Source organism: Quercus suber, unplaced genomic scaffold (assembly GCF_002906115.3).
Source record: "Quercus suber isolate HL8 unplaced genomic scaffold, Cork oak 2.0 scaffold_105, whole genome shotgun sequence".
In the NCBI taxonomy this organism is placed as follows: Eukaryota; Viridiplantae; Streptophyta; class Magnoliopsida; order Fagales; family Fagaceae; genus Quercus; species Quercus suber.
In genome coordinates this window covers 613,273-678,201 of record NW_027069570.1, presented here as the reverse complement: position 1 = coordinate 678,201, position 64,929 = coordinate 613,273, and the positions used below count along the sequence as shown (strand labels likewise).

Here is a 64,929-nt window from a genome sequence, read left to right as displayed (position 1 = left end):
CTTAACAATAATATGATATTCATAAAAGAGACCATGTATAAATAAGTAAGCAATCAAATTTTAAAGTATATCTCAAATTGAAATAGAGTGTCAACCACAACTGATAATAGATTATAAATTAATTTTCAAGATTGTAAATTTCTTATATATTTTTATTCTTTATCAAATGAGTTATCCAATAAGTCATTTGTAATTTTGTTTTATATTTGGAATGTTGATATTGTGTAGAAATAAAACTTGTGTATTTGTTTTACTTATCTTTGTGTTATTTTGTTTTAGATAGTAATGTTAGGATTTGTATAATTTTAAAATTGTTGAATAAGTATTAATAAGTTTAATTGAGTTCATTCTTGATATAAGTGGTGAATTCAAAATAATGCATTTTACATTAAGTAATTTGTTGCATAACTTTCCAAATGACAGATACATATTGTTTTCTATATAAAAATTAAATAAAAAAATTCGTGTGAAAAATACGGGTCAACCCGACCCGACCCGACCCGCAACCCGATTGACGCAAACCTGATTTTGACCCGCTTAAAGTGACCCGTTTTTTGACCCGTGACCCGTTTGACCCGCAACCCGATTGACCCGACCCGAACCCGACCCGACCCGCCCATTTTGCCATGTCTATCCATTAGCTTAGTGTTAAAAAACTAATAGATTAAAATCATGTGATATACATGTGAGATTAAAAAGTAGCAACTCAATGTTATTAACGTGACACTGATGGAAAGAACCAGAGCCACCGGAGAGAGGAGAGAGATGTGGAACCAAAGCCACCGTGACAGGTAGCTCCATCATATCGCTGTCAATGTCTCGTTGGCAGCTTGTGCTTCCACCGCCATTTGACAGCCACACCTAGTAAGTTGTTTTTTCTGTTTCTTTTTCTTTCTTTCTTTCTTTTTGCTGGTATTGGTATTTAAATCTACAAAGAACCCTCTTTTTTTTTTTTTTTTTTTTTTTTTTTTTTTTTTTTTTTTTTTTTGGTTTTTTTTTTTTTTGTTTATCATACATAGGATAGCATTAGATAAAACAATGAATAAAAAAAAAAGAAAATATTGCATTTTATTATTTAAGTGATGCTACAATGAAGAAAAAAGAGAATATTGCATTTTATTATTTAAAATATATAAAGGGACATTAAAAAATAAAAACTGATCATTGAGCTTGGAATCTTCTTGGAGGCGCCAATGAAGTGCTAATGTATGAGAGTGTGAAGCAAGGAAGAGTGGGATTGAACATTGTGTTTGAACTCGATCTTGCTTTGAGAAATCCGTAAGGAGGAGGAGGGGGTAATGTGTGGATCTAGTTGGTAGAGGTTGAAAGAAGAGGAGGTATGGGATGATGATATGAAATTAGGAGGAGATGATATTTTACTTTTATAGTATTTCTCGTTGGACTCCTTGGTTCTGGTTGTGGAATTAGAAGAGCTCCAGACTCTATTGAGATCACCCATAAAAGTGTGCAAGTGAGATGTTCTTGCTTAGGCCAATGAGTATTATCATTGTGGTTTTCTTGGCTTCCGTGTTAAATGTTAATGCATAATTTATTTGGGCACAAAAATTAGAAAATTTAGATAACATACATGACACAAAATTGAAGTCCAATTTATAATCTCCATAAAAGTGTGCAGGTAAGATGTTCTTGCTTAGGCTAATGAACATTATCATTATGGTTTTCTTGGCTTCCGTGTTAAATATTAATGCATCATTTATTTGGGCACAGAAATTAGAAAATTTAGATAAGATACATGACACAAAATTGGAGTCAAATTTATAATCTAATTAGATTTTTTTTTTGAGTTTTGGTTAGGACAAGTGGCGCAAAATTGAGAATCCAATTGAAATCTAATTGGATTTTCTCTCTGCTTCACCTATTATTATATACTAGCCGCAGACCCGCGCATTGCGCATGATAAATTTGTTTATGATAGTGTTATTATTATATATTATTAATGATTAATATTTTTCTGTGCATTACTACTCAAGCTACATTATATATGTATGATCAATATATTGCTGGATTCATGGTGATTGGAGGTTTTGGTGATGGAATTAATTGTGTATTATTGGAGATTAGTATTTGGAATAGAATGTGGAAATTTTATTTGTTGGACATACTTGAAGAAACAATCTAGCTTTTGAACTTGCAATTTAATAGATAATTCATAATCAACTGGTAGAAAATATGAACAACCTACACAACCAAAAGATAATATAAAATACTCCCTCCATCCCAATATTTTTGTCCTGTTTGAAAAGTCAAACTTTTTAAGGGAACATCATTTATTATCTTGTCTACCTTTTAAAAATGTATAAGTTACCAAAACTACCCTTAAAAAAATTTATTAAAAAATTGAATTAGTAAATTAATAGGGGTATAATAGGAACATTAGTAAATTAATGACTTTTATTTTTAGAAATAGGACAATATTTTGGGACATCTCAAAATGGAATATAAGACAAAAAAAATGGGACGGAGGGAGTATATTTTAGCATAGCCTTTTCATTTGATTTATAATTGAGAATTAGACATTCTTGAATAAACAATCCAACTTAAAAACATGCAAATTAACAGGTAACCTGTGAGCAACAGGTGGGTAAAATAGTAATTAAAATGATGACAGGTGTCCACATCATTGAACACCAAGAACTTTTTTTTTTTTTTTTAATGAATGAACACAAACACTCGTGTGGAAATACACACAATCAAAAAGATCTAATATTTATGTTTTGAGGTGCATTGATTTTGCTGTCATCTATTTATAGTGTCTTCTTGGTTGTTAAGTAAGTTCATACAAGAAACATGAAGAGCATTTTTCTAAGACTATTTGGACAATCCTGCCTTATGCAGTTCCATTATAAATGAAACAATCAAAAGATAAGACCTAACCCAAATACTTAAACCAACCTCATTTTTTAGATCAACATCGTTTTTTTTTTTTTTTAATCTCTCTGTTTTTGGTTTTAATCTCCCTCTGTTTTTACTCTTTCACTTTGTGTTAAAAGCTTCCACTGCCTATTTTAGCACTGCCCTGAATTCTCACCTACATGCTCTATATGCCATCCTTTTTCTTTTGTTTTTTTTTTCCTTCTACAATTCAAAATTTATGAACCCAAGAAAGACAACTTGAGGACCCCTATCTTTTGCAATATTTTATCCCCATTAACTTTTATACTCTCCTAAGCTCCCCATTTCACTGATCAATGACATATATTCAATCTCATAGAGATTTAAGCTCTGATTTGTGTCTTTGAAACAATTCTAGATGTAGCGGTATCTCTTCATTAAATGTTGTCTTAATTGTAGAAAGCCATTTGATTACACCCACCTAAAAATCATTTCAAATAAGTGGTGGATAATATGAACAGCTTACACCACCAAAAATAATATGAGAACTATTTTAGTAAAACATTTCATTTTATTTACAACTAACATTTAGTGATACCTAAAGAAATATTCCAGCTTTTGAACTTGCAATTTAATAGATAATCTGTGATAAATTGGTAGAAAAACTGAACATCCTACACAACCCAAAGATAGCATAAAAATTATTTTAGCATACCGAAAAATAATATAAAAATATGTTAGCATATCCTTTTCATTTTATTTATAATTGAGAATTGGACATACTTGAAGAAACAACTCCAACTTTATTTACAATGGAATTTCCCAGCAAAGCAACTCATTCAACAATGTCCTATTTCTTTTGGATAATTCCTTTGGTTACATAAACTATTCGGTTGACAATGGAATTTCCTAGCAAAGCAACTCATTAAGCAATACACTGCAAAAAAGGAGAAGTAATATGTTTTTAGTAGGTGCAATTGTATCAAGCCCAAATCGCTCATATATATGTTTTTTTTAATCTAAAATACTGCCACTTCTGCCTCCATAGTGGTAATAGCTCTGAATCTATCTATGACACTTGTGAATCACCAATAAATAAATAAGAAAAAAAAATGTAATGCAAGAATGAATAAAAATGATATAAGAATTTAAATCATTTAACATATTTTTAGTATACTTCCAAATACATGTGACCAAATCTAATAGTGGAGAAGTTCTTAAGTAAATGCAGCTTATCTAATCAGAGTTTTCCATAGATGCCTTTATGATATGAGTACATAAAGAGTAATCATTCAATTATCACTGGCTTGGGCATGAAAATTTTTACAGATGCCTTTGATTGAATAGCATGCAATAGTAGTCTAAAAACTGTCAAAATCTAAATTTACATATTCCCTATTGAGATACTGCCAATAAAAAATTGACTGCAATTTAGGTCTTCCCTCCAATTTCATTAAAAAATTGCCATTAAAAATATATTATTCTCACATGAAAATGATCTATAAAATTAATTAAAAATATTTTTTCATTAGTTAATTGCATGCTTTCAACTTCAGATATTAAATAGGAAAGACGTATTGAAAATATGTGAAAAATGTATTGATCAAAAAAGAACTAAAGACGTAATTTATAAAATGTTTGAACTTAAGAACTAATTTGCTCCTTTTTTTTTTTTTAATAACCAATTTGAAACTAAGAACTAATTTTTTGAAGTATGTAATTAACTAAAGGATCAAAACATTTTACAATACGTCCTTCAAGTTAATTACATATTTAATGGGAAGTTGAAACTTGCAAGTAAGAACTACCTAGATTAATAGGATGCATAAAATGTTTACTATAATGTTTTGCTCTTCTTGAAAGGCGTATTTTAATAGGATGCATCAACTTCCCAGACGTATTTTAAGTTAATTACTTAGTTAATGGGAAGTTGAAACTTGCAATGATATATTTTATAGACCCAACCAGATTTTTTACTATAATAACGGTTAGTAAATCAGACCTACCCATATTTCTAGGATGAATAAAAGATGGCATGTCATTATAATCCCATCCCGATACATCTTAGGTGGGGAGAGAGATTTAAGCCTTATAAATCTCGATTAAAAAAAATAATCTTAGCACAAAATAAAAACACTTGCACAGTGACTTAAAATTGAAACCATGAATGTCAAATCATGTCTAAACCAAAGACCATGATAAACACAATTATGTAGAAAAATTGCTGCAGAAAATTGAAACACCATGAAAACAATTTGCTTTCATTCTAAAACCCAATCAACATGTTATGCAATCATGATATTGAAGTAGGCTATGATACCAATTGTTCGAAAAGAGCAGAAGCAAACACCACAACACTATACTAAGAAATCAAAGTCACACTAAGTCGTTGGAATCACATAGAATTAAAAACCCAGCAATTTTCAAAAAACTCAAAATGAACGGACCCAAAAGAGGTAGAGCACCAATTAAAAAACCCAGCAATCAAAAATTCAACACCCAAACAAAGAGGCGGTAAACAATCAGCCACACCATAGCAGCCTTATAAATCTCAATTAAAAAACACAATCTTAGCACAAAATAAAAATGCTTGCACAATGACTTATAATCAAAACCATGAATATCAAACCATGTCTAAACCAAAGACCATGATAAACACAAATATGCAGAAAAATTACTACAAAAAATTGAAACACCAGGAAAACGTTTGCTTTGATTCTAAAACCCAATCAACATATTATACAATCATGATATTGAAGTAGGCACTGATACAAATTGTTGGAAAACAGCGGAAGCAAATACCACAGCACTACGCTAAGAAATCAAAGTCATACTAAGTCATTGGAATCACATAGAATTAAAAAATAAAAAAACCCAGCAGTAAAAAAACTCAAAATGAACAGACCCAAAGAGGTAAAACTCCAATTTAAAAACGCAGCAATCAAAAATTCAACACCCTATGAAAGAGGCAGTAAGCAATCATCCACACCACAACACGAAAAAGGCAGTAAAAAGAGAAAAATAAATAAATAAAGCAAAAGAATGGACTACAAAAGAAACTGGGATTTAGAGATACCTCAATCGAATCATCCAGCCTCTGTCAGTATTTATATAGTAGTGTGAGGAGAGGAAGATAGGAAGGAAGGAAGACAGAGAGGCCATCGTTAAAAGGGAGAGAGGCTGGCGTGAATTAAATGTGAAACCGTAGAACAAAGTGGGGAAAAGGAAAGAACTAAAACATAGGGAGAGGAAATTGAAACCGTGCAGGAAAACAAAAAGTTGAAACCGTGAAAACAGAGGGTTTTAAAAGGTTTAAGTTGAAAAGGCTTTGGGTTTGGGCTTTATGGTGGAATTAAATGTATAAGAAGTGGGCTTTATGGTAGAGATAGGGCTGTAAAATATTATATATTTATTAGTATTTTAAAATTGATAAAAACTATTTTAAAATTGTAGGAAAAATTTAGAAAAGATGATGGAAATAACATGGCTGCTGATATGGCTCAACGTGAGCGTAGCAACATTAAATGCTACGCTTCAGCTTTTAGTAATATATAGATATAGATATATAGATATCCGAACCAAGTTTAGCCCTCCATGTCTCAAAAAAGGATATCAGGGCTGCCCTGCTTGTAGGGCATTCCAATCAAGAAGGTTTCTTACATTGTAGAAACTCATTCTTGGCATAGCCAACCATGCTACAGCTGAAGCAAGTACAACAATCTTTCCCTTTCTTTTTCTCAAGTGCGGAACTGCATTGTGGTTGCTATACATTGAACCCCAGAAATTTATGTCCTAGAAAAATATAAAGTGAGATTCTGTTAATGCAAGAAAGCAAATTAAAAAATCAAATAAAAATTTATGGAGGGTTAATTCTTGTAGAACCGCAGCTTAGCATCAAGTTCCTAATAGATACGATCATTTTAGTGTTTTACTAATCTAATGTGCAAGAAAAATTTTGAACTCTAGGGTGTAAAGAATTTGTTGCAAAGGTTTTGAGTATTTGGATGTAAGTAGCCAGTAGGTTTTGAACCAAAAAGCCTATTTCATACTGACAAACACATATAAGTTATAACACTAGGCCAAAACATGCATATGGTACTAAAATGTGTAAATTTATTAAGGGAAGATAATTGTAAATCCTAAGAAGACATGATCACAAACATATTATAACAGGACAATATGCCATATTTTGGTGTCTCACTAACAGGTAACATTTTTTAATAAATATTATGCTAAAATAAAAAATACTTAAAATATGGTTTGAAGTGTATATTTTGGTGTCTCTCTGATCTAGCATATGCTTTTCCCTTTCTTTTTTTTCTTTTTTTTTATCTGATAATAACGTGTTTTTTTTTTTTAATAGAAGCCAAAAAGCATATGTCCAAACATTAGCTTCTTACCAAATTAATTAAATACAAAGTCAACAGAAAAAAGAAAAGAAAAGAAAAAAGAGACAATACTATAAACTTTTCAACTGAAAAAAAAAAACCTTACTCTGTTTTATAAGTAGAAATTTTATAAGTAGAAATAACATGACATTTTGTGTACTATTGAATTTAGAAAATAAAATTTTTTATTATGAAATATACGAAACAAAATTGATTTTGTTGTGAAATGCTAAAGAGTCGCCTTCTATTGTTTTTTTTTTTTTAAATTATAACATTTTCATAATATTATTGTTTGAATTGTAATGAGTTCTGGTATAATATTTAGGTAAAATACATTGTTAGTGTGCATTTGACATTAATATAGAAAGCTAGTTTTTTTAACTATTTAGCTTATTTTTGCTATTATTCATGAATTTCATTACACTTTTTGGTATTATTTATGAATCTCATTATACTATTTCAGCAACTTTTTAGTTTTATCTACAGTATTTTCAGTAAAAAAAAATTTAGTTTTAGCTAAATAAGTTGTTCCCAAATGAACCCTTAGTCAATAAAATTTATCTATTGAATGTTTTTAGGCCTGAAGTTTCAAGTAAATGCTCCTAGTTCCTAAAATTTCAAAAATAAGTCTTATTCGTCATTCCGCCAGCTTTGGTTCTGAAAAAAAGTCATCCCATTAGTTTTATTTAATTTCTTTATTTACGTGTCTAACAAAATAATGATATTAACATTTTTTTTAATGATATATTACAATTACTACATTGATTTTACAAATAGATGTCTCACCCATTAAAAGGAGACAATTCAATTTATATATTAAAAAAAAATCAAAATTTAGTTATTAGATGGTTGAAACTTAAAAGTTAGAAGTATATTAGGTTGTTGTGAAAATGAAAATGTTGCATCTATAAAAATTCGGAGCCAAAATAGTTCCCTCACGAAACAAACGACATCGCTTTGTGCACTCCCTTACCTGGAGCCTCAGCCTTCAGTTTTTCCGATCTCAAAGTTTAGAGTACCGTTAGCACCGTGTTGCGATATCGAAAACTTTTTTTTTTTTTTTTTTTTTAGCCCATAAAATAATTGACTCCTCCTTTAATTTCAAACCAGGATTTCAATTCCAATTTCAAACCAAACAGCCCTTCTTATTTATTTTCAAAATTTCTAGGGCTTTGTTCTCCGGTGAATCGGAGCGATGGGTCGGTCTCGGGCGGTGTCGCATTTGTCTGAAGAGGATCCGAACCAAAGGTCCAAGAGAAAGAGACCAACTACTATTACTACTACTACTACTTCTAATACTTCCAACGCTGCCTCTGCTTCCAACGCAGAAACCACAGAAACTACTACGCCCACAGGTAACTAATTTTGATTCATTCACTACTAACTAACTAAATAACGAACTAACTAACTGACTTTTTTATTTTATTTTTTGAAGGGAAACTGGCATTGTACCATTGTAATTATTGCAACAAAGATATATCAGGGAAAATTCGTATAAAGTGTGTAATGTGCCCTGATTTTGACCTCTGTATTGAGTGCTTCTCTGTTGGAGCTGAGGTTACACCCCACAAGAGCAACCACCCTTATAGGGTTATGGTCAGTACTTAATCTTTCATTTTATTGTATCTATACATATTTCTCGCTCTTTCTATATATATATATATGCTTTGTATTTGTAATGTAATCCTTAGCCAACTACAACCTTCAATACGCTTTTCTTATTTTTAAATTCAATGATTGTTTGCTATATAGGTTTTCAACTTTGTGTAATAGGGTGTTAGTTGGAGCCTAAGAAGCTTAGACATTCCAAAATTAGTGTTGGTAAATAATGCTTAAAGCACAAAGCTCCGCAACTGAAGTGCTTTAGATAGCTAATGTAAAGCACATTCTCAACTGAGCCATTAAAAAGGGTTCAAATCCCCAGTTGAACATGCTCAGGCCCAATGAGCCTGATCCCAAAGATAAGAATCCCATGTTGGGGGCTTATGACTGGATTGACCTGGGTCCAAGTAGTGAAGTAAGGGGATTGGGTCAACGGATAGCTTGCTCGAGAATTCTCTTGAAACAGAGGAATGTGCTTTAGGTGTGGAAGAAGTGAAAGCTTTGCTGATGGTTTCTCAGCTCTCATGCTGGGGGCTTATGACTGGATTGACCTGGGTCCATGTAGTGAAGTGAGTAAGGGGATTGGGTCAACAGATGACTTGCTTGAGAATTCTCTTGAAACAGAGGAACAGGCTTTAGGTGTGGAAGAAGCGAAAGCCTTGCCAATGTTTTCTCAGCTATCATTGGTTATTAGAGATGACCAGACAGAGGCAAGAAGCAATAGCCACCTTCCCAATTCAGAGCTTGGTTGATGTTTGAACCAGTGACATATCTGGGTCACCATGAGGTTAAAACTATGTTCAACTGAAAAAAAAAAAAAGAAAAAAAAAAAAAAACCTTACTCTGTTTTATAAGTAGAAATTTTATAAGTAGAAATAACATGACATTTTGTGTACTATTGAATTTAGAAAATAAAATTTTTTATTATGAAATATACGAAACAAAATTGATTTTGTTGTGAAATGCTAAAGAGTCGCCTTCTATTGTTTTTTTTTTTTTAAATTATAACATTTTCATAATATTATTGTTTGAATTGTAATGAGTTCTGGTATAATATTTAGGTAAAATACATTGTTAGTGTGCATTTGACATTAATATAGAAAGCTAGTTTTTTTAACTATTTAGCTTATTTTTGCTATTATTCATGAATTTCATTACACTTTTTGGTATTATTTATGAATCTCATTATACTATTTCAGCAACTTTTTAGTTTTATCTACAGTATTTTCAGTAAAAAAAAATTTAGTTTTAGCTAAATAAGTTGTTCCCAAATGAACCCTTAGTCAATAAAATTTATCTATTGAATGTTTTTAGGCCTGAAGTTTCAAGTAAATGCTCCTAGTTCCTAAAATTTCAAAAATAAGTCTTATTCGTCATTCCGCCAGCTTTGGTTCTGAAAAAAAGTCATCCCATTAGTTTTATTTAATTTCTTTATTTACGTGTCTAACAAAATAATGATATTAACATTTTTTTTAATGATATATTACAATTACTACATTGATTTTACAAATAGATGTCTCACCCATTAAAAGGAGACAATTCAATTTATATATTAAAAAAAAATCAAAATTTAGTTATTAGATGGTTGAAACTTAAAAGTTAGAAGTATATTAGGTTGTTGTGAAAATGAAAATGTTGCATCTATAAAAATTCGGAGCCAAAATAGTTCCCTCACGAAACAAACGACATCGCTTTGTGCACTCCCTTACCTGGAGCCTCAGCCTTCAGTTTTTCCGATCTCAAAGTTTAGAGTACCGTTAGCACCGTGTTGCGATATCGAAAACTTTTTTTTTTTTTTTTTTTTTAGCCCATAAAATAATTGACTCCTCCTTTAATTTCAAACCAGGATTTCAATTCCAATTTCAAACCAAACAGCCCCTTCTTATTTATTTTCAAAATTTCTAGGGCTTTGTTCTCCGGTGAATCGGAGCGATGGGTCGGTCTCGGGCGGTGTCGCATTTGTCTGAAGAGGATCCGAACCAAAGGTCCAAGAGAAAGAGACCAACTACTATTACTACTACTACTACTTCTAATACTTCCAACGCTGCCTCTGCTTCCAACGCAGAAACCACAGAAACTACTACGCCCACAGGTAACTAATTTTGATTCATTCACTACTAACTAACTAAATAACGAACTAACTAACTGACTTTTTTATTTTATTTTTTGAAGGGAAACTGGCATTGTACCATTGTAATTATTGCAACAAAGATATATCAGGGAAAATTCGTATAAAGTGTGTAATGTGCCCTGATTTTGACCTCTGTATTGAGTGCTTCTCTGTTGGAGCTGAGGTTACACCCCACAAGAGCAACCACCCTTATAGGGTTATGGTCAGTACTTAATCTTTCATTTTATTGTATCTATACATATTTCTCGCTCTTTCTATATATATATATATGCTTTGTATTTGTAATGTAATCCTTAGCCAACTACAACCTTCAATACGCTTTTCTTATTTTTAAATTCAATGATTGTTTGCTATATAGGTTTTCAACTTTGTGTAATAGGGTGTTAGTTGGAGCCTAAGAAGCTTAGACATTCCAAAATTAGTGTTGGTAAATAATGCTTAAAGCACAAAGCTCCGCAACTGAAGTGCTTTAGATAGCTAATGTAAAGCACATTCTCAACTGAGCCATTAAAAAGGGTTCAAATCCCCAGTTGAACATGCTCAGGCCCAATGAGCCTGATCCCAAAGATAAGAATCCCATGTTGGGGGCTTATGACTGGATTGACCTGGGTCCAAGTAGTGAAGTAAGGGGATTGGGTCAACGGATAGCTTGCTCGAGAATTCTCTTGAAACAGAGGAATGTGCTTTAGGTGTGGAAGAAGTGAAAGCTTTGCTGATGGTTTCTCAGCTCTCATGCTGGGGGCTTATGACTGGATTGACCTGGGTCCATGTAGTGAAGTGAGTAAGGGGATTGGGTCAACAGATGACTTGCTTGAGAATTCTCTTGAAACAGAGGAACAGGCTTTAGGTGTGGAAGAAGCGAAAGCCTTGCCAATGTTTTCTCAGCTATCATTGGTTATTAGAGATGACCAGACAGAGGCAAGAAGCAATAGCCACCTTCCCAATTCAGAGCTTGGTTGATGTTTGAACCAGTGACATATCTGGGTCACCATGAGGTTAAAACTATGGTGAATCTGTTGAAGGAGGCAATTCAATTACTGTAGAAAGAAAATATGAGTTTGGGAGGATCAATATTAGATTTATTAGACATCAATGATTAAAAGTTAGCAGTGGATTCATTGATGGAGGCTTTGCATTCCAACATGCCAAGTAGAGGGCCCTAATAAGTTGAGTTGGAGTCTGAATGGAAATGGTAGATTTAATGTTTGCTCATACTGCGAGGTTTTGCAAGGCTCCACTAATGCAGTTTTATCTTGGAAAAGCATTTGGTGTGCTAAAGGCTAAAGCTTCAAAAAGGGTTGCATTCTTTGTATCAACAATGGCTTGGATAAAAATCTGAAGATGTTATAATCTTATGAAGAGAGCTATAGCATGTTTAATTGGTGCTGTATATGTAGGAGAAATGGGGAGATTGTGAACCACCTGTTGTTGCACATGCAGGTGCACATGATCTGTGGGATTTTGTCTTCTTTATGTTTGGTGTCCATCGGGTGATCCTGAGGAAAGTTGTTGCAGAGGTTGGAGGAATCGGTTTGGTAAATACTCCTCGTTTATTTAGAATTTAACCCCAGTATGCTTGTTATGTGGATATTGTAGAGAGAGAGAGAGAGAGAGAGAGCGAGAGAGAGAGGAATCATCGTACATTTGAAGGCATAAATGTCTTGGTGGTCTAACTGAAGTCATCTTCTATTAGGACTTTGTTTGAATGGTCTGGTGTCTTAGGACCTAATAATTTTGACAATGTTGTTGATTTCATTGGTGTCCTTTCTTTCTGTATGTAATCCCTATTTTTGTGTGTAATTATTTTGGCTATATTATGCATATGTTCTGTATGGATAAGGCAGTTTCATTTTTTTTCCAATAAAAGTATATTACTTATCCCAAAAAAGCCTTTTTTTTGGTGTATTATATTACTATGAATCCTATGGTGGCTTCCAATTTTCAACAATATTATATAAGTATTTAAGAATTTTTTTTTTTTGCAGTTCTGTGCATGCTTAAGTAGGATATGTGTTTTGCTAGTACTGTCATATTTCTGTTGCTCAATTTAAGCGTTACTTCAAAAGCATACATTTTTATTTTATTTTATTTTTTTGTTTCTAAGGAGTTGTGTGAATTTTACTCTTATAATTCCTTTTTTTCTTGGGAATTATAAGATACAAAGTATTATTATGCGTGTTATTAATCTCCTCTTTCTCAAACTTGTTAGAATTTATTGATATTTGTACTGGCAAAGCTTAGATGTGATCTTCATCTAGTATACTACCCGTGCACTTAATTTTTTTGGGTTCAATAAAATTTATTTCTTATCAAAAAAATAGGTGTGTTATGGCTGTCGACTTTTTCTTTTATTTGCCACAGAAATTCCTAATGTTGGGGAGCTTACGCTGAAAGAAGAGTCTTCATTCTCAGCTAGAGTGAGGTATTGTCGCCTTCATAACTCTATAGTTATGTTTCAATTTGGCTTTGTGATTCTAATTTGCTAATTCGTGTCTTGTTTCATCAGATCTGACGAATCAAAAGGTCCAGCTTGGCAATCCTCATCTAGCTTAACATCAGGTAGGGTAGTCAATATCTTGAGGGTTGCTGTTTATCATGATTTTTCTTTTGTGCCTGTTTGGCAGTCCCTAAATTAAATCATACACAATAATGTAAATTAATAGCTGTGTTTCATTGCTTAATTTGCTCAAATGAAAAGGAATTAAGTTGAGCAAATTCAAGATCTGGTTGATGGATGTGGTCTATACAATTGCAGCTGATAGGATTGGCGGTCTTGTTTGATCTGAGGGATCCAGAAGGAGGTTCAGATTTGTTGTAGCTGATTATTGGCAGTTATATTGTAATTTCTGGAATAAGTCCACTAGCCTTAAAACAATCCAAATAAGCCTTCAAAGATTAAAGATAAAGTTTAAAGCTAAGAGCCTGGAGTGTAAATGGTTTAACAAGGCAGCATTGAGCATTAAAAAGGCGCCTTGCAAGGTCCAAAGATATGCCTTTGTTCCATTTAAAATATGGCCTAGTTCCAAGCCCGTTGCTGGAGATTTTTAAGCAAAAAAATGTCCATTTTGGGTCCCATAAGTTCCAGATATGTTCAGGAGACAAAGGTCACTTGTTGATATACTCTTAGAGGACATGGGAGCTGAGCATATTGTTCTGGATTAAGTGATTTTCTGTTGGCAGCAAGTGCTAGTTTATAAGAAAATAAAGTTAATGGATGAGAGGGTCATCTAGATAAGGATAAACACAATCTGATTGGTGGGGGAAAAGGTTAATTAGGTCACAAACACAATCTGATTGACTGAGAAATCAAGCTCCACTACCTCATCTCATACCCTATAACTAAAGAGCTGCACTAAATATATGTGCATATATATATATATATAGAGAGAGAGAGAGAGAGAGAGAGAGAGAGAGAGAGAGAGGGAGAGAGAGAAGGAAAAGGCTGTAATGCTAGAGTGAGGTATTGTCGCCTTCATAACTCTATAGTTATGTTTCAATTTGGCTTTGTGATTCTAATTTGCTAATTCGTGTCTTGTTTCATCAGATCTGACGAATCAAAAGGTCCAGCTTGGCAATCCTCATCTAGCTTAACATCAGGTAGGGTAGTCAATATCTTGAGGGTTGCTGTTTATCATGATTTTTCTTTTGTGCCTGTTTGGCAGTCCCTAAATTAAATCATACACAATAATGTAAATTAATAGCTGTGTTTCATTGCTTAATTTGCTCAAATGAAAAGGAATTAAGTTGAGCAAATTCAAGATCTGGTTGATGGATGTGGTCTATACAATTGCAGCTGATAGGATTGGCGGTCTTGTTTGATCTGAGGGATCCAGAAGGAGGTTCAGATTTGTTGTAGCTGATTATTGGCAGTTATATTGTAATTTCTGGAATAAGTCCACTAGCCTTAAAACAATCCAAATAAGCCTTCAAAGATTAAAGATAAAGTTTAAAGCTAAGAGCCTGGAGTGTAAATGGTTTAACAAGGCAGCATTGAGCATTAAAAAGGCGCCTTGCAAGGTCCAAAGATATGCCTTTGTTCCATTTAAAATATGGCCTAGTTCCAAGCCCGTTGCTGGAGATTTTTAAGCAAAAAAATGTCCATTTTGGGTCCCATAAGTTCCAGATATGTTCAGGAGACAAAGGTCACTTGTTGATATACTCTTAGAGGACATGGGAGCTGAGCATATTGTTCTGGATTAAGTGATTTTCTGTTGGCAGCAAGTGCTAGTTTATAAGAAAATAAAGTTAATGGATGAGAGGGTCATCTAGATAAGGATAAACACAATCTGATTGGTGGGGGAAAAGGTTAATTAGGTCACAAACACAATCTGATTGACTGAGAAATCAAGCTCCACTACCTCATCTCATACCCTATAACTAAAGAGCTGCACTAAATATATGTGCATATATATATATATATAGAGAGAGAGAGAGAGAGAGAGAGAGAGAGAGAGAGAGAAGGAAAAGGCTGTAAATTTGATGAATTTTATTTAGAAGATGCTGCTGTTGGAGATAGAATTCTGTTAGTAAAAATGAGGATTTGAAGCATACTCAAAGGAAAGCTACAGGAAGATTTAAAGAACACAGCAAAAATCTGTTGGGGGCTTATTGAATTTTATTTTTTGTCAATGTTCTTTCATTGTCTTTCTGATTTGAAGTCTTGAGGATAAATATCTTTAGGAATGTATCAAAACTAATTAAAGTACCCTAACAAAATACATATTATTTATGGATAGAGTTTAGGTACAAATCCTTGGGTGCTGTATCTTAGTTTCCACAGTAAAATTCAACTGCATGTTTGCATTAACCAATGCAGTTCAAATGTGTAATGTTTCCCAAAAATAATTTAATTCAACCACATGACTTATAGTTATAAAAACTGGACCGGACCGGCTGGTCCGACCGGTTTAACCGAGAACTGGTCTTTAATCCGGCCGGTTATGGTAAAAAAGTGAAAATGGGTTTAAAACCGGTAAATAGTAAAAACCGGCTGGTTCAACGTGACAACCGGAAACCGGCGTGGTAGAACCGGTTAATGACTGGTTGGGGTTTTTTTTTACTTTTCCACTAGAACTACGTCGTTTGGTCCTCAATAAAATCCTGAAAACTAACCCTAAGCCTAATCAGATCACTCTCTCATCTCAGTCTCACGATCATCCCGCCTCACTCTACCTGAAAAAACCCATGCGAAGAAGAACCAAAAACACCAACAAAAAAAAAAAGAAAAAAAACATATCGGAAACCCACAAACCCAGTAATCCAAAATCCATGAACCCAGAATTCCCGCCGTCGCTGATCATGGTGCTGTTTTACTGCTGCTTTGACCAAGCATAGAGCTTCGATGGCTCGGTGGCTGGGCAAATCTGATGGTTATGCACTAGACAAATCTGATTGGTCGGCGGCGAGTGAAGGAAAGAGAGGGAAAAAAATCAAGAAGGAGAGGGTGAGCTTCTATGGAAGATTTGGATTGGCTAGAGGAAGAGAGGAAAAACAAAAGGGGAGAGGTTGAAGAACCAGAGAATGTATGAAAGAAAAAAAAGGAAACAGGGAAACAGTTGAGAGTGACAGAGAGAGATTTGAGCAAGGACTATCTTTTTTAAATGTGGTTCGATACTTGGATGTCCTTTGGCCACGTTGATGGTTAGGTGGGAGAGGCAGACAACTTTTATTTTTTTTTGGATGAAAAATACGTTTGTGATATGGCTTGCGAGGGTTTGAGTGGTCAATCAAAGGCAAAGAATTATTTGCACTTCGTATTCCGGTAAGGTTATTGCAATATTCAAGACAAGCATAAAATATTTTTATAATAAATACAATTTTTTTAGAAAAAATATTTAGATGTGAAATTATATTAACATAGATAAATATTTTTTAAATTAAATAATGATTTTGTTAAAAATACTGAAAATTATATATGATTATAAAACTTTAAAACCAAAACCTTTTTTTTTGGTAGTTTGTTTAGGTTAACTTCTTTTTCTTCCTCTAAAAAAATGATAATTTATTTTTCTTTTAATTTGAGTTAAATTTAACATGAAAATACTTCTAAAATTTTATATCTTTTTTAGTAAATATCAGTAGCTATACCTATAATCTTATTTATTTAATTTAATTTAATTTTTATAATGATTTATTTATTAATTAAATTATTTATGGCGTCACCGGTTTGACCACCGATCGGACCCCGGTCCGACCAAAAAACTGGTAATCAGTCTCTTTTTCAGTTCTTTCATCGTACCGGTTTTTAAATCCATGCTTATTGGCCAATACAATCACACGGTTTAATTTAATATGGTAACATAAGGTACAACGCCTAAGGAATGGTACTTAAGTTTCACCCATTATTTATGTAAATTTTCTAATACATTTTGACTGATTTACCCCTCACATCTATATTACTTATAAACTTGTGGCAGTTTAGAAAATTAGGTAATATGTACATTCATACTTGCCCATAGTTACTTCTTCTTCCTCTTCTTCTTCTTCTTCTTCTTCTTCTTCTTTATTTTATTTTTATTTTTATTTTTTTAATGTTTTTGGAGTTATGATTGACAAAAGTATAAACATATTTGGCACAGAAACAGGCAAAGGTTTGGGTTCAAATAGTGGCAACACATTCTCTGGTGTGATAAAGAAGGCTTCCAACAGCTCTCAGATCAAGGATGGAATTAAAATGGAAGGTAGGTTTTCTGTATTTTACTATTAGTTGCAATCATTGCTTGCATGCTGCTTTCTGCTTGATGGAAATTCTTGTAATACTCAATTTATTTGGCACCTTCCATTTAAATGGCATTTCTGTAAAAAGTTGATATGTAGAAGTAATTTGGTTGCTGGAGACATTATTCAAGTATGTGGATACTCAATAATATGATCAGCCAAAGAACTTCTTTGCTCATCTACAATGAGAAAAGTTGAGGGTTCATCTTGAATAAAGGTTTTGTTAAATCACATTAGGTTTTGTACAGTGCACAAAGCTTGCTTTTGTAGGGTCTAGGAGAGGTCATGATACGTAGCCTTACCCCGAATATGTTGGAGGCTAATTCCTAGATTTGAACCTACAACCTATCGCTTTGGTGGAAGGCACTTGTCATTGCACCAAGGCTTGACCTCAGTTGTTGAATTACATTCAGTTATAATAAAAATATAATAATAAATAAAAAAAAAACACTAAACTGAACTAATATTTTTAGATTGATATGCATACAGATTTCATATCCAAAACTTGGGGGGGGTGGGGGGTGGGGGAGAGAGAGAGTGTGTGTGTTTGTTTATCAGGAGATGAGTTGGTGAAGAGAACATAAATATTTCATTTTTGCAAGCTACGCTTAATACATTTTTTTTTTCTTAATAATTTTGCAGAATTTCAGTCAGACAGGAGCATTGGTGAGAAAAAGCCCAGGGTTCCAGGGGATGAGGGACCTTCTATGACAGAGTTGAGTGGCTATAACTTCAAGAGGCAGGAGTTTGAGATTGAATATGATAATGATGCAGAGCAGATATTGGCAGATATGGAATTCAAGAATACTGACTCTGCTGCTGATCGCAAATTGAAATTGCGAGTGTTGCGTATCTACTCAAAAAGGTAGCCATGTTTTTACTTGAATGTGTGCAGTTTTTGTGAAACCAAAAAAAAAAAAGGAAAAAAAAAAAAAATAGAAAAGCAATTGTATAGACAAGGCTGATAGATAGCCTGCATTTATCAATCAATAAGGTAAAAAAAGAAAAAAAAAAACAATATGATTGATTTGACATTAAGTTCAGAAGGAACTTCTATAATCTAGCTCATGAAAGGATTTGAGGCGTTGCTCTTGATCTATGAATGGTCCTTTAAGAGCAACCTGTAATCTCACAATAGTATGTTGTTTCTTCTTTCCTTGGGATAGATGTCCATTTATTGAGATTCAACCGTCTTGTTGACAGTGCTGATAATGAGTCAAACTAAGCTGGGTATTAAATGTTTAAGATTGATTTTGTTAATTTTACATCAAGTATGGGTTGAGTTTGATCTTCATACCAGAATCTGAGCTACATTTGTGCCCCTGATGAGTCTCAAACTCATGATCTCAACCTTCACCTTGCTCGTAGAGTTAGAGCTCATTTGCAATGTAAGCTACATGTTCAAGATTGATTAATTAAATATTTGTGTAGGGGCCATCAAATTAGAGTTCATTCAAAAAAATTTCAATTATTTTTATTTTTATTTTTTTAAGTAATGAAACTTTATCAATGAACAAAGGCAAAAAGTACCCAAGTATACAGGGCAAAAAATTTCAGTTTATGTTACCACTCATTTATTTATTAGATATGTCCATGTTTTCACATGTTTTATGCTCTCTGGTAGTTGACAATGATTGTTTATTTTGGTGCATATTGTTGTCTGCTGCAGCAAGTTTATTGTCTAGTAAGCAAAACATGCCATGACAAAACATATATCCATTTTCCCCTATTATGTGATGCATGTAATTACCAGCAAATCAAATGCATTAGCAGCTTGAAATTGTTGAATCTGAGAACTACGGTTTCTGGCACAGAGCCTAAGTCAATTATAATACCCACGCATGTTCAATATCTCATTATTGTTATAACATTTAGATTTTCCAGCTTTAATGAAATATCAAAATATGTTATGGCTTATTTGGCATAACACATTTTGCCCATTGGGCTGTAGACATGTTGCACCTTTGTTATTGCTGTCTATACCTCAGACAAACTAGTAGCATAATAAAAACTCATCCGTGGCAATGAGAGTTTTGTTCTGCACATATTAAACCTACCCCATATTTTTAGTAAAGGTCATATTAACGGATGCCCTTAGGGTTCATTTGGTTGAAGGGTAGAAAAGTAAGAGAATAGAAAATAATAGGAGGATGGAAAAGTAGAAGGATAAAAAAGATTTTAATTTCTCATTTTTTTGTTTGGTTGGGAGTGGAAAAGTGGAGAGATGGAAAAAGTGAGTTTGTATAAATTTACTTATACACCCTTGTTAAAAAATGATGGCCAATTAAAACAAAAAAAGTGACAAACAGCCAAAAAAAAAAAGAAAAAAAGCAATCACCCAATTTATTAAAAAATTTAAATCATGTCCCAAAAAAAAAATCATGTCTAGTTAAACAAACGAAAAAACAAAACAATTATCACACCCATAGCCTAGGAAAAAAAAAAAAAAAAGGCGGCAACGTCCAGGAAAGCAAAAAAATAAAATAAAAATAAAAAGAAAGGAGCTAGAGATGGGCATTTTTGTCCATTAAGCAGCCCCATTTTCTCCATTTAATTTTCTCTCTATTTTGGGAAGAAAACTTTTTGGTGGGCCAGAGAGAAAACACCCGGGCTCCACCATTTATTTTCCTTCTTTTCCACTCAACCAAACACACTCTAAAAATGTTTTCCTTCTCATTTTCTCTTCAAAGTTTTCCATCTACCTTATTTCACTTCCAAACGAATACACCTTTTGGGTAATTGTTAATAAACCATAATAGGAAAGTTTTGACAACACTTTAATGAGAAATATAAAAAGCTGTTAACAACACTTATTGTTTTATCATTTTCCCAATAAAATATTTCTAAAAATAGTTCCTAAACCAATGCCCTTAGGGCATTGGTTAATCCCTTTTAGTAATAAGTTAAACATCAACACCCAGCATAACTCAACCTATACAAAGCTCTCTTTTCAGTTACTACTCGTAACAAGTGAAATTTACCTTCCCTTTCTACTTCTGGACTAATTTATCTTCAGGTGATCCCTAAGAAGGTGGCTGAGATCCTTTTTAGTGATCCCGAGCTGCTACTTAGCAAGCCTTGCATTCAGATGGGAAAAATGTCATTCTTATTTGAGACTCCTTCATTATCAATGTTTTGAGATGCCTGATTGTGTCGGTTGCCCTAGTTGACCAATAACCCATTCAAATGTATTTGGACTTTTTGACAGGCTTGATGAGAGAAAACGCAGGAAGGATTTCATATTGGAAAGAAATTTACTTTATCCTAACCCTTTGGAGAAGAGCCTCTTACCTAAAGAGAGAGAGATATGTCAGTGCTACAAGGTCTTCATGCAGTTCCACTCGAAAGAAGAGCATGATGAATTGCTCAAGAATATTATTGAGGAACAGCAGATTGTCAAAAGAATACAAGATCTTCAGGTGTGATGCAGCCCTCGAACTTGAACCTCTATATGCTTTTTTCACTTGATCTTATCTGTTGATATTACTGTCAGTTACTTTAGTTTGGTAAGAGAAACAAACCATGCAAGATACAATTAAGGTTTTTTATTTTTTATTTCCCCCTTTTTACTTGGTTTGTTTTTTTGGAAAATTTTTCTTTTTGTTGGTAAGTTACATAGCCACATAGGTGTCCATTGGATTTTGAAACCATGACCTCACCCTCTATCCATTCTTGTTGAGGAGGAAGTGCCATTTGAGTTAGAGCTCATTAGCGTTTGGAAAATTTGAACCTAAAACATACCTTGAGCTAAGAACATTAGAAATGCTATTTATTTGAAATTCATGAATAACTGGATTTGTGATCTACATGCTCCTGTCACTTTTTGCCAAGCTCTAACATTCATGTCTACCAAAGGCTGAAGAAGTCTGACTAGTACTTGACTAAAGCTTACTGAGAGCTTTTACAATCATGTAAAAATAATTATGCAGGGAGCTCGAGCTGCAGGCTATTGAACAGATGCTGAGGCAAATAGATTTCTTGAACAAAAGAGGAAGATGGAAGCAGAAGAAACTAAACATGGAATTAAAGAAAGTGCACAGGGTCCTAGTGGTAAAGTGTTGCAAAGACCAACTCAACTCAAAGGAGAATTTGATGCTAGTCCTCGGGGAGTTGTCAAGGGTTCCACAGGTCTAGAGCTCAGTGGCAAGGATTCATCTTCAGCAATGCAAGCTATATCGAGTGATCTAGATAAGTGGGACATCACTGGATTTGTAGGAGCTGATTTACTCTCTGAAACTGTAAGAATCTTGTTCCCAATTTCTTTGCTTTATCATGGAAAGATGGCTCCTTGTTTACCCTGGTTCTGATATTTTTACTAATTAGATAGTTAATCTCTATAATGCAAGTCAACATTGTCATAGATTGTAGGTCCAACTTAGCAAATGACTGCCCAAACTAGTGCATCCGATCCATGTTTGAAGAGAAAGAAAGCTGAAAAGATTATATAGCAAATTGTGCATAATTAGGTGGCTGAAGTTTGTATCTTCCAAATATAATTTGAGATTTTGATTATGATCTAGTTATGTTGCTTACTTGCAGGAAAAACAGCTTTGTGGTGAGATTAGAATATTACCTGCGCATTACCTCAACATGCTGCAAATCATATCAGTAGAAATTTTGAAGGGCAATGTCACAAACAGGTCTGATGCCCATGGCCTGTTCAAGGTAGAACTAAACAAAGTTGATAGAGTATATGATATGGTTGTGAAAAAAGGGATTGTGCAAGCTTGATGACATATCCCATCTCCATCTTTGTATAGAAACTTGTACAGTTATTATTAATAGGAAAATTATTAGTTTTCGTGCATCTTTTAGGAATTTTTTTTTCTAGTAGGCAATAATAGGGCTCCAACTTTTTCTGGGCCAATTATTTATAGTTAAAGTCGGATCGGATTTGTGAATTCACAGTTGAATTCCACCCACCGACGCCTCCCCCCCCCCCCCCGGCCACCCCCACAGCTTGTTAAAAAAAAAAAAAAAATTAGTTCTTTTGAGTTAAAATTCTGAAGAATTTTTTAATGTTAATGACTATCTGAACGAAATGATGATAGTTAATATTTTTATTATTATTTTTGTGGGGCCAGAAAATCGGGTAGCCTTGGCCCATTCCAAGCCAGGCTCAAAAGGTCGACGCCGAGGATTCGTGAGTGGTCCGAGGATGAAAGCGCGAAGACCGACTCTCGAAGATCATATTCGAGGAGTGCTTGTCTTCGGGCATCCGAGACCTCGGGGAACATTAGGGCCATCCCACCAGAGACGCTTTAATATCCGAGGAGGAGAGGGGCCCAGTGACACGCGCGGCGACAGGAGAACGGCGAAGGAGCAAGCCTAAGGTAAACTGTCACCTCTGCATTGAATGCGCTCACCTAACCCCCCTGGCCGCATTAATGGGGATGTAACCCCTTGGCAGGGCAGCAAGGAGGCAGATGGATGATCAGCAGAGGAAAGGAGAAGGACATAAGGAAGGCGAACAAAGCAATAAAGGGGGCAGAAAAAGAGGGTGTGAGCTTGAGGGAGAGGGGTCTCCTCGGATGAGTGCCGATGAGCTATCTTCAGTTGTAAACTGGGCTCACTCCCCTTCAATGAAAAAAGAAGTGATTTGTATCTCGTTGCTAGTCTGTTAGGGCCTAAACTTTCAACCCACTCTCTAAAATTTATTGTTGGGGAACCTTTACAAAATGAGTCCTTACAATTGGCGCCGTCTGTGGGAAGGATTAGTGCACTGGCAGGCGCAACGGGCGATCGGTCCTAAGTAGTTATCTTACGAAAGATTGGTAGCGATTCAGAAAAAAAAATGCAGAAAAGTAGAAGATTCAACAGAAAGAAAGAACTTGATATTATTCATTGAACAAGAAAGTACAAAATACAAACAGAGGCTCAGGCAGGCGTGTTTTACAACTATCTTTACAAGCTAATTCTACAAACAGTGGCCCAGTAGACCTGTCCTAAAACTAGCTAGAGGAAAGGGGGCTGAGGCTGGCTTGCTTCAAGGCCACCAACAACTCCTTGTCCGGTGCGGTGAAGTTTGAACAAAGAGAGGAGCAGACGCAGGTGCTCCAGGAAGCCCTCCCCCGTGATGTTCCCTTGATTCTCTCCAATCCTCACGAGTGTGGCCGTTGGAGACGGCAACACTCGGGCACCAGCCATGACATGAGTTCGCGCGTCTCCTCCGTCGGGGGTGCGCTCCGGGGAGAGACATTAGGTACTTCAGCGACATCCCTCCTGGCCACTGTGCATGGCACCATCAGTGTTACGCCTAGACTCTGCCGCGCCGGAAGCCCAGTGGGGGCTGCGGTCACAACGGCCCTTGGCCGGGTGTCCTCACACCCGCCCAAAGCTGCCTCATATCTACCAACTCCGGTCACAATCCTGGCGGGTTATTGAAGGGGCTGGGGGAATTGAAGGGACGTGTTTCTAACTGCGTTGGGAAGTTCATGAAGTGTGGAGAAAACTTCCCCCGGAAAGCCTTATATAAAGGATGAAGACTGGTAGGAGTTAATCACACAGAATTCGAAAAGAATTATCAAGCAGTGCTAATCACGAAGCTACCAATTCCAAGGGGACCGTAGACCGCTGGATTTGTGTTAATTCACGAGACACTAATGAAGGCGGCGTCTCGCGCACCGAAACGTCAAGCGCGGAGCGCGAACGGCCAAGGGACGTCTCGTAAATGAAGAAGTGGGGACTCGAGCTGGAGGCGAGGTCAACGCCACGTGTAAGATCATAGTCCGACCCAAGGAGGAAAAATTGTCACCAATAAAGCGGTCCGAGGACAAACCCCTTCATACAGAGAAATGGAGCATTAGACAGAACTAGGGCATTGCATAGTCCTCGGACTCAAGCCCATAGGGAAACTAACCGCTCAGCTATATCTGTGGTACTAGATAGAACCAAGGTATTGCATGGTCCTCAGACTCAAACATATGGGGAAACTAGATACTTACAGAGAAATGAAGCGTTAGACGGAATCAAGGCATTGCATGGTCCTCGGACTCAAGCCTATGGGGAAACTAACCGCCAGCTATATCGGGTACTAAAGAAACCAAGGTATGCATGGTCCTCGGACTCAAACCTATGGGAAACTAGATGCTTAAGAGAAATGGAAGTGTTAGAAGAACCAAGGCATTGCATAGTCCTCGGACTCAGGCCTATGGGAAAACTAATCGCTCAGCTATATCTGGGTACTCAAATCTATGGGGAAACTAGATACTTACAGAGAAATGGAAGCGTTAGACGGAACCAAGGCATTGCATGGTCCTCGGACTCAAGCCTATGGGGAAACTAACGCTCAGCTATATTTGGGTACTAGACAGAACCAAGGTATTGCATGGTCCTCGACTCAAACCTATGGGGAAACTAGATACTTATTAGAGAAGTGGAAGCGTTAGACAGAACCAAGGCATGTGCAATTGGTGCGCTCGCACTGAACTCTCGTGTGCATACAACAATCGGCATGCTGTTGATAGGTGAAAATACCGCTCAGCTTACGAGACAGACACACGTCAAGGTTTTGCATGGTTCTGCTGTGACTAAACCTAGTTGGGTGGAAAAGGAATCCTACGCGAACTATGGACTAGAGTTAAATGAGCGTGACCAATAAATCTTTATGGTTCCGGCTTGGCTCTCTCCGCTCGCTTATGGGGATAAGCAGCTAATTTGGTATACGAACCTCACAAGTATTGCATGGTCCTCTTGCTCAAACCTCATGGGGAAACTCAGATACTTCGACAATGAGACATAGAGAACAGCGTTAGTCAGAACCAAGCATTGCATGGTCCTTGGACTCAAGCCTATGGGGAAACTAACCGCTCAGCTATATTTGGGTACTAGACAGAACCAAGTTATTGCATGGTCCTCGGACTCAAACCTATGGGAAAACTAGATACTTACAGAGAAATGGAAGCGTTAGACAGAACCAAGGCATTGCATGGTCCTCGGACTCAAGCCTATGGGGAAACTAATCAACAACTATACCTGAGTACTAGACAGAACCAAGGTATTGCCTAGTCCTTGGACTCAAACCTATGGGGAAACTAGATACTTACAGAAGAATGGGAGCGTTAGATAGAACAGGGGCATTGCATGGTCCTCGGACTCAGGCTACAGGGAGACTAACTACAAATATCCCAAGTTAGGAAAGGATCAAGCCCCACCTAGCCCTTGAGACGTAAGAGGGCTGCCCATGCATACGTTCTCTCTCATTATCATCGTTACTACTGGCGCAATTGGCCGACATACAATTCAAGCTAAAATCGTGCAAATAAAAAGAAAGAAAGGAAGCAGATAGCATGCACACAAATAAACAACCCAAAGTAGATGAGAAGGGAAATTAAATTCGCATTACAATAATGAGTCCATAAAGTTGCATGGCAAGAGCCACAGTACATAGAGGAGAAGCACACAAAATAAGATAAAATGATATGAGAGTAGGAGGAGCTGAGGCGCCGGGGAATCTACTCCTTTTGCTCAGGTTGGACAGGGGCAACCCCTGACCCCTTTGAGCCCTGGCCTGAGGGGATGGCCTGCAATGGTACGGCGAGAAAGGTTGCTTCCTCGGTGGCGGGGTTTGATCGTCGGAAGGGATCTCCACTATCTCTTGGGGCACCTCCTCGCTCGAGTGCTCCCTAGTTCAGCCCCCACCTCCTTAACAATCTCCCCGGCCTTAGCGCCATCAAGGGCAGCCTCGCGGATAGCAGGGGGGTAATATACGCTCTCCGCCTTCCATAGGTCAGACGTGGCCTCCACCCAACTTGTTTGAGGGCCTCAGCCCAGACCTGGGAGCAGTATCGCCTACATAACCCCGGGACTGAACTTTGTAGAGGGCCTCTAACCGCAGCCATCCCATCAGCGTAGGCTGCGGTCTCAGCCTCCTCCTTGGCAGTCAGGGCCATCTCCCTGCCATAGTCCGCCCCGTCCTTAGCCCGTCGAGCCTGGTCTCTAGCCCATTCTGCTCCCTCTGGGCCCCTTCGGCCGTTGTCACCTTAGCCCGCAGATCTGCGATCAGATCCCTCGCGACCTGCAGCTGCTTCTCCGCCTCGCCCAGGCGCCTTGTCTGCTCCTTGGCCTGGTTCTGAGCGCCCTCAAGACCAGACAGTGCACTGTCCCGCTCCCTGGTCATTGCTTCAAATCCTCTCGAGCCTTAGCGAGGTCAGCCTCGAAATTCTTCAGAGCCCGGGTAGCCTGAAAGCGCCAATCACGCTCCTGGTTGAGGGCCTTCCTCTGGTCGTTCGCCGCCCTTCCAACCTAAAGATAGCCTGGCAGCCTGCCAGAATAACCAATGTGCTATAAGCCCTAAAAAAGAAAAAAGTGGGAGAAGAGTCGAAGTTACAACCCTTACCATCCCCANTAATAAGTTAGTTAAAATAGGAAAGGTTAAATTTCAAGAACTCCATTGAGGCTGGTGTGTGAGTGTGATGTGTGAATGCTATTAAACCAATAAATATTTAGTATTTATTCATTTCAAAAATAAAAAATAAAAAATAAACCCTAATTATGGAAAAAATATTTAGTATTAAATAATGAGTAATGCTACAAATTCAAACTAATTTACAACATCTTTACAAATTCTGATGTAGCTTTTGTAATTTTCAAATAATTATTGGTAAATATAAATGTGATTAGTGATGGACTCATATTAGAACTAATAAAAATTTGTCACATTAATAGTTTGTAAAAACGTTGTAAAATAGTTTGTGACTATAGCATTACTCTTAAATAAAATCATCTTAGTCATATCAAAATTTAATAATTGAGAGATATGTATGCAAAATAACCATATCAACATTCTAGTTCTACCCCTTTGTCTCAAACCAAAAAAAAAAAAAAAAAAAAAAAAAAAACATTCTACCCCTCATCTTAGGGGTGTTAGCAGGGGTGGGGTGGTTATTTTTGTGCAATTTCTCTCATTTATTGATCATTTGATATCAAATACAAACTAATTTACAACATTTTTACAAATTGCTGATATAGCTTTTGTAATGTTCAAATAACTATTGGTAAATATAAATGTGATTAGTGGTAGACACATATTAGATTTAATAAAAATTTGTCACATAAATAGTTTGTAAAAATGTTGTAAAATAGTTTGTGATTGTAGTATTACTCTTAAATAAAATCATGTCAATCATATCAAAATTTAATAATTGAGAGATATGTATGCAAAATAACCATATCAACATTCTACCCCTTTGTCTCAAAAAAAAAAAAAAAACATTCTACCCCTAATCTTAGGGGTGTTAGTGGGGTGAGGTGGTTATTTTTGTGCAATGTCTCTTATTTATTGATCATTTGATATCAAATATCTTATCACTTATCTAAATGATCTAATGAATCATGGGGTGCAATTTATTTTTTCAGTTATTTTGAAAATTGACTATGTGAAACAGTTGCACCAAGAAAAAAAAATTAAGTATTGTTTTAGAATGGGATGCTTAACGAGCACTTTATACAGATGATCGTGAATGATTTTTAAACCATCATGCAATGGGTTGGAGGAGGTTTGGAGTTCGTTTTTTGCTAAATATTCTGTTTTTGCAAACAAAACAAAAAATTATTAATAAGTCTTTGCTAGAAGTTATTTAATTATGTAGACCCTTTTGGAACTTGAGTTCCAAGTGAAAATCAAATTTAGTAAATTCACATGTATTGTCTAATTTGATATTTTTAATTAAAATATTCCACTAGAGTTTAGTAAACTTAAGTTCCACTTCAGTAAATTTCCTTTTAGAGAACTTAAGTTTATCAAACTTAAGTTTCGTTTGAAAAACAGTCAAGTAAAATTAGAATTTACCAAGCTCAAATTTGATGTGAGATATTTTATTTTAAAATATAAAATTAGAAAATCCACGTATATTACATAACTATAAATTAATTAATCTTTTCATCTTCCATTTTTTTTTTGGTTTGGTGGGAGGAGGGGGAGGACAGATCTTTCCTCCAACTACACTACACTAGAAGATTATTTATATATAGTTTTAAATATATTACATGACTATAGAGTAAATACTGATAAGATGTTAAATGGTTTTTTTTTTTTTTTGCTTGGCAGTTGGAGCTAATATTAGAAACGTTTTTTTTTTTCTTAAATAATTTGTTGATAAATTTGTTTAGGGTAATTTAGAAAATTTTTAACTTTTTAAAAAGATAAGGCAGTTAATGATATTTCTTTAAATAATTTGCTTCTTCTAACTAGGCCAAACAATTTGGAACAAAGATAATAATATATCCGAATATATTTAAACAACCACATAATGAGCTAGAGGATACCAATAAGCCGAAATTAAATTAATTTATATTGATTCCAGGCTTTAAAGATCAAATAAATAAATTTCTCAAAAAAAAAAGAAAAAGAAAAAGAGTCAAACAGGCTGGAATTTGGAAACTGGAAAGTGCAAACTGCAACTGCTTCTGCATCAGGGGATTTCATTTGGGTCTAAACTCTAAAACCACGGAATCAGCTCATACCTCATAGTTCATAGCTCACACACCATGGCTTCTTCCGATCCCAACAAATTGATGGCCAAAGCCGACAAACTGTATTACTTTTCTTCTTCTTATCTCTTTTTCTTCATTGTTGATTCTCATTGCTACTTTTTTTTCTCTCTATTATTCTCCAACATTTTCTTCTATAATCAGAACAAAACTGAGTCTTACAAGGTGGAGTGCCGATTGGAAATCTGCTACCCAGTTATACGAGCAAGCCGGTACTTCCTAACTTTCTCCTCTATACTACTATTCAATACAAACTCATAAAAATTCTTGTTTTTGATTTCTACATTTTTATTGCTTTGGTATATAGCTATTGGGTATAGGGTCGCCAAGAACCATGAAAAAGCAAAGATTGCATTTGAAAAGGCTTCCAAAGGACAAGAAATGCTTTCCTCGTATCCTCTCTTAGTACTTAGTATTTCATTTCTTATGTTGTTTAATGAAGTAGTAGTTGTTGTTGTTGTTGTTAAGTCCTTTACAAGTTAATAATAATTATGGTAAAGACCCTGGGATGCTGCTAAGCATATGGAGTCGGCTGCGGCTTTAGCTAAAGAATTAGGCAATTGGACTGAAGTTGCTGATTTCTATAAAAGGGCTTCTGAGCTTTACATGGTCTGCGGCAGACCACAACCCGCGTCCGATGCTCTTGCAAAGGGTGCCCGGTAAATATTATTTACTTTTATATATACTGATTTCGTTGCGCCTTTTTAGTTTTGCATTAATTGTGAGTAGAATTTGGCAGTCATACTCATGAGGAGAATCGAGGTTTGAATCCTCCTTCCTCACTTGTTATAATATGATTGATGATCGAAAAGAATACAGATGGATTAGTTTTATGAAATTGTAACATTGATTTCGCTGTTGTCCCATTTACATTGATGGCTCAATTTGGATGATAGTTTTGTACCCCAAATGTTATGTGAAAGAAATAATGAGCCAATCAATGCCCATTTGATTTTCAAGACCACCATTACTAACTTGGTGAGGAACTTCATTTCTTGTCTATTTTTTAACATATCTCTTCGCTATTTTACAAGTTCTTTAATGCTTAATTTTCTTTACAATAGAACAAAGAGGAAGGTGGACAAAAACTTTGTAAATAGTTTCATTACTAATAAATATGCATGCCTATGCCAATGGAGACTGACTTGTATGAATATGCATGCCTCTGTGTGTGTCTTTTCTTGTGTTTTTATTTCCTTGTTTGTTCTTCTTTTCTACTTCCTTTCTCCATATGGCATAGAATCATAAAACTGACCTTATTGCCTCTTGTCCGTGTTTTTCCTCCCTTTTTCTTCCCATGTTTGACCATTCAATTTGGAATGTCTTTGGCAAACCAACTGAAGTATTACTTTCTATTACAGTGCTCTTGAAGATGCTGTGCCTGATGAAGCTATTCAACTTTACACTGATGCTTGTTCTATTCTTGAAGAGGATGATAAGGAACAAATGGCCTTTGATCTATATCGTGCTGCCACATGTATTTATATAAAGCTTGAGAAGTAAGTTTGGATAGTATCAGCATTCAATTTCATTATACAAAGTCTAACTGTGGTAAAACATCTATTTATATGACAAAGTGGAAGAAGTGAACAGTGCATACTTCTCCAATATACTTCTTAGTTCTCTTTTCTATTAACTTCACACAGTCATAAGTTGCATAAAAAAATACTCTTTTGAAAAGGTAACCTTCCTGGCCTTATATATATATTGGTTCATATCTGGGTAAAATGCAAGTTCATTGTAGTTGTGAGACACTTCTTCCATGCAATTTCTTTTGTGATACACAACTTGGGCCCAACTGTGCTCACCACTCATTTAGAGACTTATATAAAATATTTCACTTTCATTTACCTTAAATATATGCAAAAACATAACGGTCTTAAACATTGTTGTCAAGGAACTTATATAGATTTTTTAATTTCAAATTTTTTCACCATCTACAGCTCTTGTGCTTGTAAAAAAAAAAAAAAAAAAAAAAAAAATAAAAAAAAAATCACTGTGTGGTATATAATTTATTGTTTGACACAATAAATTGACAAAACACAATGTATGCATATGACTGTCTTTAGATTGATGAGAATTGCTGTGTCCAACACCATGTTTGTGTAGAAAAATGTAACTCGTACCCATGTGCACAAATTACAGTTGTAATTTTGATTGCTCAGCAATTAATGGTTGGCATGTGTACCTTGTGATAAACAGGTCAGCTTTTAAAACTGTCACTGACCTGTGAATCTTCCTAAGTCTCAGATATACAATGTTAAATTTTATATTTCACAGTTGATCAAGGAATGTAACATCTAGAGATTCAGTACTTGAAAACTAGAAGGACAGAAACAGAACAAATTGTATGCGCACTCCTTTTAGATGTCACACTTGTCTTAAATGTTTGTTTTAGGTGCGTGAATTGGCAACTCATGTTGCATATGCAATTTGAATGAAGTTTATGTTCAGACATCAATAACATGGGTCCAGTTGATAACATACACATATAAATTATATATACATTGCATGATTTTATTTGTACGGATGCCACTAACCCCTCGAAGCCTTTCTGTGAAGGTACATGTCTGATACTTCTAATTCTTGTCATATTGACATTAGCTTGTAGCATCATTGATACTGCCAGTAATTGCACGCCAACTGTCTAGCTCATGTAATAATCTGTCAGGCATATTAAGAACCCTTGGTCTGTATTTAGACATCACCTGGCTGTGTGTTAGACTGTTAGTTTTACTGTTGCCAGCATGCGTGGGCATTATTTATTAAGATGTTAATTTAGGATTTAAATCAAATTCTCTGAGCATTATTTTGCTTATGGATTTACTTTCTGTTTTAAAGTTTAGAATTAAGTACTGCTTTCATTACCTGCAGGTATACAGATGCTGCAACTTTCTTATTGAGATGGGGCTTAGCAGCTGATAAATGCAGTGCTACCAATAGTCAATGCAAGGTCAAATTTTTTTGTTTTGGTGTTCTATTCTTTATAGCCATAAATTATGTGTCTAGTGATTTCCTTCCATTGATTTCCATGGTTATGTGAGAACCCTCCACAACACCCCACCCCCCAGCGGTGTTTTAATTCTAATTACATTCTTTTGGTCCTGCCTCTTTAAATTCCTTTTGTATAATGAAAACCTTATTGATCCTTTTAACTGGAGTGTGATGCGCCTGAACTCCTTTGCTAATTTCTCTTTAGAGCGTGTATGTTCTCGCCCATCATATTCTCTTGCCATACCATCTGGTATGTAAATGTTAAAATGAAAAGCCAATAATATCTATCAGGTTCTGCTTTTAACATGTGATATCTCAAAAAATGACCATAGACTGAATTGTTGTTTTCCCACAATTGTACTTGGAGGCAAATTATATTTTCTTGCAGAGTTAGCGGTGTTTTATTCTTTATATTGTTGTGTTCAAAAAGTCTTTTTGCATTAAAATCAGCCTTGACATAACTTTTTTGTATTCAGGCATATCTTAGCGCAATTATTGTTTACCTCTATGCACATGACTTCAAGCAAGCAGAGAAGTGCTATAATGACTGTTCTCAGTAAGTACATTTTTTCTTGCAGCTTCAGTAATATAGGTGTTTTATTAATTTTTGAATTTTAGGACATGGGAATACTACAGTGCACCCAAAAGATAGGTGGAATCTTTTTTTTATTTGGTCTGGTTTGTCCCCCCCCCCCCCCCTTTTTTTTTTTTTTTTTTTTTTTTTTAATTCATTAATTGGGGGGGAGGATTTGAACCCTGAATGTCTCTTTTGGAGACACCAGGAGGTGTCAGCTAGTTGAACTACAAGGCTCTTGATGGTTGTGGTATACATCATGATGGAAGCAAATGAGCAAAAACTTGCTCCAAACTTCTAATTTTGGAAACAATTAGAAGGAAATGGTCTACTTTGTCAAGATGTGCTTTTGCACCAAGAACATTTCACATTACATAGAGCTCATAGAACTAATTGTAATCTTGTAATTTTCTGATATAACAAATCCATTCCTTTCTTATGTATGAATTTCCAATAGAAAGGATGATGCAGGACAAAGGGTGGAAAATAGAAATTAGGGAAAAGGAAAAAAATAAAATAAAAAGACAATCCTGGGCTTCACCACCTAGAATTTGCTTGAAACCTTATTCTTCACCACCTAAGGGTGCTCGGAATCACGACCAAACTTAGAGAAACATGTCTAATAGAAAAATTCTTATTCAAATTGCATTGTTTCAAACTATTCTAGGAGCTTCTTTTTAATAGACTTTAGGGATTATATTAAGGGTCTGTTTGACTACAGTTGAAAACTGAAAAACACGGTAGCAAATAATTTTTAAATGTGTAAATAATACCGTGAGACTCATTTTTTATGAAAAAGTTGTGAAAAAGTGAAATTTGTGGATCCATGAACAATGCATACGTGCACTGTTCACGGAAAAAGTCAAATGTTGCTGCTACTATTTATGAACAGTACTGCACAGTGAATGAACAGTAACAAATATTGGATGAGTACTCGTGAAAAAAAAAAGCTGAAATGCAAACACACGTTTCAGCCCAATCCAAACGAGCACTAAGGCACAATTACATCCCATAAAATTCTCAACATCAAAGCCAAATTCAAAGTTCAAAAAGAAATAAGGGTCAAAATTCACATCCAATGTTCTTTTCATTTCCCTTGTAGCTCAATTTCCACCTTCTAATGTTTTCAATGGAGACATACAAGTTTCAAATCCCCCAACTCTATTGTAAATATTGAATTATTAAAATAAAAGATATCTAGAAGAAAATAGGAAATAATGAATTCTGAAATAATTTTGATTGTGCTGGTCTATGCCTATGGGTTTGAGTGATATGGGTTAGTGGGCAATTTATTTTTTCTCTGTTGGGTTGCTGTTAGTCGTGATGGATCATTTGTGAGTTTATTTTTTTTATTTTTTGTTTTTTGCTTTTTTTTTTTGGGGGGGGGGGGGGGGGGTGGGGGGGGGGTCATCATGGTGATTTATTTGATGGGTTAAAGGGGTGGGTTTCCTAAGGGAATTTTAAGGCTTCAAGTCTGGAATGGAGAGGGTTGATGGGCTTCACAGATTGTTGAGAATTGGTGGTAGTGGACTTCACTATCTGTTTAGAGGCAGCAGTGGCTTTGGTGGCAGTGCAAAATTCGTGGGGCATCAAGATGCGGTATGACTTTCTCATGAATTTATGGGGGGAGTACTTCACTTAAATATGTGCCATATGGTGGTTTGGTGTAGTATTGTTAGTTTCAGGTTCACAATGATGGTTGGTGGCAGATTGTAGGTATTGTGGTGGGTGGATTCTCAACTGTTTTTGGACAAAACTGTATTAAGGTATGCTCTGATACCACTTTGATGCAGGACCAAGAGTGGAAATAGAAACAAGGGAAATGAAAAGAACATGAAAAATATTTGGCTTCTTCTTCTAGAATATACCTGAAACCCTAGGCTTCACCACCTAATGGTACTTGGAATCACCACCAAGCTTAGAGAAGCATCTCTAATAAGAAATTTTTTTATTCAAATTACACTGCCTCAAACCATTTCTGGAGACTCATTTTAATAGGCTTTAAGGATTACATTAGGCCACAATTACATCCTATAAAATTCCAACAATATTAAAACCAATTCAAAATTCAAAAATAAATATGGTCTGAAATTCAAAAATGAAATCTGGAAGAAATTATGAAATAATAAATTCTGAAGTAATTTTGTTTGTGCTCCCTCCAAAGAATTCTTTTGATCAGACTCCCTGATTTTTGGCCCTTTGTAGGATTGATGTTTTCTTGAGAAATGACCATGGTCGTTGTGCTAGTAAGCTTCTTTCTGCCTATTCAGAAGGTGACATTGAAGAAATCAAACGGCTGGGTCAGTCAAGCATAATTTCTAATCTTGACCATGTGGTAAGAATGTCAATTCTATTGTACACTGTTAATTGTTCAAATTTTCCTTAAGCTAGCTTACATTAATACCATATCTACTGTGAGTTCTGATATGCTTAATCTGTTTCAAATACATTTTGGATGTATTCTTTGAAGTGTAGGACTTGATAAACGGTTACGAATCTGAATGAAAATATTTGACTTGCTGATACTGTTGCAGGTTTCTGATACAACTGATACCATGTCTTTTTTTGAAAATTCTGAATCTTAAGTTTACTAAATTGCGACCAACTTTTCTGCATGAAAATGGACACTGCTCATGAACTTCACAAATCACAGGCATGCAGACATAGCATGTTTTTCTATTGTGTCAAACCCATAAAGTGGCAAATTTTACAGTGTCATTTTTCATTTATGGAAATCTTCTTTGCCTCTGATTTAAAATGGAACTCTAAATGTTCCCTAGTTTTTTTTTTTTTTTTTTTTTTTTACTCAGATCATCAGGCTTGCAAGGAAACTTCCTACAGGAGAAGTGAGTGCACTAAAGACTGAAGCAGCGGAAGAGCATGAAGAGCCATTGGATGAAAATGACCTCACTTAACTTCTCAAAGGTCGTGTGTGGATACAGTATGTTTGTGTAAAGGATATTATTTCAATATGAAAATTGATTAACGTTTGTAATGTAAACAGTATGAGTTCTTTAAAAGAAGCAAACTCTTCTCTCTGATGAAGTTTTAGTAGCCAGAGTGTAGCCAAATAAAATTTTATGTTTATGATGGCTTCACACTGCATTCTTGACTCCTTGCCTAGATTAAGCACAGCATGGAATTTTGGGTCCTCTTGCTCAAGGGAAAGGAATTATCGTCCTTGTGTCAGGATCTCTTCGCCATTGTTTCTAAATTTCATTGAACACATAGGCAACCAAAAGATGGAATTAGACTCTTAAAAACTCTACTATGGGTACCATTTATTTATGAAAATAAACATGTATAAAAGAATTACAAGTGCTCTACACTGTAATTTAAATTTGTATGATTAAAGACCTAGAGCTCAAAGGAGAGCATCACTGTGTCACGTTGGAGAGCATCACTATGAGAGTTCTTATTAAAGACAATATTAAAAGCTAAAAGGATTTTTTTTTTCTTTTTTTGCGATGGATAGAATTTTATTCTAGAATAATCTAAGTGTTTATATGTGTGAAACTCTATCCTAGAGACTTGAATTCCAGCCCTTGTCTGCCATACCCTGTAAGTACTTATACTTGTGGAGTAATAATCGTGCAAAAAGTGTGCGGTGGACCAGTGGTTACTCTTAAACTACATGTTGAATCTTAAATCTGAACATGTGCACTTAAACTGTCATACCCAGTTAGTTAATTGTAAGATTAGATTATTAGCCAAAGTATAATGCTCTCCTTTTATTTCCAACGATAAGTCAACCAAATGTGTGAACAACACAATGTCACTACTTCTCCCTCAAGTCAGGGAAAAAAAAAAAAAAAAACCCTTTACCGAAAGGCCATTAATTTATTTTTTGAAGCTACAATTCAAAAAATGAGCCAAAATGGGAAAATGCCCCTTATTTGAAAAAAATTTAGCAATTTGTCCTGTTTTCAAACTATTTAAGGGAATTTCCCTCTTTAAGAACTCGAATTTTTGGAACTTGAGTTCTGTAAAAATTGAGTTTGATGTGATTTTTGCCAAGTGGACACCTCTGATGTGGCATTCTCCATAAAAAAAGTTGGTGGAACTTGATTTTTACAAAGTCGAGTTCCTTGAAATCTTTTGAATTAATGGAACTGATACTTTAAATACTGAGTTCCGCTCAGGTTTAAAAAAATANAAATTTGCATCAAATCCAAGTCTAATTCGGATTAGAATTCTAGCCTGTGTACCAGTTAGTATTTAGAGCATAACTTTTGGCTCAGATGTCCAATTGGGATGATTCAAGTTGGGCTGGAAAGATAACTTAAAGGGCTACAATTTATTAGTTTACAAAATTCATAATTATGAAGTTAAATGGGCCAAAAACGTCGGTTAAGTGAAGCTTAAAAATCTGAGATTTCCTCCAAGCGGGAATTCAACTTGTAATAGGATTCCTTGACTTATTTAAAGGCTCTTTAGGGAAAAATTTAGAGGAGAGCTGTTGTAGAACATAATTTAGGTTTTCTTAAAGTTTCTTTACAGTTTTTAGAGTTTTATTTGTGTTATGGCTTGCTAGAAGCCTTACTAAGGCAAGGGGTGAAACCCAACCGTTTATTAGTATATTCTTAACAATTATTTATTGGTTTTAATGATTATGTTTTTATGTTTTTGATTGTTTTACTCATCTAAAAAAGTGTTTAGTTCTGTATAATCATTTGATTTATCGTAGACTCCGGGCATGTTAAATGCTTAGTATTCCCTGCGAACTAATTCACTAGTTTTGTTTTGCCTAAAATCAATCAATTGCATGAAACTACCTTAGACAATTAATTCTTGAGTTTTTATTGTTAAATCATCCGACTAAGATCATCCTTCATATGAATTTTAGTTGAGTTACAAAATAAATATTGTTAAGACTACCAATAGATGTGTTGTGTGTGGATCTCTAAACCTTAGCGTCTTAATATATTGTTATTTTCTCTTAATTTAAATTAACTTTACTAAACCATAAAAAATCTCTTCAATTAAACTTTGTTATTTTAGTTTTATTTTCTTGTGGTTTGTTAATCAATTTCCTTTTCTCTGTGGATTCGACCTCGGACTTGTCGAGTTATTACTTCATGACAATCCTGCACTTGGGAGTATTATTTAAGTCACAGCAAGTTTTTGCGCCGTTGCCGGGGAACGAACCCGAGTCACCCGCGTGACAAGCGGGAATACTCACCGCTATACTAAAAACTTGTTGCGACTTAAATAATGCTCCCAAGTGCAGGATTGTTGTGAAGTAATAACTCGACAAGTCCGAGGTTGAATCCACAGAGAAAAGGAAATTGATTAACAAACCACAAGAAAATAAAACTAAAATAACAAAGTTTAATTGAAGAGATTTTTTATGGTTTAGTAAAGTTAATTTAAATTAAGAGAAAATAACAATATATTAAGGGGCTAAGGTTTAGAGATCCACACACAACACATCTATTGGTAGTCTTAACAATATTTATTTTGTAACTCAACTAAAATTCATATGAAGGATGATCTTAGTCGGATGATTTAACAATAAAAACTCAAGAATTAATTGTCTAAGGTAGTTTCATGCAATTATTGATTTTAGGCAAAACAAAACTAGTGAATTAGTTCGCAGGGAATACTAAGCATTTAAGTGCCTGGAGTCTACGATAAATCAAAGGATTATACAGACCTAAACACTTTTTTAGATGAGTAAAAAATAAAAACATAAAAACATAATCATTAAAACCAATAAATAATTGTTAAGAAATACAATAAACGGTTGGGTTTCACCCCTTTTTAGCAAGGCTTCTAGCAAGCCATACACAAATAAAACTCTAAAAACTATAAAGAAACTTTAAGAAAACTAAATTATGTTCTACAGAGCTCTCCTCTAAATTTTCCCTAAAGAGCCTTTAAATAGGTCAAGGAATCCTATTACAAGTTGAATTCCTTTGGAGGAAATCCCAGGTTTTTAGGCTCACTTAACCGAGTTTTTGGCCCATTTAACTTCAAATTCGGACTTTTGTAACTAAAATTGTACCCTTTAAGTTATCTTTCCACCCAACTTGAATCATCCCAATTGGCATCTGAGCGAAAGTTATCTCTAAATACTAACTGGTATGCAAGTGGAATCCTAATCCGAATTGGACTTGGATTTGATGCAAATTTCTTTGATTCCTTCTCCAATTGACTTGAATTTAATTGGCTTGACCTTCTTTGACTTCATCATGGCCCTTGTAAGATTAAAGTCCATTAGCTTTCTTCTTTGCACAAATCACTTATTTAATTTCATTATCCACAAAAGACAAATTCATGCATTAAAATTCAATTAAGCACAAAATTGATTATTTAGTTATTCCAAAATTAACTATAAAATGCATAAATTAATCAAAATAAGTATGATAATCTTTCTAATAATGATATAAATATGCAAAATTAAGCTATTATCATCCATGGAGAATGCAAAGGAGAGGAGAGACTGGTAACAGAGATGACTAAGTGGAGGAGATGCCGAAATAGGAAGAAAGAAGCTTATAGATAGCTTTAAAAAAAAACTTGGGAACTCGGTATTTAAAGTATCAGGTTCCATTATTCAAAAGATTTCAAGGAACTCGACTTTGTAAAAATAGTTCCAGCTTTTTTTTAATGGAGAACCCACATAGACCTCACCTATGGCAAAAATCACACCAAACTCAATCTTTACAAAACTAGTTAAAATCGAGTTCAAAAGGGAAATTCCCTAAATATTTGAAAACATGACAAATTGCTAATTTTTTTTCAAAAGGGGATCTTCCCATTTTGGCCTTAAAAAATGCCAACAAAAACATTATTGTTCTCGCTAACGTTATTGTTATTGTTAATGTTTATGTTTATAATGTTATAATAATTCTTATCATATATTCATAATCCTTATATATTTCTTAACTATGTATTAAAAAAAAAACTATGAAATTTATTAGGCTGTTAGTTTTTAAAAAAGGCTATTTATACAAAGATGTTTACTTATTAGAAAATAAAATAAATTTAAGTACATCAATAGTGGATATGTATTGTTTTTATTGGATATATTACAAAAATTAATTTACTTTTGTAATTATAAAGGGGGTTTAAGCAGATTACAAAAAATATATGCTATTTTAAGAAAAAAAAAAAAAAACTTTCAATTGTACACGGTCTATATAAGAACAGCAGACGTTGTATAATAATTTGTTTCCAAGTTTGAATAGCCTTCTTAGAAAAGGAAAGAGTAGGTAAGTGTCTACAGCATTCTTCTCCAAAAAGAGAAAAGAAGGTATGTGCCCAAAAAAAAAGAAAGTTCGAACATGCCTATATATATGTGTGTGTTGCTAATTTAAACTATCTTCAATTCGGCATGTTAGAAGTTAATTTCTTATTTAGTAATTCAATGGTTTTTGCAAATGACCACATGGAGTTAACTTGCTTAACTGTCATATAATTTTTTAAAAATTAGTACAAATCACCCAAGTGTATGGCCATATGGGAGACAAGAGCAACATACACCTATTAATATCAAATTAATTTGGGACATCACAAAAATAATAATAAAATTTTATAATATAACATTCAACTAACATAGACATCTTTCTCAAAAAAAAAAAAAAAAAAAAACTAACTAACTAACATAGACATAAACATAAATATTACCATAATATGTTTTTTATTCAAATATAAACAAAAACATATATGAAATTTTTTTAAGTCATTTAGTGAATTTATTAGAAAATTTACACCTTTCATTCCTTTTTTTAATATATAAATTGATTTAAAACTATATTGCGAGAGATTGTTAATTCATATGTTTATATTATAAAAATTATAATATGGATAAGAGCATGTAGTTGGCACTTTGAACAATAGATCAAACAGTAGTGCATAGCAATTGCAATACACTTTAAGGGGGATTATTGGGGTTTTAAACACTTCAAGACTTACCTAATTTAGGCATTCACGTGTGAACATGTAAAAAAACATGTGAAACACATTTCGACTTCTACAACTACATTGAAATAAGAATCAATTAAATTAATAAAAATAAAAATAAAAAAAAGAAAGAGACACCAAAATCCAAGTTGAATTATCTTTAAATATTGCACAATAGTGCATCTTCTCAGGGAAAACCTACACAAAGATTGGATTAGTTGTTGGTGTATTTTTGTAGTAGTAGGGATAAAGCAGGAACTGCAAGTTTGGAGATAGTTAAGGCATAGACAAATATATGATCAAAAATTGATTTGTATATTAAAAACAAAGTAGGAAGAAGTATAATCAACCTAATAAGTTTAGATATTGGCATTTGAATTTTCATGTTTTCCTATTCTTATATTTAAATATTGACAAATCTATATGTGGGCTTCAAATAAAAACATATGGAAACAATTTTCGGCAATGTTTTCAGGCAGTTCAGTTGTCCTTAGGAGTAAAGAAGAAAACGACACTTTCAGGTACGGTCAATTTTGGAGCACGCTCAAACGCTTATGAAATATAATTAATATTATATTTTCATAATTATTCCATATTCTAAACTATGAAATTTATTAGGCTATTTATAACCAAAAAAAATTTACACATTAAAAGATAAAAAAACATTTAAGCACACCAATAGTGGATGTGTATTGGTGTGGATGTGTATGTTGTTTTTGTTGGATATATTACAAAAATAAATTTTTTCCGCAAAAGTGATATTAAAACTTTTTTAAAAATAGTTTATTAACAAATGCCTTAAGGGCATCTGTTAACATACAAAATAATAATAATAATAATAATAATCATGGGTCTCTCTATCTTCTTTTTTAAAGTAATGTCATTATCTAATTAATGAATGTCACATACTCTTGGTGTGATAGTCACCCCACAAATATAAGTCATTCAATAGATACTTGATTAACCATTGAAGGCCTTCCCCTTTGCTTATAGCATAGAGGATACCTAACAAGCTTATAGCACTTCTCCATTATATGGCCACCTTTACTATGGTGACCACATACAAACCTGCCTTTTCCAGTGTTCTCTTTGAAGTTCTTGTCATTTTTGCTAGACGTGGCAAAACGGGCAGGTTAGGTTGGGTCAATCGAGTTTGCGGGTCAATCGAGTCACAAGTCGGGTTGACCTGTATTTTTCAAACAAGATTTTTTTTTTTTTTTTTCTCAATTACAAAAACAAATCAAGGACAACCTGTTTAGAGAGAATGAATAAAATCAATGACAACCTGTTTAGAGAGAATGAGTAAAATCAATTAAACAATTCTGACAGTTTTGAGTATGACGAAAATTCTTTATAGTCATAAATCCATGATAGAAAAAGTCTTCAATGTTAATAACTCACTGTCAAAATGTATGTAATTACAAGATTATAACTTCAAAAAGAGATAGATCTTAAGGAGTACTAAAAAGTATATATTTTAAGTTCACATCACTAATAATATCATTCCCACAAAAAAAAAAAAACTACATGTCAAGTTATCAACCTCCTTAAGTGCATATGTTCCTGTTGCATTTAAAATAATATTAAAGTTAGATTACTTAGAAAGATAAGCTAAACAAAAAAAGTTTTGAAAATAAACATAACATATTAAGTAAAGAAGAATAAGTAAATATTTTATAAGAATTACACATTAATCTCAATCTACTCAACATTGGTAGCAGATTCAACACTGCAAATATTCATACTTGCAAATTATAGCTCAAGTTGGCCAATTTCGTCAGCATTTTCATCTACAATACAATATTTTAATATAACTTAAGGTACCATGAAAGCAAATCAATAAAGAAATAAAATTGTATAATTATGACTATAAATAAATTAAATTACCTTCAAATCCATATAACCAACTTTAAGTACACAACGTAGCTTCTACATTCTCAGGTAAAAGACATGATCGATACGGAGTAAGAACTTTTTTTTTTCTAGTGCTAAAACTTGATTTAGAAGCAACAGTGGTTATAGGAATGCTCATGAGATCCCGTGCCATTAAAGAGAGCTCTAGAAACTGATTGTAATTCTCTTTAGATAATGCATCTAATAATGATAATTGCTAAGATTTCATAAATTAAAAAAAAAAAAAAAAAAGCTTAATGAGGGGGGGTTTATTGTTATGTGATGGTATCTTTTTTCATGTGCATTGTAGTGCTCATATATTGAATCTTATTGTTCAAGAAGGTTTGAAAGTAATAGATGACTCAGTGATTAAGATATGAGAAACTATGAAATATCTTAAAGGATCAAAGAGTAGAATGTGCAGATTTGATGAATGTGCTAAGATAGTTGGTATGAAGAGAACAAAGGATTTACGTTTAGATGTGTGTACGAGATGGAATGTATCATATGACTTGATTAACAGTGCTACAAGATATCGTTTTGTGTTGAACTATTTAGCAGAGGAAGATGCTAATTTCAAGCATTGTCCATCAAGGGATAAATGGAATAGAGTTGAAAGGATAATTCAGTTTTTGAAACCTTTCAATGACATTACAATTCTACTTTCTAGAACTGATTACCCTACAACAAATTTATATTTTCAAGAAGTGTCTCAAATTGAATTGCTCTTACTTGAAGAAATAGAGAGCCAAGATTCATTTATCAGTAATATGGCAGAACAGATGAAAGGTAAATTTGACAAATATTGGGATTGTTATAGTGTAGTGCTAGCTTGTGCCATCATTTTTGATCCAAGGGATAAGTTGGATTATGTAGACTTTACTTTCAAGAAAATAGAGCCAATTGAACACATTGCTTGTTGGAGCATTTTAATATTAAATAATTAAAATGAATAAATGTTACAACATAAATGTAAAGATGTGAGAGTAAATATAAAAGATGAGGAGTTAGTGAAAATGTTTAATCCCACATTGAAAAGGAGAGAGACTTTTTTCTTTTTCTTTTTTAAAAAAAAAAAAAATTGTGGTGAGAATGGCTAACATGAATTGTCTCAGATATTGGGCTAGATACGCAAGGGGAAGGTATCAAAAATGGAAATGAATCAGCCTCTTGGATCCTTCTACTTGACAACTCATTTAGAATAATTACCATGTCCGTTGGTGAGTAAATGGCCCGAATTAATATTCCATTTTTATTATGGAAAATGAAGAGCCATTAACCCACTTAATGGACTATCCGTTTGGGCTTTTTCATTCTTCAAAAGCTTTTTATCTCACCATTAATTGTGTAACTCCAGCCCATCAGATTAATATCCAACAATTAATCTTATAACACCCACTACATCAGAATAATGGACCTAATTAATCAGATTAATATCCAACAATTAATCTTGCAAGACCCACTACGTCAGAATAATGGACATAATTAATCAAATTAATTTGGGTAATAATTTCACGAGGTTCATTGAGTTTATAAATAGACTCATTCAAACCCAATCCAAGTTACTGCAAAAATACACTAAAAAAATAGAGATGTTCTTGGCAAGGATGGGTGTTCTTTCTGGTGGAGTTTTGGGCTTGAACGCTTAGTGTAGAGATTATTCTAGCCATGCGACACTTGTTGGGCTGTTGTATCCTGGGGGAGACAAGTTAGAGAAGGTTTATATCGATTACAAAGTCTAGCCAACCAAGGGCTTGAATCTCCTTAAAGAAAGCGAGTGCCGCGCCTCAGTCCAAATAATATTGTGTAATTTCTATCTTTAAATTAATAAAATTCAGAAGTATAATTCAATTTCTCTTTGTGTTATTTCCATTATCAATGTGTTTGCACCAACATTGCTGAAATGAAGGTGGAGAGCGTTCAAACTACATTGTATAATCTTTTTTCAGAATATGAATGCCTCGAGCCTATGGCCACTGCAAATGTTTCATCTTGTGTTGGGAGTTCTAATCATACTAGTGGTGCTGTGGATGATCCTGATGATGGTGAAGATAAGATTTTTTTTTTTTTTTTTTTTTTTTTTTTAAGAATACTAAGTATTTTTAACACACACACATGAGGAGTGGGGATTTTTTTTTTTTTTTTTTTTTTTTTTTTAATAATAGGCCAAATCCGGTACCGGCCGGAATTTGCATCTCGGCCGGAATTGGCCGGAATTGACCGGAATGGCCGGAATGGACTGGAATGACCCGGAATTTGACCCGAGGTGGAACGTGAGTATTCCGGTACCGGTTTGCATACCGGTACGAAAAATTCCGGCCGTTCTGGCCGGAACGGAACGGAATCAATAACAATGCTTTAAATTAATAAAATTTAGAAGTATAATTCAATTTCTCTTTGTGTTATTCCCATTATCAATGTGTTTGCACCAACATTGCTGAAATGAAGGTGGAAAGCGTTCAAACTGCATTGTATAATCTTTTTTCATAATATGAATGCCTCAAGCCTATGGCCACTGCAAATGTTTCATCTTGTGTTGGGAGTTCTAATCATACTAGTGGTGCTGTGGATGATCCTGATGATGATGAAGATAAGATTTTTTTTTTTTTTTTTTTTTAATTTTTTGTGGAGAATACTAAGTATTTTTAACACATACACATGAGGAGTGGGGATAAGGTTTTTTTTTAAAAAAACTTACAGTGGTATATATCCAAAAGGGCTTAGATAAGAAAGATGATTTCAACTTATTTTTAACATCATCCTTCTCTTTCTTGTAAAGTTTTAGAACATCTGCTTTTGAAGTATTCCTAGAAATATGTTTAACATCTTAATTTAGATAACTGAAAAATTTTCTAATGCCTTCATACTCAACGAAGCTAAGTGGTAAATTATGTTTAATAATAGCCACTACTAACATCTCATAAAACTCTTCTTGAGTTATCTTGTTTTATAACACCCTACTCTATTCTTCACCATCTTGTTTTAAGCATTTGAGAAGATGGTGATGCAAGTTTGATGTTCCATTATGACTATTTGCCAAAAAAAATTTCCCAACCCATTGACAAATCACCTTATTTAATCATTCTTCATCAATAGGCAAATTCACAAATTCAGTCCAAATTGAAGATGTGTGTGTGTGTGTGTGTGTGTGTTTTTTTTTTTTTGAAACTCTTTTTGTTTCTTAAACTTTAAATTTGAATTAACTCTTAAAGATGGTGAAGGATTAGTAGAAGTATCCATAATAACAGCATCATCATCACTTCCCAAATTTACAACAGGAGAAGCAGTTGTACTCTATTTATCAAAGAAAAATATATAAATAAAATTAAAATTCTAGTATATTTAAAACATCTAAAGAATCTGTGAACATAACAAAATATTACTAGACATTCATCTAAATGACAATGAGTCAATGGCATTTTCAATTTTTTCAACAATCAAACACACAAACAATTTAATATAATGCTAGCAGGGCATTATACTATTGCTAAATCATAATATTAAAAAATCAATCCAAAAACTAAAAACAGTTAGGGCTTTAAGAGAATGATGAAAAGGATTTAACTTACCTTCACCATAGTTGATGGTCTGTGGTTGCGCTCCTCTTAAATGGGTTAGCAGGTGGCAAGATTGAGGCTATGGTCTGTGGGTGGCGAGAGACAGAGAAGTGAGAAAGAAGAGTAGTGGAGTGTGGAGTGTGCAACATATATGGCGAGAAAGAGGAAGCTTGGTTTGAAGATTTAAGGAATGAAAGAAGAGAAAATAAAATAAAAATATAAGAGAAAATAGTAAAGGCAAATAAAAGAGTATAGGCACAGAGAGAAAAGAGTAGAGGTCACGCAAGAGGGAAACTGAAACACTTCTCTAAAATACTGAAATTGTGAAAGCTCTCAGTGGTTTGTGCTTTTGTGGACTACAGCTACAACAAGCTCTTAAGTCTATCCATTTACTATGTTAGTAAATAGTGAGCAGTGACTTAGTGTACTAGACTACTAGTGAGTCTAGTGTGTGAGCTTAGAGCTGTGAAGTGTCATATCAAATTGAATGAGATTTATTTTTTTATAATAAATGGGTTGTCTTGTCTTATGTCTGTGAAGTATGAACATCTATCTATAATCTATTGGCTCTGGTGCTTTGTGCTTTATGCATCTAGCGTCCAGACGTAGTCTAAATATTTTTTTAGCGAATTTTTTTTAATGGCTGTAGCAGGCCTTTTTGTTAGATTGGGCTGGGCTGCCTCCTGCGGTAATAGGCCCAATTGTTCTGAGTAATGGAGTTGAGATTGGTCCAACTGCAACTCAACTTGGTCCGGTTTGTGCGCAAATTATGTCTTGTTTGCCAGGAACATGCTTACGGTAGACAAAGCTATTCTAGGTGAGTTATGGCAGGCATACATGATAATAAAACAAAAAGAGAATACTTCGGCTTCTCAATTAAAGTAAACAATTAATCCTTAATTAGGAAAGATAATCACAATAACAATAATTACTTTTATAAAGAAAGCAAGTTAATAAGTGGTTAGCATATGGGTCAACGGAGAGAAGAAAGTAATCAGAGTGAATCTAGTCTGCAGGACCAAAGCCAGAGAGGGAAGAACGCTTCTTCTCAATGCAATCAATCTCCCAGGGAAAATCCTGTCGTGGAAATTAATTACTTTGAAGGAAACGACTCTGAATGGTTGGTGCCCGGAGGAAACCCTTTTGCTTTTGGCAGAGAGCAGGATTTTGAGAGGGAGAAAGGGAATCAACCTATTGGTGCATGCCTGCTGATTTAACTCTCTGTTTTTTCCTATCTTCTTTCTTTGTTTTAGTTTTCCTCTAATCTTTTCTTTCTTTTCTTTACACTTGTTTTCTATTTTATGGTTCCTTAGAGATGGTTCTTACTGTGATTCCTAGTCCTCCCTCTAGGCATGGCAAGGGTCTCCTTTTATAGTGCTTGCCGTGACCAGATTTTACTATTTTAGCCCTTAACCATCTTTGTCTGTTCTAGGTGTACTTGCCGACCACCAATGGTTTGTCCGTGTGCCACTCCCCATTTCTAGACAAAGGAAAGCTATTTTATTTATTAATCTGCCGTGGTACCTTTTCCTGCCACGGTGTGGGTACTCTCTCTCTCTATCCTTCATGGCATGCACCTAGTAGTTCCAAGTCAACTTTGCTTCTTTTGGGTGGTATGTCATCCTAGCAGGACGTATCTCCCAAAAGAGCTTGAGTAGGAACCGCAGAATAGGTTTTCCCCTCTCCCTACCGCCAAACCATACCCTCTTACCTTTGACCCATGACCCCACCATGTCCCATATTGACTGGGTACAGGCTGCTGGTGCCTGGGCCTTGCGTGTGCCTCCCTTTCATGTATATCCAAAATCTGCCTGCTACTCATGCATTCGCTGCAGTCTGGAGGCTTGCCTGCATAGTCTGCCATCCTTCCTTGACTTTTTATGGGTTGCTGTATGATTTCCCGCTCCTCGTAGGTGTTGGGCTTTGCTTGATGTTGGGCTTTGCCTTCTTTCAATCCGCCCCTTTGACTACTATCATTTTCTACCATGTCACTCTATCATTTCTGCTGTAACATTTATTTAATCTAATCCTATTGAACCTTTTAGGGCCTGTCGTTTATTCTTTCCCCAATGACTCAGCATGGCCATTGGTTTTTCATCACATTACTTACGGGCTCCTGTGTCCCATTTGTTTTCTCTTGGGCATCCTTGACCCATTCGCTTTTCTTGGGCTTACTTGACCTTTTTCCTAACTCTGTGTTCTCATGGACTTTTACTAACTTCATTAGGCTTCCCTGGCCCAATTACCTTGTTCTCTTCCTTGGGGTTCATGGGCTTGCTATCAACCCCTTGCTTGCTATCAACCCCTTTCTTTGCTTGCATTACTTCAGGCTCGCCATGACCCATTTTCACTTTTCTACATCATATACTACCCATGAGTTTGCTATTTCTCTCTTTTCGGGCTCCTTTAAGCCCATTTGCTTCCTCAAGACTCATTTGTTTATTTTATGGACCTGTGACCCATTATTCCTATCGCTTGGGCTTAATGGTTTTTTCTATTTATTTACCAACTCCTTCCCTGCCCGTGTCTTTGGGCTCCTTTCTCATTTGACTTCCAAAATGACCATCAACAACGGGTCAGGCCACAGGTTATCCGGGTTGGGTCAAGTTGACTCGCCAAAAATTGGGTTGGGACACAGGTCAACCCGTTTTTGCTTCGGGTAAAAAATAAATCAAGTTCGGGTCAGGTAAGGTCGGGTCCACAAATTCTGACTCATTTTTCCATGTCTAATTATTACCAAAATAATTGGGGCTTTGATTTCCATTATAATTAGAACTAATTGGTTCTTGATAGTAAGAGCTATGCATTCAATTGAAGGACTCACATTGAAACCCAAAGACATTTGTCTTTGTTCTTGAATAACCAAAGTGAAAGCTTTGTCAATTGAAGGAATAAGTTCCATCATAAGAATTTGGGTTTTGACTTGGAAATGTGATTCATTCAAGCCATTGAGAATCTGCATAACGGAATTTTGATGTTGAAAATTGTTGATCATGTCATTCACACCACAAATACACTTACCACATGAACAACATGGGTAGGGCATTAAATCCCATAGTGTTTGAAGATCAGTGAAGTAATTTGTCACAGTTGAATCTCCTTGTATAGCACTGGAAATCTGCTTATGTAACTGTGAAATTCTTAGTCCATTTGCTTGTGAGAAGTGGTTATTGAGAACTTGCTAGACCTTGAATGTTGTGTCTCTACAGATAACACTAGCTGAGATTTGAGGTAAAACTGAGTTCAAGATCCAAGATAAAATCATGTTATTGCATCTTGACCAAGCTTGTATCTGAATTGGAGTGACTAACATTGAAGCAGTGATACTTCCATTGACCAAACCGAGTTTGCTTTTTGCATCCCATGCCATTTTCATGGCTCTAGCCCAAGTCGGGTAATTGTCACAAGTTAAGGGGTGGGAAACAAGTATGGCTCAGAGTGTTTCACCATGGTGTAGGAAAAATGGACTATTGCACATGAGCTATGACTCAAGAATGGCTCCGAGTGCAAACAATGAGTTGTGACTCAAGTGCTACCTCTTCTTTCTACAAGAATAATAGAGGGTGAGGTCATGGATTCAAAGTTCATTGTAAATTGGGCATCTATATGACTTGCCAATAAAAAACATTTGGTACCCTTTGTTTACTTAAAACCTGACACCCTAATAGGTCTTTGCATTTCCAGTTTCTGATCTATAGATGGATATTGTAGCCTCTAGGATAGCAGCAAAGAAAAGCCTTTCCTGATCCATTGCTCCTAGTCTTTTCGAGCTCAAATGGCATATATTAGTCAGAATGAATCCATCCAGGGCGTCTAGATAACAATGAATATTAATGTTATGAAAAAAAAAAAAAAAAAAGGGGGTGAGGGGGGTGGGTGAGTTCTTTGAAGTTTGAATAAGTTTTCAATTTTTAGGGATAAGTTATAAAACTTTAGCCCAATCCTTCAAATCATATATTGTTACATAGATACAATTTAGCCACTGTAATAGATACAATTTAGCCCTAATAGTTATTTCTATAATATAGTCATTCTTTAGTTTGGTAATTTTTTATTACGAGAAATAGTTATTCCTTATGAATAGCTATTTTTCAAATGAGGATAAATATTCCTCTTTAGAAAGATTGTAATAGCTATTCTTTAATAGGTGCAATATTTTCTAAAATTAATATATTTTCAAATAAAAAACTTTCCATATATACATAACAATTATAAAATAAAAATTTATAAAATAGAACTCATCTTTCTTAAATTTAAAAAATATTATTTTAAAGGAAATATAATTGTATGAGTAAGATATTTCCTAAAATAAATCTTAAATTTTATTCTAATGTTACAACTCACAACCAAATCTATGAATAAATTTAGTTATTCTATTACAACACATTTTATTCTCAGTAATAAAGATTACAATTCTTGTTATAATCCTTATTTAGTCTGCCAAATGTGCTCTTAAAAAATTCAGGACACATGGTGACCCTTGACTTCTCATTAAAATTGCATATTATTATTATTATTATTTTCACCTGCAACACCTTAGATAGAATAGAGTCACATTATCCAAAAATGAGAATAGTTTTAACTTTTAAGTGCTATTTCAGTTATTTTTACTAATGCATTTTTAGTTGACCTGTAGCCTACAGAGATGTAATTTGGTTAAAATGTTGAAAGCACATAATGATTTTTATGATGAATTGATTAAATTTAAAATTTATTCGACCATTCTTTTGCTTTTAACTTTATCTTTCCTGTTTAACTTAACTACTTATCTATTCTTCCCAAAAAAAAAAATAAAATAAAATAAAATAAAACTTAACCACTTATCTAAAGGCTGGTGGGATACTAATGAATTGCACTTCTTCAATTGGATGGATCATGGAATGAATTATATTTCACGACTTTCTTTATCTCTTGATAGAAGGGAAAAAAATGGAATAGCGCAATTATTAATGAAAATGTAAAATTGTTGTAATTTTTTAAAATTTTCCTTTATTTTATATTAATGTTATTACGATTTATTTAAATTTTTTTAAAAGTTGAAATTAGTATAAATTAAAATAAAATTATATACGCTTTTGACAAGTTCTTTGAATCCAAAAAATAAAGATTATCATATATAATATAGGGTTAAACACAAATTTATCATATATGACAGTAATATTATTCTTATTAAAAAAAAATAGTGAGATTTTCTGTAATCCCCAAATTACCCCTTAGTTTCTAGCTAGCATGATCTGGTAATTGGCGGGAAGAGTTAGGTACAAATGTCGGTTAGGAATCAGTTGGATCATCTTCCAAACAATCTTCTCTGCACAATGCACATAGAAGCTAGATTCAGATAAAAACGCAAACTCACTCTAGTTTTGTATCTGTGTTTACCTTACAATTATATATACCATCCATAATCAAGAACAAAAATACCCATTTTTCAATTTTCATTTTTCTTCTCTAAAGAAAGAAGGAAAAGGTTTCAACTTTCAAGAAACACACTCATGGCCAACTACCCTTCTCTCTTCCTCTCAATTCTACTACTCACCATCACCTTAGCCTCCCCAACCCCATCCCCAAACACCACCCTTTCTCCACCATCTCCATCCCCACCAACCCCATCTCCTCCTCCACCATCGCCACCACCACCACTACCATCTCCATCCCCACCACCCCCATCTTCTCCTCCACCACCACCCCCATCTCCATCACCACGCCCACGACAACACCCTCCATCTTTACCACCACCATCTCAATCACCACCTCCACCGCCACCAAGACCATGTCCTCATCCATCTTCATCACGACCAAGACCACCGCCACCATCATCGCCATCACAACCACAATCCTCCCAAGAAATAAACAACATAATCGAGGCACTAATAGGCGCAAGTGATTTCACCAACTGGGAAAATATTATCTCAATGATCAACCCACTAACACTCCCAATCAGCGCAACTCTCTTCATTCCACAAGACAAAGACGGTTCTCTCAACATGAACACAAACATGGACCCTTTGCTCTTACCTTACCACATAGTCCCTCAGCGCCTCTCTTTCTCTGACCTCCTTCTCTTCAACACCAACACTCGCCTCCCAACTCTCTTACCAGACAAAACTATCCTCATCACCAACACCTCTGCCACCAATTTCACCCTCAACGACTCTCCCATCACTCAACCCGATGTCTACGCCACCAATACCGTCACAGTCCATGGCATTGCAGCCTTTCTTGATTACTCCATTTACGGAGATCATGACACCAATGGGCTCGGGTTATCGTTGCCCAAACCTCCACCCCAGCAGCCACAGCTGCAAGTTTCACCTGCAGATCAGGGCTCAACAATATCACGTGCTGATGCAGCGCGCTTGTCCTTGTGCAGTGAGTTTCCGACTGTCTTCTTCTTGATTGTTTGCGCCGGTTTGCTATAGAGCATATATGTGCGTATATATGCGTAGGCAAGCATCAATGTCACATTGATGGAGTCTTAGATGAGTGTTTCTTTCTTGGGGAGGTTTGTTTTTTATGACTTTTCTTTGATGGGTTTGTTCTAAATTTGGAGGAATCTTGATCTCTGCAAAATTATGCAGACCAAGCATGTGATCAAGATTCAAGAACAGAAGCCTTGTGATCATGCTGTACATAAATTTGTGTATTCATTGACATGAATCCTGTAATAACACCATGCAGTTACACAAGTTACAACATATTTGTTCTATTTTTCTTAGCTTACTTCATTTCTTTAATCTTAGCTAGTTATCCTGATTGAGGACAATTATTTATTTATTGTTAAACTCCATGTCTTTGTTAATTTCCTGCCCTCAATTTTTTATTTATTTCTGTAGTGTTCATTGGTGGAGATCAACAAAAATTCTAGAGGCACACCAATTTTCACAAAATATTGCAGCTAGTAAGTTGTGAATGCTAGATGATAAACTAATATGTCAATGGCAGACTTAGATGAAAACCAATAAAAAACTATCCACTAAATTATTGTGAAATTACTCAAGAGTCCTCTTATCTTCACTTTCAGTAGGTCAGACTTTAAGCTCATTGATGGGTTTGACCCAAAAAATAAAAATAAACAAATAAAGGGAAATAAAAAGCCACTAGGTTCACACTCACTATTTTCATGTTTTTTTTCTGAATATCACTTCATTTGGTTTCAATGCCATATGGAGCCTACTCTCCGATCTATATTCAGATTAATCAACTGCTACTTTTTTCTCTCATACTAATGGGATTGATGGTGAAGTAATATATTCAAGAGAATTTATTAGCTCTGTGCATAACTTATTAATAAACAAATCATTTGCTCAACTTTGAAAAGCCTAGTTTTGTTTTGGGTTGATAGGAATAATTCTCGAATAATTTGCATGTGTACCTTTTTTTTTTTTTTTTTTAAATTTAGTGTGTCATTCACAATCCCATGAGGCACCAACTATTGTGCTTGACCTTCTTGGAAACTCTACTTAAATTACATTTTGCTCGTTGCCACGTCAGAGAGTAATTAGTAGAGCCATATAGAAATAATGACAGTAAGAAGACAAATAGACAATAAGATAGGTAAACCAAAACCGTATCAACGTACACTGCAAAACTGAAATGGTTGTTATTCCAGAATGGTTAGTAAAATTTTCTAATATACAAGCAGCCTTTACTGCAATTGGTAAATGAGATCAGTATCATTAAATCAAGACTCTGTCAAGGTCATGAGTGGCCACATCGCAAATATTCGTGCACAACTCAAACCAATGATATTTCTTCCCATTTTATGGATCTTTTGAAAGAATAGGCCTATCTGACTAACTGGAATAAGAAGCTACCTTGAATGAAAAGAATGATGGGGACCTATTTCTTTTCCTTAATTTATGTACAGGATTTCTGGATCTCCTCTATCAATGATGTTAATGCCACTCTCCATTTAGAACTTTGTGACTCACTGCAGAAAATCCTATGCATTATTCTCAACTCTTCTGGACTTGCCTTCTTTAACAGTCCTCGAAGTACCAAATGTAAGTCTTCATCAATTGAATTATTACCCGGTCCTTCAGATGGATTATCAGGGTCATGCTTTGTCAAACTGATACCAAAATCCTTTTCTTCTGTGCCTCCAATAGAGCAACTCAATTCGAAAGAGTATTTATTGACATCGCTAATATTGTCCGTAGTTAAAGGTCTAATGTGCCTGTGATTCCAGTACTCCATGCACTGATGATTGGGATCAAGAGCCTCAATAGCCTGAGACCAATTTTGTTAGTACCAGAATATAAAATTCATAAGCTAAAGAACATTTGATGCATGACATTGCATGATGGGAATCAATATATATGCATCTGCATGCGCATGAACATTTGGATAAATAGATAAATAAATCAGAGTGTACATGCATTTGCAAGTGTGTGTGTGCGTGAGCACAAGCAAGCAATACAATCATGCTTGCAAGAGTCAACTATCAAACAAGCCAAACAACAATTAAAACAGGGCTTTAAGCATGATCCAGGTTACATTTTACATCCTTTTGATGCTTCTTTTGGGACTGTCGATCTAAGTACAATTCAATTAAAACTTGGTATATTCTCAACAAATTTTAAAAATTAAAAAATAAAATAAATACGGATATTGCAAAATATTGAAATACAGTCCCATTGTCCACCAAGTGTCAGAATTAGGTTTTGTCCTTATATTAAGGCAAAAATTAATGAAGTTAAGGATGCATGAAGGTAGCATACCTCAATAATGGACTGAGAGTGAAACCCAAACATGTCAAGCCCATTAACACTTTGCAAAGGAGGCAGTCCTTGTTCTCCTAGACTGCTCCGACTAATGATTTCTTGGTTTAATCTCTGTAGCACCATTTCCCAGCACAGCTTTGCTGAGACATTTGTGTAAGTCTCACTTGGAGATTCTTCTAAAGTAACCTGGAAATTCATTTAAAAACAGGAGGTTAATACATAAACAGCTTAAAGAACTGATAGTAAATTACAAACTGTTATTGGGGTCTTAATAGAGTTTACTCCTCATAACTTATAAAGAATGTTCCAGTATAATTTGTTATTAGTGATTCCTTAGTGAATGCAACTCCCCCAGTTATATAAGGAAGTCATAGTTCTGACACCTTTAAACATCTAAATGCACACAAAAGAGCATGACATATTCAGATTGAAGTTAATGGTTTTTTTTTTTGGGTTACTAATTTCCATGCTGATCAATCTGGTCAAGACAAGAAGAGCAACGCATGATTTCAGCTTTGGCTGAAAGAAACATGCCAAACTAACTACCCCAGTAGCACATCCATCCAGATTAATCAAGCTTGGACAAGACTGCCTAGAGTTAATCTAGGCCCAGGGCAAGTGTAATATGGCGCAAATAAACTAATTTAAGCTTATGATGGCGAGCTCTGATTTCATAGACATGTTCTGGTGACATGTACATATCAAAGACATTTAAGAGGAGGGACTATGACTTCTTTGTAAAAGCTGTCGTATGCAAGAATCCAAATAGTTGAATATACCCATGTATACTCACCATCAAACTAAAATCCCTACTAAACTGACACAAAAATATTTAAAACAGAAAGGGAGGAAATATCCACCTTAAACAGAGGCCCAAGAAGGCCAGCATCAACAACTTCTGATATGTAACTACCAACTTTTGTTGGATTCACCACACTAAAGAACTTGACACAGCTTCGAAATCCTGCACAAGTCAACCCAAATTGAGGGAAAAATAATCAATGGAATACTCCTTCAAATTAATTAACAAATAATATGGTATTTTACAAGATCCATGCAGATATGCTTCTTCAGCATACCTTTCGGAAATATGGCCTGCTTACTGCACCAAAGCTTTCCAAACGTGACAGTCCCCAAATTTATAAGCTTGACACAGGGATCCAACTTTTGTATTGGAAAGCTTTGGTCCTTTGTGGTTATCTTTACATCCAAGGTATCCGCAAATTCTGATTTCAATGAGCTGTCCAATGGCACTTTAGAACGGGGACATGAAAACAAAAGATCAAACCCAAACAACTTGTTACTGTCTCTTGGAAAGGTATGCTCAACATCTCTCGAACATGAAGGAAAATCTTTTTTTGAAAGGACAGGTGAAAGTGAGACTGATAAATTATGGTCACTATCTTGTTGCATTAAACACAGTTCCCTTTCTGTATCTGAACTATGAACATTTTCTTGTTCACAGTTTGACATAAATGTCTCCTCCACATTTGTGATACCCTTGCAATTAAAGCTATCAGATATAAGTCGCAGCCCACTTTTATGCTCATCGCACATAACATTGAGATTAAAATCAATACAGCAGGCCTGCCCCAACTTAACTTTCTTGTTCCTGACTAAAGTTTCATCATTAACAATAGCATTATGACTTTCTGTACTGATGTGAGATGTGCCTAAACTAAATGATCCATGCTGGGACTCTGACTGGATAACTTCGGAAGAAACATGGCTATATGAACTGCAGGGCACATTTATGTTCAACTTCTCCTTAGTTCCTTGGCAACAAGATAAATTTTCCCTATGATCAAGATACTTGGTTCCACATGTATCACTTTCCATATCTAGCTTAGCTACACAAGCAACCTTATCACTAGCAGAAACCAAACCAGAGCCCCCTGATACCCATACTTTGATTGAATCCACTCCTCCTTCCAGTGCTGCAACCAAGGTATTTAGCTCATTCATAGTGTAGCGGATAAGAACAAATCTATCGTCCACTTCACATGAACAAAAATGGTTTGCATGTTTAAGACATGAAAATTGATCAGGGGAGCACTTGCAGCCAGCAGCAGATAGGTGTAAGTCATAGAAGCAAGATAAACACTCTCTCTCTTTTTCCAAATCAAAGTCCCTTTCCATCTTTTGCAACTTCAAATGCCTTGGAAGGCCATCTATTCGTTCCTCTTCCATCCGTACTCTTGTCTGTCAATAGTAGTAATGATTAAAAAAATTAGTTCTCTAAATCGTGATTCGTGCACGAACATGTGGATATTTATTTCACTGTGAAAAATGAGAAACAAGTGAGAGTGAGGGAGAGGAAGAAATTACCTTAACTGCCTTGGTAAGTACTCCATCTTTACCGCAAAAACTTTTCCATAGCAAATTTCTTGCAGTTTCCTTTCCAAGAACAGATATCTCCCAAAGGGCCTTTACAGCTTCCAGAGCAGACCCTATTAACAATTTGTCATGAGAAATTGATGTCATGCGACGCTGCTCACTATAAAGCTCCACTGCATTTTGGCCATGTACCAACCAATCAACGGGGGCCACATTCACAGCCTCGGCACAGTTGAAGCCACAATTAAAGCCAGAGTGATACGCCCTCGGAAAGGTAAGAACAAATTCCCCAGACCTCTGGACAGCTCGATGTACTGGTACAGACTCAGATTTTAGAACAGAAGGAGATAGCTGAGTGACCTGCCCCAAGATGAAAATCATTATATGAAAGCCTGAAATATGGTCATAAAGTTTATAAGCAGAGACAGAATAGGATGTAGACACCATAATGTCCCTGTGATATCAGGATAGACACGTCATAGCAGAGTGGTGGTACAAAGCTAGGTACCACCCACCGCCATAGGAATGTAGTGGGATTGAACCCAAACATTGAGCAAGGAGAACCTCTTGCTGCGGTGGCATCTTTCTTCATTACTTAAAACATAGTATGTAGCATAAACTTAAAATGAAATCACTTTGTGATAATCAAGTATTATTTTCATTCATGGATTGTCTTAACATAAATTGATAAGAAGACAGTGACAATCAACTATATATCATCATACCAGTTCATTAAGTAAATTTGGTTGTTCTTCAAATAAATCGGGTAAATGCTTTCTCATTGCATCTTCCAAAGTGGTTGCATGGCTTCCAGGTACTCCATACCATACTTTAGGATCACCCCAATGTAGATAGTTCAGTGAATAGAGGTGGTGGTCCTCAACATGCTGTTCCAAATCGCAACAATAGAGAAACAAGATTAAATACTAATTTGGAAAAAGAAATTAGTGAAACATTCAGTTTAAGATCACAGTTTTTTGTTTTATGTTTTTTTTTTTTTTTTTTTTTGAAGGAAAGATAACAACTTGGATGGCCAATTCAACAAAATGATGTTGATCTAAAATTTGACTGAATAAAGAAACATCTTCCACTTCAATTCTTGTTGCATATCCTTAACCGATTGAGTCTCCAAGGAAGTTTAAAATATGTACCATCCCAAAAATAAGAGTGACACAAACCCTTCAACCTTTATATACCATTTAAGTATCAATGGCCTTTAGTTTTTTCCTTTTCTAGACAGAAAGCTCCAAATAATCAGATGTTCAATAAAGTGTTAACCAGTGTGTATTTGAGGATTTACTAAGGGAATGTGATTTCCTTGCTGGTCAACCAGGTTTGAAGGCTAGGCTTAGGTTGTAATGCAGGAGACCAAACACTCTTAGAAACAATAATTCTTGTGTAACAAGTCATAATTTAACTTATCAAATAGATAATTTGGAAATCAGTGAAACCTAGTACATAGAGACAGCAAATAAAAATTTTGTCAAACACCATTTGTAGGCTTGGATAAGTTAAATTTCTTTTTTCTTAATGCAAAAAACTTCAATTTAGGGAGCAAATAGGTCATAAAATTTGTAGTTTAGTACCTTTCCAGAATGTAAAGAGCATCTGAAAAGGCATTAAGAGTGTGTGCATGTGTGTGTGTGACAAAGTCCAATATCCATCATTGTGTTTGATATAATTAACTCATTATGCATGTAGAAATTTGAGAAGTAATTCCATTGACCTACCCAACAGAAAGAAGAAAAACACATCCCAACATAGAGCCATGGTACTAGAACTCCCGAGATATCACTTCCTTCAAAACATAGTACAGAACCTGGCAGGCGTGGTAAGTTGTTTAGATTCCAACCTGACATTGCATACTCATCCAAACCACTTTCAGTTACCATGGAAGATGCCTTAGGAAATCCACTTCCAAATGGTCCTGTTTCTAAGTCAGCTCCATATATTACCTGGAACACGGCAAAACAGAAATTCACATCTTTTTCATAAATAGACATACAAAAAGTAAATGTAAGAGGCAGAGTATATTCTAATTCCATACCTCAACTTCATTTGTGGGTTGCTCAACTATCCGCCAGTATTCACCCTCAATATCGTCCACAGAGGGTTCGCATCCTTTTTGCTTTACAGTTTCAACAAAGTTTAGGTCCTCCTTAGCATTCTTCATTCCAAAGTAGGACTCCTTAAAATAATCAGCGTATTTCTGAAAATCTCGAAGTGTGAGGTCTGGTCCAGAATGAAACCCAAACTTCTCATCAGTCTCTGAAGAAACATTAGCTTCAGAACTACAATTGGCATGTCTCCTGGTTGTTCCAATTCTAGAGTGCTTCCTTCGTTTTCGCTTCCGGCTTCTGTTTTTCTTTCTCATGGGCTCCCTATTTTGAAGCAAGTCAACATGCTGGGTACGTGTAGAAAATTTAGCAAGTTCCCATTTATCTTTCTCTTTAAGAGGGCAGGGTGGAATCCAGGAAGATGGAGGAACAATCCGACATATGCCATATGGTTCTGCCTTCGGACGTATCTTTGCTATGTAACCAAGTGTATCTTCAAATTCCTGATATAAGAAGAATGATATGAAATTAAATTGAAAAAGTAATACTACAGCCAAAGAAAAATTAACGATGACATCAGATCCCTATTTATTGACAGAAGAATACCTCAAGAGAAGGATAAAATACAGGTGCTTCATCAATGAGAGGCCTGCATGCTCCAGCTGGATCCCATCTGGCTGATATCTGCAACATGCCAAAAATTATTGACCATATGTGACAAGAACAAAAGAGAATGGTAGTTTTGTAAAGTTCCTCACAGTAGAGTAAGAAATAATTTAGAAGTGGTAGCACAGACTCCAAAATCAAACAACCTCAAAAAGAAAATGCACCAATTTGAAAAATATGTACAAGAAAAATAGGAACCTTTTTGGCTTATGCCAATCTGGTTCCTTTTCCAAACTAATCAAGAAATGCAATCCAATAATGTAATGTTTCAAAAGTTAAACTTTATACCGGTCTTAGCTTTCTCTAAAACTATTATCCAATACCTCATGTTCATGTATATGANTTCTGTTTTTCTTTCTCATGGGCTCCCTATTTTGAAGCAAGTCAACATGCTGGGTACGTGTAGAAAATTTAGCAAGTTCCCATTTATCTTTCTCTTTAAGAGGGCAGGGTGGAATCCAGGAAGATGGAGGAACAATCCGACATATGCCATATGGTTCTGCCTTCGGACGTATCTTTGCTATGTAACCAAGTGTATCTTCAAATTCCTGATATAAGAAGAATGATATGAAATTAAATTGAAAAAGTAATACTACAGCCAAAGAAAAATTAACGATGACATCAGATCCCTATTTATTGACAGAAGAATACCTCAAGAGAAGGATAAAATACAGGTGCTTCATCAATGAGAGGCCTGCATGCTCCAGCTGGATCCCATCTGGCTGATATCTGCAACATGCCAAAAATTATTGACCATATGTGACAAGAACAAAAGAGAATGGTAGTTTTGTAAAGTTCCTCACAGTAGAGTAAGAAATAATTTAGAAGTGGTAGCACAGACTCCAAAATCAAACAACCTCAAAAAGAAAATGCACCAATTTGAAAAATATGTACAAGAAAAATAGGAACCTTTTTGGCTTATGCCAATCTGGTTCCTTTTCCAAACTAATCAAGAAATGCAATCCAATAATGTAATGTTTCAAAAGTTAAACTTTATACCGGTCTTAGCTTTCTCTAAAACTATTATCCAATACCTCATGTTCATGTATATGACTACATCCTAGACCTGACTAAGTTTGTTGTCCTAAACCTATTGTTTCATCAACTAAGGGGTAAAACCCAATTTTGCTTTCTATCCCCTCACACTGTTTGTGAATAAAAAACCCAGTCCTGAATAAATTGATAATACAATTGCCAAACATCAAACACTTTATAGCATTGTCAATGCAGCATGGAGCAACAAAACAATATTTGACAGATAATCTTCTGTATTTAACTTAAATTACCGTTTGAAAACTTGTCTGTATGTTGCAACAAACATTTTTCCATGTTTTCCAAATTAATCTCTAAGGAGCTCACATTTTATAATATGAGACTCCTATGTAAACCTAGAAAGACTACTTTACCTTCACACCTCACCTTTTTGAAAAAAGTTTGATGCTGATCAAATATACATGATGAATCCTACAAAGCCTACAAGAAGGTCAATTTATAACCTAAGATCTAATGAGCATTAGTTTTTTTTTTTGTGAAGGAATGGATAACAAAGTATCATACTCCTCAACACCCAGAATTAGATTACTGTGCACAGTTATCCCATAGCCAAACAAAAATTTAAAATAAACAAAAACAAAGGGATCAAACTTGCAATGTGTTGAGGCCTGAGGATCAATCATAAGAGAGGTAATCAAAAGACATGAACAAAAGTAAAACATAAAAATATTCTGATCATGTGAGATGGATGGATAAAACAGATATTTTGGATAAATAGGTTCAACCCAATAGAAAGAATAAGAAATCTAACCTGTTTGATATGAGATTCTGCTGCAAAATTGAACTGTGCCATTGGCTACAATTACAAAAAATGCAAACCCTAATTTACCAACTATTCCTGCAGAAATAGACCCCATAATGAGCAACCCAAATAAAAAAAATGCTGAAACAATAAATCAGAAACAGTTTTTCATTCTTTACAATAAAAAAAAAAAAAAAAGACTCAAAATTTAGATAGAAAAAGAAGGCTATCAATATCAATATATACCCAATTCCCAGAGCTTCAATAGCAGCCCCCCAAACAACAGTTTTGTTTCTTGCTTTCTGAATCAATGCAAACTTCAACCAAAAAAATAAAATCCCATAAAAGAATGAATAAAAATATTATCTTTATAAGAAAATTCAATAAACTACAATTTTGAAAAAAATAAAATATTTTCTTCAACCCCCACAAAGAAAAAAAAAAGAATGCAATCTGATTTTTCAAATTAAAAAAACAAAAGGGAATTGACTTAGTAAACAAAATAATTTAATTAAAGAAAGATGATTAGTGGGCAGCAATAACAAGAATGAAAGAATGTGAAAACACAAATAAATAGTATGAAAAAAATAATAATAATAAAATAATGGAAACATGAAAAAGAATAAAAAGAGAAAAAAGAAAAAGAAAGCAATGGGCACCTCAGGTTTTTTAAGGAGGTGTTAAGATTGAAAGACGTGTAAAGTGTAGTTTGTAGTTGAACACTTCTTCTCTCTCTCCTTCTGCCTCGGCTCCTCCAATTTATATGTATTGTCAATGTAAATAAATACTACTATATAAATAGAATAATACGTTTTATTTTTGTTTAGGCCTTTAAAATAAGAATAATAATAAAGTGGGATTTGATTAAATAAGTCCTTTTACTGATTGATTAGGAGTCCTAATCCTAAACACCTTCTATCTTTTAGGAATTAAAAAAAAAAAAAAAAATCTAAGCAAACGAGGAAGTTGAATATTTTTTAAGATTATTATAAAAAAAATAGAGGTAAATAATATATTTTTCTATTTTAGTGTTATTTATAGTCATAGGAAAGAGAGAGAGTCAAACGAACCCGCTAAAACGCACGCACGCACGCACGCACGCACATAGTATTTAACGGAAATAAAACGGTGTGCGTCACAATCGAACCTTGTATTCTGGTTGTTCTATAGTACTATTCCTCTGCTGTTGTAACTTGTAACACAAGCTAAGCTTTTTATTTATTTATACCACTTTTACTTCTTTTTTTTAATTTTTTTATTTTATGGAAAAGTTTAGGAGCACACTTCGTCATGCATCAATAGTGATTGTATTTCATTAAAAAAAAAAAAAAAAGTGATGGTATTGTCCCGTTTTTCACTAGAAGTGTTCTTTTAGTTCCAAATTAAAAAATTAGTTTATTTTACTATTCAGCTTTTTTTTGTACTATTTATGAGATCTATTGCACCTTTTAGTAATATTCACGGATCTCACTGTATTATTTCAGCTAACTTTTACATTTATTTATAGTACTTTCAACAAAAAGTTTTCAGTTTCAGTAAAATAAGTGAATCTTAAATAGACCTTAAATACGAATTGTGGATGATTATGTAAATGATTTAATCCAATCACAATTTGAAAATTAATAAAGTGTGTGACCACTAATCAATTGTTATTTTAATTTACCTTTAAGGTCCAAGCTTGCATAACTTTAGGTCATCTAAGAACACATACTTAGAGCATTTGCATTAGTCAATGCAAAATAAAAACAGCGATTAATTTTACATATTTAAGTTCCAGAATCACCAATATCAGTTAAGTTAAAGATATGTAAATTTGCCAAATTGCTATAATAATCGTGTAAATTTGCACGGATATTATTCATTTTATATTTAGTTTTTTATTCTTTCTTTTTTTACATATTACGAGAGTGAAAGAGTGGATAATAATTGTTTTGACTAAAGAAAGAAAAATAATTAAAAAAAATAAAGAAAAATTGATATTTTAATGAAATTAAGTGTAAAATAGATAATACGATATAGGTGCTTTTGAAAAGTGGTTTTACAAAATAGAAAAAGTAAACTCTTTTGCTAAAATAAATACAATTTTTTGCATTAACTGATGTGAATGCTTGTCCATTTGAGAATTGTTTATTTTTTGTAGTTTATCTTCATCATGTGAGACAAAAAGTATAAAAATAGCTTTTTTAAAAAATAAAAAAACTAAAATTTAAATTATTTGAAATAAAATTGAGACAGAAAGTAATGTGGAACTTGCAAACAAACATAAAATAAACAAAAATCTAGCTTATAATGATTTATGTGGAAGCAAGAAATTAACCCAAGCTTAATTACTTGCTTGAAATCACAATTGATTTCTATTAAGGGTGCAATACAATCCACAACAAGAAATTTGAATAAGAACTAGATAACTCTCTACTGTATAAAATTGTGTCCAAGACTTTATTTATATAATTTGTCTATTACATTTCTCACTATATGTTTCACTCTTCTCTTTTTTGGCTTCTATCTCTTTCTCTAATTCTTCCAAACCCGCCTTCGTTTGTCTACCTTCTTTTCTTTTATACTCTCCCTCTTCTTCTTTATTCTTATCCTTTGCTTAGTTCTCTTCATTTTCTTCTCCAGCATGTGCCATAGTAGGTGTTGTCCTGGTGTAGTTGGGTAGCTTTCTGTCCCATCAGGCTCTTCTTTTCTTGAGGTTATGATGAACAAAAACTTTTGTAGCCTTTTGTTTTATTCTAATAAGTTATCCATTGCATTAAATGCAACTGTGTCAAGGGGATTGTTGTAGATTTATCAAGAAGATTGGGAGGGCATCCTCGAATATCTTGCAAATACCTCGATAGGATGCTTTAGTAGCTTAAAACACAGACTGGTGTGGGTAGTATAGTCAATAGGTTTTCACCTCGGATGACTGTAGTGATTTACTCAAGCTCGGACCAAGGATGATGGGTCCTATTTGGTTGGATTCCAAGGTTCGAGATCTGGAGTGCATTTCTAATGACTTCTTGTATAATCTTTGGTCTGTGTTTCAGAGTATGTATCTCCATGGTTAGGCTTCATATCTTGGAATGATATGTTCTTGACTCATTCTAATCTAAGGCCCAATGCTTACTTGAGTTTTATATACCACTCCTGTACAACACACTTACTCACACTCTTGTTAAATGTCACATTTTTTTTATTAGATTACTGTCACAATTTGTGTTTGGGGGTGCTAATTGATAATTAATTACATTATTTATAC

At 34.6% G+C, this 64,929-nt stretch overlaps 3 protein-coding genes and 1 pseudogene across 4 annotated transcripts; 3 read left to right on the top strand and 1 right to left on the bottom strand.

Annotated features, from left to right (window-relative positions):
- Positions 1 to 8,138: 8,138 nt before the first annotated feature.
- On the top strand, positions 8,139 to 22,498 carry LOC112027649 (transcriptional adapter ADA2-like; annotated as a pseudogene).
- A 6,535-nt stretch (positions 22,499 to 29,033) lies between these two features.
- LOC111985801 (gamma-soluble NSF attachment protein) lies at positions 29,034 to 35,847 on the top strand. Its single transcript, XM_065775132.1, has 9 exons — positions 29,034 to 29,225; positions 29,326 to 29,393; positions 29,489 to 29,573; positions 29,682 to 29,840; positions 30,543 to 30,680; positions 32,056 to 32,134; positions 32,652 to 32,731; positions 34,955 to 35,084; positions 35,560 to 35,847. Exons 1-9 carry the CDS (start codon positions 29,179 to 29,181, stop codon positions 35,662 to 35,664), a joined length of 891 nt encoding a protein of 296 aa, XP_065631204.1. The 5' UTR covers positions 29,034 to 29,178; the 3' UTR covers positions 35,665 to 35,847.
- A 15,752-nt stretch (positions 35,848 to 51,599) lies between these two features.
- LOC136068226 (formin-like protein 14) lies at positions 51,600 to 52,526 on the top strand. The gene has a single exon (XM_065775105.1). It carries the CDS (start codon positions 51,600 to 51,602, stop codon positions 52,524 to 52,526), a length of 927 nt encoding a protein of 308 aa, XP_065631177.1.
- A 1,134-nt stretch (positions 52,527 to 53,660) lies between these two features.
- LOC111985798 (lysine-specific demethylase JMJ18) lies at positions 53,661 to 62,220 on the bottom strand. Of its 2 annotated transcripts, XM_024017456.2 has the most exons (11): positions 61,932 to 62,220; positions 61,695 to 61,781; positions 60,542 to 60,619; positions 59,215 to 59,727; positions 58,898 to 59,122; positions 57,893 to 58,054; positions 57,159 to 57,527; positions 55,910 to 57,032; positions 55,691 to 55,794; positions 54,828 to 55,016; positions 53,661 to 54,336 (listed from the first exon to the last, which is right to left on the bottom strand). In XM_024017456.2, the coding sequence occupies exons 2-11, from the start codon at positions 61,734 to 61,736 to the stop codon at positions 53,965 to 53,967; spliced, it is 3,177 nt and encodes a 1,058-aa protein (XP_023873224.2). In that variant the 5' UTR covers positions 61,737 to 61,781; positions 61,932 to 62,220; the 3' UTR covers positions 53,661 to 53,964. The 2 variants fall into 2 exon arrangements, with proteins under 2 accessions (XP_023873224.2, XP_023873223.2); XM_024017455.2 differs by lacking the exons at positions 60,542 to 60,619; positions 61,695 to 61,781; positions 61,932 to 62,220 and adding an exon at positions 59,831 to 59,932.
- Positions 62,221 to 64,929: the final 2,709 nt, after the last annotated feature.

Excerpts from the sequence above, each read along its gene's own strand:
- LOC111985801 (XM_065775132.1), top strand. The coding sequence starts at position 29,179 with ATGGCTTCTTCCGATCCCAACAAATTGATGGCCAAAGCCGACAAACT. Across the intron at positions 29,574-29,681 it reads GGACAAGAAATGCTTTCCTC|ACCCTGGGATGCTGCTAAGC; the intron begins GTATCCTCTCTT and ends ATTATGGTAAAG. Across the intron at positions 30,681-32,055 it reads ATTTATATAAAGCTTGAGAA|GTATACAGATGCTGCAACTT; the intron begins GTAAGTTTGGAT and ends CATTACCTGCAG.
- LOC136068226 (XM_065775105.1), top strand. The coding sequence starts at position 51,600 with ATGGCCAACTACCCTTCTCTCTTCCTCTCAATTCTACTACTCACCATC.
- LOC111985798 (XM_024017456.2), bottom strand. The coding sequence starts at position 61,736 with ATGGCACAGTTCAATTTTGCAGCAGAATCTCATATCAAACAG. Across the intron at positions 59,728-60,541 it reads TATTTTATCCTTCTCTTGAG|GAATTTGAAGATACACTTGG; the intron begins GTATTCTTCTGT and ends TTCTTATATCAG. Across the intron at positions 59,123-59,214 it reads AACCCACAAATGAAGTTGAG|GTAATATATGGAGCTGACTT; the intron begins GTATGGAATTAG and ends GCCGTGTTCCAG.